This window comes from Nicotiana tabacum, chromosome 21 (genome assembly GCF_000715075.1).
Source record: "Nicotiana tabacum cultivar K326 chromosome 21, ASM71507v2, whole genome shotgun sequence".
NCBI lineage: Eukaryota > Viridiplantae > Streptophyta > Magnoliopsida > Solanales > Solanaceae > Nicotiana > Nicotiana tabacum.
In genome coordinates, this window is record NC_134100.1 from 12,112,497 (window position 1) to 12,184,585 (window position 72,089).

The window sequence follows — 72,089 nt, forward strand, 5'->3', positions numbered from 1 at the left end:
ATTTTTAAAAGAAACACGACATCTCCTTTTCTTTTCAGAATTTCAAAATATCTTGGAAATTATTTTTTTCGAAAACAGCCAATTTTCTTTCTCGGTTCTCACATTGATTTTCCTTTTCTAACTTTTTCCTATAAGCTGGTCAACATGCAAATCCGAAACAAATGAATGCACAAGTAGCAAGTAAGATACATCAGGATGGTCTTTTCATTTTGGGTGCACCTGTCCTAGACAGACCCAACCCCTGTGTTGAGTTCTCGAAGTCAAATGCACATGATGCAAACAAACGTTCCTACTAGGGATCCGGCATGAAGCTGAGTTATTCTAAGTGTAAAACCTGGGGTATACTGTTCTAGACCTGGCTTACCCAAGCGGACAGCTTGAGCCGAAGTGGGGGCAACGTACCGGGAGCACAAAAGTCTACCCAGCCTAGTTACTTGGTCCAACTTCGTTCTATTTGGTATGACTTCTAACAGAAAGGTGGGCCACGCGCACGTGTGCACCATAAATTCAGAAGACTCAGAAAGAAGAAGGGTTTCGTAACAGTTTAATATACAGTTCAGATAATATCAAAGCAGTAAAAAGCAACATTTAGCACATTAGGCCCAAACATGTGAATAAACCAGATAATAAATAAAGCCAAATATAACAATTATTCTAAGCTCAAATTCTTGAACCCTGAACCAGAGATTTTGGGTTCGGTCCCCAGCAGAGTCGCCAGAGCTGTCACACCTCCTTTTTACTACACCCCATAAATGGGTATAAATACAAGGGAGTTTTTCCAATTAAAGGACAATCGAAACGGGATTTATTTATTTAAAGATTCAGAGTCGCCACTTGGGAGATTTATGGTGTCCCAAGTCACCGGTTTAATCTCAAACCGAGGAAAAGTTTGACTCTATTTAACAGTCCGTGAATCAGAAATCTGGGTAAGGAATTCTGTTAACCCGGGAGAAGGTATTAGGCATTCCCGAGTTCCGTGGTTCTAGCACGGTTGCTCAACTACTATTATTGGCCTAATTATCTGATTTTTAAACATTTTTCTAACCTGTGTGCATTTTTCAACTATAGAACCTCTTTTAAATCACTTGATTTATTCGTAAATAAAGAATTGAGTTACTCGTACGTACACTTTTTCCCCTTGGCGCTTCAAAAATTATGTCACGCGAACGTGTCCACAATTAATAACGCTTTGTTTATTTAAGAAAATTTTAGTTGAAGCTGCGTGAACGCATCCCTCGAGTCCCTTTTTTCTAGAGTTAAATTTGCAATTATGTTACGCGAGCGTATACATAATCACAATACTAATCTGAATTGGTTCTAAAGTAAACCACGATCGTTCAAAATAATAAAAGAAATTTGCGAAGGCCATGGAAAATTCAATTGATGGCACATCCCGGTTTTAAAAGAGTTAGTATTAATTATGTGAGGGTCATACATTTTGAGATTTTATTTGGTATGACGCACCTCGATTCTAATTTTCTAAAGGAAATTCAAACTACGCTTTTGTGGGCCATAACTACATCTTGCCTAATATGGTGCACTTTCAAGAGCCCAATTAATTAATTAAGGAAATGATTAAAGAAATTATAATTACTTTCGTCTAAAGTTTAAGCTTAATTTGCTAATCAAAGAAAACAACACACGGAATCCGTTCTATTTTATTCCAAAGATTGGCCTGGCCTGAAGCCCAATTGCTAATGGCCTATTACTTGACGAACATGAGCACCATTGGGCTCACAATGCCGCACAAATCAAAAACCGAAAATGCATAAAGGGGGAGGGGGAGTTTGGCGCAAAGGGACTGATGCTCACATCCCAGTTTTGATGCGTCAACCTTAACAAATGAGGGAACACTACATCTTTCATAAAATCTTTGAACCTGAACCAAATATTGACTCCCTTAATCACTGAACCTATATACAAAGGGAAGTAACCAATTCCATCTTAGGCCCAATCCTGGGCCCAAGTTTTTGGGGCGGCTTGGTCATCAACGGAAAAACAGGACTGCAGATCGAGTCCCTACCCTTGGATGCCTTGAATTATTTAAAGACAAATAAGGTGAATCCAAATCCCGAGCTTTACAAAACTAATTTGAAGTCGACTAGGCCTCTACTTGACCAATTGATTCATTAGGCCCAAACGATATTGAATACATGACTGAATTTGCAATGTTCGAATTTAATGCTTAGTCTATTCCAAGCAGACAACTTCACATCAATTTAAATCAAACAATGACTCCTGCTTGAACAGTACATAGCTCTAGGCTTCCCTTTTAACATACATTATGTAAATAACCAAGCCAAATTTCATTTTAAAAAAAAATACACAGGCTTATTCATGCTAAGTGTCCATATAATTGCACCAGTTAAGATAGCAACCATGAAACTTTAATCCCTTAACTAATTAGTCAACATTTTCGATTGACCATATCCATACCATTAAGGATCAATATGACAAACTGAGAGTACAAAAGAAACAGTAGATGCTTTTAACCATAACAATCTTCTAGCTTCTAAGAAAAAGAATGACTAGCAAAAATCAGCAAGACTGGAGTTTCCGATCAGTATTAAGCTTAAGAATCAAAACAGAAAACAGAGGGGCTCACTCCAGTCGAACACACGATCCATCTGAAATCTAAAGAGGCTATTTTCATGGCTTAATGCTCAATTAACAATTTGAACACATATGAATTCATTCTCAAAATCCCACATAGCAGGCTTGACATGCCTTGAACAATACTACTTTAAAGTTTAAAGCAGTCCGTTCATTTACATAGAGTTCAAACAATATTATAACCCCCAGTATTCTGAAATTATACACTAGATCTAAATAACTACATCACACTAAGTTATTAGCATGAATCAACACTTAACACAAACCAGAAGTTAAATCAAACGAGATGAAGCATCTGATTCACATAAAATGGTAAGAATTAACAATAGCCACATCAGAACTTTAAGAAGTCTATTCAAATTTCAACTTGAACTTCCAAAGCTCCCTACATGCTAATAAATGCTCAATTCCATGATAAGTTTTGATAGTGTACATGGATATTACAAAAGGAAAAAGGGGTGATCACAGTAAACAGCAGCAGCAGTAACATTCAACACTAGAAAATGAACCAGCAGACTAGTTATGAAACCAAAATATGAGATACAGTAGTCCAGACCCTAATTTCAGTCTCAATGAATCAGCAGACCCCAAACCAGACTTGAATTGAACCCTTTTTAGTATCAGCTACCAGAAATTGCTTCCATACTCGAGGAAAACTTCAGAAAATACCAAATGAGCTCAATGAAACAGTGTATTTTCCTAAAATTCTGCAACTGTTTCTGATTTTTTTTTTTTGATTTCTATCTCTTAGCTCTCTTCTCTATCTGTCCCTCTTCCAATCTCTCTTAGAATGTCCTTTTTTTCCCATACCCTCCTGTATATCTATGTGTTCTTATAGGCATTCAATTAATGTCATCCCATTACTAGTGTCCCTTCCCTTATTTTAATTATCCCCACTAACTTACTTTCTCTAAATTAATCAATTAGTGTCATTCCCATTATCAATTTCAGCTTTTCTATTTTTTAAATTATCTATACTAGCTTAGTGCTTTTTAATTAATTCAGCAATGCAATTTCTACCCTACCACTATTGAGAAGCTTCCTAATTCAATTATTGACAAGTTTCCTTAGGCTAAAAGCTTCTATTATTTATCATTCCTAAGTTCTGATTTATCAGAATTACATTAAACAAAAGACTAAAACCTTCAATTGGATTGAAAAATCAAAATCAGCTATTAAATTGATTAACGTCATACATGAATATGAACTAAAGACAACAAACGGACATTCCACAATTTTAAACCTAATTTGACTTAATTGAATTGCTTAAAGAAGACGAGGTAGAAGTGAAATAATAACAAGAAAAAAAAGAAAGAAAATAATAATAATAATACTGGAGAACTCACCAATTCAACGGGTTTAGTTAGCACTCGAATTTTCTCCGATTTCATCGCCAAATGATGTTAGTCATTTGTTCTATGTTAGAACAAGTGATTAACACAATTTTACGACGAAACCGGGCCCTAAAATTATCAACAATCCTTGAGTTAAATCTGTCTTTTAGCATGGAGACTCAAGATTTGAAATTCTACTCATTCCAACCAGATCTGAGGGAAACCAGATATGTATTGGGTATGGGGGGGTCAAGGAGGTTATGAGGTGTTAGTTTGGGGTCGATTGGGTAACCTAGGGTTTCGGGTTCAAACTTCGATCAAAGATTCGACGAGTTTGGCTATGATTCGAAGGAAACGGTTTGGGGATTTGGGATGGGGAGATGGAAGAGAATCAATGGTGTTAATTTAGGGTTGTTTGGGCCACCGGAACCGCCGTGAGGCGAAATCCGGTGGGCGGATGGCGGTGGTGCGATGCGGTGGGAGACGGGGTATCTCTAGGGTATGTGAGGGGGGAGAGATGAGAGACGATGAGGGGGGGTCGAAGGGGGGTTGGGGTGTGTTAGGCGTTTATATACTGGGGGGTGGTCGAATTTATGCCATTCGATCAAATGAGATCAATGGCCAGGATGAAGGGGAGGGGCTAAACGTCACCGTTTGATTAAGTGGGGGTTGGATCGGTTCTGGAAGCGTGTCGGGGTCGGGTTCTGGGCGAGGTTCTGGATCGTTCGATCACATTAAATCAAAGGTCCAGATTGAGACGCCTGAAACGACGTCGTTTGGTTGAAGCTGGAGACGGACCAGATTGGGGGAAGGTTTGGGCCGATATTTTGGGGTATTTGGGCGGGTATTGGAGCGGGTTTTTAATTGGGTTGGGGATTCCTTTAGCCCAGATTTGATTTCCTCTCTTCTATCAACTTTTTTTTTCTTTTCTTTTCTTCTTTTTCTTTCAAAAATTAAAACTAAAATCCTAATTAAATTATAAAACCCAAATTAACTTTAAGAATATTAATTAACTCTAAATAATACCTATCATAAATAATTAAACACTATATTAAAAGAAAATCACACAATTTGACCAAAATACAAATAATATGTTATTTTTGTGAATTTTCATTTTTGTAAAACACCTAATTATTAATTAATTCCAAAAAATGTAAAAATCAAATCTTAAATGCAAATGCTATATTTTTTGTATTTTTAATGCATTAATAAAATTAAACATGCACACACATATATGCAAACAATCAGGAAAATCACACAATAATTCCTAAAATAACACATAATTAAAGAAAAGACCTAATTTTGGAAATTCTTTTGGAGTAATTCGTATGAGGCAAAAATCACGTGCTCACAGTTACCATCGATATGGGATGGCATTGAAATAGGGTTTAAGCTTTCGCGAAGCTATAACCAATGCCAATTTTTCTAGGTAGGGGTACCTCGTTTTGGCGTCGACCAGAGTTTTGCTAATGTAATATAATGGAGATTGCGTACCTTTGTTTTTACGGACCAATACTGCAGTTACTACGACCTCTGATACGGTCAAGTATATCAGGAGGCGTTCGACGAGTTTTGCTTTGGCGAGTAGCGGGGGCCAGTACAAGTATGCCTTTAGTTCTCTTAAGGCCTTGATGCATTTTGAATTCCATTGGAGCCCGTTGTCTTTTTTAAGCACATTGAACAATTTATGGCATCTGTCAAAGGACCGTGAGATAAACCTTGACAGGGCAGCTATACAGCCTGTCAATTTTTGTACATGCTTCTTGTTGGTCCATACTTCAGGTATTCCTTCGATGGCTTTGATCTGGTCGGGGTTGACCTCGATGCCTCTTTGTGATACCAGAAAACTGAGGAACTTGCCCAAATTTACGCTGAAGGCTCACTTCTCGAGGTTTAGCTTCATACTGTATTGCCTTAGTATACCGAAGGCTTCTTTCAAGCGGTTGATGTGGTCTTCCTTCCTTTTTGATTTGACCAACATGTCGTCTATGTATACTTCTATTATTTTGCCGAGTTGGTCCTTGAATATCTTGGTGACCAGCCTTTGGTAAGTCGCCCCTGCGTTCTTCAACCCGAGTGGCATGACTCTGTAACAGTACGTTCCTTGATGGATGATGAAAGTAGTCTTTTCCTGGTCCTCTTCCTCTATGAGGATTTGGTTGTAACCTGAGTAGGCGTCCAAAAAACTCAACAACTCATGCCTTGTCGTTGCGTCTATGAGTTGGTCAATGTAAGGTAAAGGAAATAAGTCTTTCGGGTAGGCTTTGTTTAGGTCCGTGAAATCCACGCACATCTGCCACTTTCCATTTTTCTTTTTCACCATGACTACATTGGCAACCATTGGGGGTATTTTGATTCTCGGATGGAGCCATTAATGAGTTGCTTATCCACCTCATCATTGACAGCATTACAGCATTGAATTTTCTTCTTACTTGTCGTACTGGAGGGTAGAGTGGATCGACGTTCAACTTTTGTGTGGCAACGTCTTTCGGGATGCCTGGCATATCTGCAGAGGAGAAAGCGAGCAAATCGGTGTTGTCAATTAAAAATTTATGAAATTTATCTGGTTTTGAGAGTTTATGGCCGATGTAAGCCTTTTTGCTGTTATTGTCATTGTCTAGTTGGACGAGATCGAGGTCTTCTACCGTCGACCCTGCGGCTTCCAAGACGTCGGGGTCCCTGATGATGTCTTTTTGGTTCGTCGAGTTCAGCCTCCAACTTTGGTAATTGATACACTTCTGAGTCTATTCCCTTTAGCTGTTGAGTGTATGTACAATTATGAGAGATGCGATAGCATTTTTGGGTTGTGTGATGTTCGCCTCAGTTGCTGATATCCCCCATTGAGTAAGGAACTTGATTACTTGATACAAGCTGGACAGGATGTCCCTCATGGTGTGTATCCATGGTCGCCCTATGATGGTGTAGTAAGTTGTGTCCTGGTTCATGACATGGAACGTTGTTTCTAGGGTGACGCCCCAGCCAGAACAGGTAGTGTTATCTCCCTTGAGGTTCGCTCAACTGCATTGTTAAAGCCTGTTAGTGTTATGCAACGTGGTACTATCTTGTACTCGAGTCTCATTTGTGTGAGAACTCGAGGGTGGATAATACACGTGCCGCTTCCGTCATCTACCATTATTCTTTTTACATCAATATCCAAAATACGTAAGGTAATGACAAGAGCATCAAAGTGAGGAAAATTCAAACCGTGGGTATCTGACTTATCGAAGATGATATTGTCTTCGAGGTCATTGTACCGTTCGTGGGTGATCGACCGCTTCAGTTTATGTGTGGTGGAAAACTTCCCGTGGTTGATTGCTGCTTCATCGCCCCCACTGATGATCATTTGGATGGTGTGGGCGGGGGTAGAGGGTGAATTCTAGTTAAATATAATAAGATCTAGACAAAAAACTTGGACAAATCTATGGAGTGAGATCACGTTTATGAGTAATAAAGATCAAGCACGTGTTCAATGATTATTAATGAATATTGTAATAAGAACATGCAATAAATGTAGATAATGGCAATAAATGTAATAAAGAGGAATTTATCACCCATGTATTATATGACTTGGATGATTCTTCCACCTGATAACAACGTGGAAGGATGAGAAGTGAGGATGGATGAAAAATCTTTGAATCTTATGAACAAAAACCGAATAACGTATGTTGAGTAAAGAAGTTAGTGAACAAGACAATATTTATATATTCTTTTTGGTCAACTCTTTACAAAGTGCTCTTATCAAGAAGTAAAGATCCCCCTTTTGTTCTCTATCTCTTCCTATTTGTAAGGGATATCCCCAAGAAACCCTAAAAAGTATAACATAAGGAATATCCAAAGGAATATTCCTTATGTCTATTTTTAAACCTATCCTATCATTACTTCTTTACTCCATTTGCTCGTCCTTAGCAATAATCCTTCTGAAGACGACTACTCGCTATTATGCCGTGGTCGACCCCGTCCTCAATCCAGTTTATCTGCAGTTATCAAGACATTATAAGATGATTTAATATAATAATTAGTCATCATGACCTTATTGTTCTTGGCACGGCAAAGGGTTGACTAAAAATGCAATATGTAATTAAGTTCATTCCTTTCTGCATTTTATAATATGATTATTATGCAAGTGAGAAAGGGAAGCTCATCAATAGTATTAAAAAGAAATGATAGACATCAGTCACACGTGGAAGGAATTTTCTCAACAAAACAATTTGGTAGTGATATTACTCGGTTATTGATCTTATATTTGTCAATCAAGTACACTAATAAATATGGTTGTCAAATAAATAAATTTAATATGAGAGATCTTCATTCATTCTAGAACTGTATTATTTTTCTTGTAAACATTTCTGGAAAAGAAAGGAGGATCGCTAGACCCAAAAACCCACCAATTTAGACAAGCGAACATTCAACATCAATATTAGAATCCAAGTATTGTGCCATTAACAGATTTCTGATATAAATAACAGTGCAAAATAAGTCTCAAAAAAGCCAATAACACGAAAATAATACCAAGACAGAATTTAAACACGACCACAGTTGTTTAACAACACGCCTCAAATCAGGTGTCATAACATTACAAGCATTTAATAAGAGTAAATGGCCTCAACTAGATAACAACATCTGTCCGAAATGAACGTACATAAGCAAAAATAGATAAGTAGTAAAGGGGACTCCATCTGTTGCGAATCGGATCAAATAAGGCAGTTCACTACGAAGTCTCTGATAAGTAAACCTACTCAATTGTATGGTACCACTAGTACATGCCTCAGAACCTACGCACAAAATATGCATAAGTGTAGCATGGGTACAAAATCACGATACTTAATAAGTATCAAGTCTATCCTCGAAGAAGTAGTGGCGAGAGGTCAATAGTGATACTTACTAAAGCCCCAATAAACATCTGAAGCATAAACAATACACGGAATAAAACATGATATCGGCAATCAAGTCCACCAGTAGTAATACAGTAAAGCTAGTATTTAGGCATGCTTTCCAATTAAGAGATGGAACATAATATCAGTTATCTCAAATATTCATAATCATGATATGAGTCAAGCATCAAGCATAAATGTCATTGGCTTCTTTCCAGGCATGCCCCATGACCCCTTGGCCGCGCTCCATGGCGACCTAGCAAACCTCACAATGCCTAGCTCCATGGTCGGCCCGTGGTATTGGCTGCGCCAAGTGACAAGCACGCATGCGCCTCTGTCGCCCCACCGATGCCTCTCGCCAGCGCCCAAGGGCTGGCCAATGACAACAGCGCCGCGCGCCCTGACAATGCCGCGCGCGCAGATCCTGATGTCTCGCCAGTGCCCAGCTGCAGGCCCATTCTAGCAGCGCCTCGCGCATAGACCCTGATGCCAAGCACCAGCGCCCAGCCTCAGGCCAGCATATCAAGTGTCGCGCGCGCCCACAGCAACGCGCGCGCAGACCCTGACCCGCAAGACAAAGTTGCTGCCATCGGACTTAGTTCTACCTTATAATAATCTAAGTCCTTTTCATTGTAATCATAGGCTAGTTTACTTCATTTCTATTTCAGTGTGCTTCTACAGCTTTATTAGGACTAGTCATGTAATGCTGGTTTATTTTTTTTAAGCATTATTAAGGGGGACCAAACAATCAAACATTTTCAAGCAAGCATTTTCTAGTGTCTCTCCCTCTCGACACCGCATCATTGTAATCATCATTTTCAGTCATCAATAAAATCATCATCATCATCATTCAAAACCCAATTCTCTCTCAGCTTCCGCAATAGCTCACGACATTGGTTTTCCCACACGGCACTGACAATCTAGCCTAACGTGCGGAGGGGACCTCATTGGCGGACAACAACCGCACTGACATCGGTTGCTTAGCCTTACGTTGCCCTTCCAGAGAACATCAGGAAGGCGTCGCGTAACAGTTGGTATCAGAGCCTAGGCTCGACATCAGATGAGGGAACACATTTGCCATCATCACCATTTCTGACCATGGTGAATCATAGGGAGCGTTTAGCATCCCTAGAAGAGACGGTTGACCGATTACGACCCATCGTGGATACGGTGCCTGATCAAAACAACAACCTAGGAAAAAGGTTGGACGACCTGGACAGCCGAATGCGGCTGGCGGAAAATGACATTGCAAACATCAGTCGTGACTCTGACGAGGACCAACAAACGGCAGCCATTGAAACTGCCAATATTCATGCCAAATTTGAGGACCTCCAACAGGAGCGTGCCGACGATTTAGCCCATCAGCAACAAGAGGCAGACAGACTAACTGTCATGCAACAAACCATAGACGACTTGATAGACAAGCTCAATGTTGTCAATGCTGCCTTACAGAGCCTACTTGGAGGAGGCGACAACCACATCAGGGGTGCAGCAAACCTCACCCCCATTCCACAAAAGCTTAAGATACCGGAGCCAAAGCCATACGACGGATCCCGGGATGCTAAAGAAGTGGAAAACTTCATCTTCGACATTGAACAATACTTCGATGTCGTGGGCCATTTGGAGGAATCCAAAAAGGTAGCGACTGCTGCCATGTATCTTTAGGGCGATGCCAAAATTTGGTGGCGGGTCAAATACGAAGCCATCAAGGCCGGTGAAGATACTCTCCAGACATGGGATGAATTAAAGGTAGCCATACACCTGCAGTTCTTCCCCGTAAATGTGGAATACAATGCAAGGAGAAAGCTACGGGAACTCCGCCACACCAGATCAGTGCGGGAGTACGTGCGTGAATTCTCCGCACTCATGCTAAACATACGCGACATGGGGTACAAAGAAAAACTCTTCGCATTCATAGAAGGTTTGAAATCTCATGCCCGTATGGAACTACAAAGACAACGGGTAGACACCCTGCCCAAGGCCATTCAAGTTGCAGAATGCCTTGGCGATTATCATTTGGGAACTCAGAACGACAGGCCCCAGCCGTCTGTCCGAGGGGGATTTAACGGGAACCATCCCAGCAATGGTGGCCCAAGCAAAAGTGGGGGAGATCGGAGTGCATCCAAAACTAAGACTCCTCCCTCCAACAGCAACAGTGCTGCATCCATCAACAACAATCAGGGGAGAAAGCCTCCCTCAGAATGCCGTCATTGCGGCGGGGCACATTGGAACAATGAATGCCCAAACATCAAGGTCAATGCTCATCAGACTGTCAAGGATGAGGCAGATGCATCAGACATATCAGAAGACGACCAGGTAGGCGCCTTCAATGCAATTGTTGGCTCTATCCCACATGCCTTAGCGGGGACCAGTGCATGTCCTCCTAAGAAAACATCAGTCCCGATCACCAAGAAAGGGAAAGAAAAGATGGATGAGAGACCTCCTAAACAAGCGAGGAACCTAATGTTCGTCGAATTGAAAGTGAACGGCAAGTCCCTTCACGCATTGATAGACACGGGTGCCACCCACAACTACTTGTCATCAATGCAAGTAGAGCGCCTAGGTCTTGTTGTACAAAAGAGCAAAGGCCGTGTCAAGGCTATCAACTCACCACCCCAGAAATTGGGTGGAACAACTACAAATGTCCCAGTGAAACTTGGCCCCTACAAAGGAAGCATCGACCTGCGCATCGCAATCATAGATGACTTCGACATTATAGTGGGTTTGGAGTTCATGAGGCAAACCTACACCATACCGGTACCATATGCCAATATGCTCCTGATGATGGGAGAAAAAGGGGCCAAGCCCTGTACCATACCATGTTTTCCCATAAAGATGGCCGCTGAAAACATCTCGGCCATGCAGTTGGAGAAGGTAGTCGACAGACATGAACCCCTAGTTCCAGCTACCCTTCGAAGCAACAATCAGCCATCATGTCATCGGCCTCTAAAGACTGGTGATGCTCCTCAGCGTGTGAAGACTTGTCAACCATGCCACAAAGACAAGTCGGATCACTCATCACAGACGGGACCCTCGCAGCCATTACATGTCCCTCAGAGACCATGGGAAAGTATTTCCCTCAAATTCATCACGGGATTGCCCCAAGTCGGTAATCTTGCATCCATCATGGTTGTCATAGATCAGTTCTCAAACCATGCAACTTTTATAGTAGCCCCACAAAACGCATCAGCAGAAGATACAGCTCGACTCTTCTTCTCGCATATCGTCAAACATTGGGGCCTGCCCAAAGACATTGTTAGTAGGCGCGACTCACGCTTCACTAGCAACTTTTGGACCCATCTCTTCACGTGCTTTGGGTCAACATTGAGTCACAACTCCGACATCCATCCACCATCGGATGGCCAAACAGACCGGTTCGATGACATACTGGAGGAATATCTCCGGAACTTTGCAACCGGATCACAGAAGCATTGGGTGAAGCTCCTGGATGCTGCTCAACTGTGTTTCAATTCTCAAAAGAGCCATCATACAAACAAGAGCCCTTTTGAAATTGTTACCGGACAACAACCGCTTCTCCCGCAAACGGTGAATGCATCAACCATGCCGAAATCTCCTCGAGCTGCCAACTTCTCGAGCGAATGGGAGCGCAACATGGGGATAGTGCAGAGCTATCTCGTCAAAGCCCAAGAGCGGGCAAAAAGGTTCACCGAACAAAAGCTTTGCTTTGCCCAACATCAACCAGGGGACAAAGTAATGCTATGCATCCCAAAGCGGTACTTGTTTGCAGAAAGGACCCATGACCCTCGCCTGCAACAAAAATACATCGGGCCCCTGCCCATTGAAAAACGCATTGGGAAGTCCACATACCAGGTAAAAACTCCATCCTGGTGGAAGATCCATCCAGTCTTCCATGTCAGCCGCATGGAATCATTGCGTCGCTACAATAGCAAGCTCACAGAACACAGGGGCACAGACCTCCCATCCAACAACCATCAGAATCATCATCATCATAAGGCTCCAAGGACAGCGCCAACTCAGGTGGGGGAGAATGTCATGGGCTGCTTTCCAGACATGCCCCATGACCCCTTGGTCGCGCCCCATGGAGGCCTAGCAAGCCTCACAATGCCTAGAACCATGGTCGGCCCCGTGGTCTTGGCTGCTCCAAGTGACAAGCGCACATGCGCCTCTGTCGCCCCACCGATGCCTCTCGCCAGTGCCTAAGGGCTGGCCAATGACAACAGCGTCGCGTGCCCTAACAATGCCGCGCGCGCAGATCCTAATGCCTCGCCAGCGCCCAGCTGCAGGCCCATTCCAGCAGCGCCTCGCGCACAGACCCTGATGTCAAGCACCAGCGCCCAGTCTCAGGCCAGCACATCAAGTGTCGCGCGCGCCCACAGCAACGCGCGTGCAGACCCTGACCCGCAAGACAAAGTTGCTGCCATCGGACTTAGTTCTACCTTGTAATAATCTAAGTCCTTTTCATTGTAATCATAGGCTAGTTTACATCATTTCTATTTCAGTGTGCTTCTACAGCTTTATTAGGACTAGTCATGTAATGTTGGTTTATTTTTTTTAAGCATTATTAAGGGGGACCAAACAATCAAACATTTTCAAGCAAGCATTTTCTGGTGTCTCTCCCCCTCGACACCGCATCATTGTAATCATCATTTTCAGTCATCAATAAAATCATCATCATCATTCAAAACCCAATTCTCTCTCAGCTTCCGCAATTGCTCACGACATTGGTTTTCCCGCACGGCACTACCAATCTAGTCTAGCGTGCGGAGGGGACCTCATTGGCAGACAGCAACCGCACTGACATCGGTTGCTTAGCCTTACGTTGCCCTTCCAGAGAACATCAGGAAGGCGTCGCGTAATAGTATATATGTAAGAGCCATTGCACTAGTCGAGGCTACCAATGCATGCTCACAATTAAATATCAAATATCACCGCATAATCTCATATATCTGACACTGGTCAAGTGTCCAAACTAGTATCAGTCTAAGCATGTGCACCCAGAAGCATTGGGTGAAGCTCTTGGATGCTGCTCAACTGTGTTTCAATTCTCAAAAGAGCCATCATACAAACAAAAGCCCTTTTGAAATTGTTATCGGACAACAACCTTTTCTCCCACAAATGGTGAATGCAGCAACCATGCCGAAATCTCCTCGAGCTGCCAACTTCTCGAGCGAATGGGAGCGCAACATGGGGATAGTGCGGAGCTATCTCGTCAAAGCCCAAGAGCGGGCAAAAAGATTCACCAAACAAAATTTTTGTTTTGCCCAACATCAAACAGGGGACAAAGTAATGTTATACATCCCAAAGCGGTACTTGTTTGCAGAGAGGACCCATGACCCTCGCCTGCAACAAAAATACATTGGGCCCCTGCCCATTGAAAAACGCATTGGGAAGTCCACATACCAGGTAAAAACTCCATCCTGGTGGAAGATCCATCCAGTCTTCCATGTCAGCCGCATGGAATCATTGCGTCGCTACAATAGCAAGCTCACAGAACAGAGGGGCACAGACCTCCCATCCAACAACCATCAGAATCATCATCATCATCATCATAAGGCTCCGAGGACTGCGCCAACTCAGGTGGGGGAGAATGTCATGGGCTGCTTTCCAGACACGCCCCATGACCCCTTGGTCACACCCCATGGCGGCCTAGCAAGCCTCACAATGCCTAGCGCCATGGTCGGCCCCGTGGTCTTGGATGCGCCAAGTGACAAGCGCGCATGTGCCTCTGTCGCCCCACCGATGCCTCTCGCCAGCGCCCAAGGGCTGGCCAATGACAACAGCGCCGCGCGCCCTGACAATGTCGCGCGTGCAGATCCTGATGCCTCGCCAACGCCTAGCTACAGGCCCATTCCAGTAGTGCCTCGCGCCCATACCCTGATGCCAAGTACCAGCGCCCAGCCTCAAGACAACACAGCAAGTGTCGCGTGCGCCCACAGCAACGCGGGCGCAGACCCTGACCCGCAAGACAAAGTTGCTGCCATCGAACTTAGTTCTACATTGTAATAAACTAAGTCCTTTTCATTGTAATTATAGGCTAGTTTACATCATTTTCATTCAGTGTGCTTCTACAGCTTTATTAGGACTAGTCATGTAATGTTGGTTTATTTTTTTTTAAGCATTATTAAGGGGGACCAAACAATCAAACATTTTCAAGCAAGCAATTTTCTGTACTGGCGTCTCTCCCCCTCGACACCGCATCTTTTGTAATCAGCATTTCAGTCATCAATAAAATCATCATCATCGTTTAAAACCCAATTCTCTCTTAGCTTCCGCAATTGCTCGTGACATTGGTTTTCCCGCACGGCACTGACAATCTAGTCTAGCATGCGGAGGGGATCTCATTGGCGGACAGCAACCGCACTGACATCGGTTGCTTAGCCTTACGTTGCCCTTCCAAAGAACATCAGGAAGGCGTTGCGTAACAATATATATGTAAGAGCCATTGCACTAGTCGAGGCTACCAATGCATGCTCACAATTAAATATCAAATATCACCGCATAATCTCATATATCTGACACTGGTCAAGTGTCCAAAGTAGTATCAGTCTAAGCATGTGCACCCATGGGCCCAAAGTAACATGGGTAATCACCTGACTCCGGAAAGACGGATCCATATCCAAGCGTTGATAATATTACATCAATGATAAAAAATACAAACATATACTGTATATTCACACATATTATCATTGCAAGTACCTTAGAATTAGGCTGGCTCACAATAATATAATGTATATATTTAGGGAAGAAAACTAAATTGTTGATGGAATGGCTAAAAGTAGTTTATCCAAGATAACAGAGTTAGGAAGACATATAAAAAGTCCAAGAAACCCATCCATCTCCGACGTGATGATTCTATCACGTGGATTCCTTCAATAAAAGGTTAAAATTCTCGTAATTAATCATGACATTTATAGATGTTAAAACTCATCCATTAAAATTTATAGAAATCTTATGTCATCTCTCACTTGGTCAATCACAGTTGAGCTAGCAAAGGCACTTTAATAGCAACTATTAAATTAACATTTCAAGCTCAGACTTAATCACGCAACGTAAAGATAAGGTTATTGCATTTGGTCCTAAGAGGTTGTTGCCAGTCTTATTTCTCCTCTTTGAATAGGTAACTCATTCTGATCAATAAATTAAATAAACTAACAAAAGAAGACTTGAATGGATTTTTATAAAGAAGATTCTCTCAATTGTTTTAGCAGCATTGTTTTTAATAAAATTGATGAACTTCCCTTTCTCATTCTCATAATTAATCATATTATAAAATGCAGAAGGAGTGAACTTACATATTGGAAGTCAACCCTTTGCCGTGCTAAGAACAAGAAGGTCATTATGACTTTGTCGTCACCCACCCAACCAACCCCCCAAACCCAAAAAACAAATTCTTAAGTTATTTCTATAAGTTGGGTGAACATCTAAAGAATTAAATAGTAAGTTATTTCTATAAGTTGGGTGATCATAAAAGAATTGACTTTAGGATTGAGATATAGTTAAATAGAGGCAGTGCGACATAAATAATAAAAATTTATATAATAGATATCAGCTTGCTTGAGATTGAGGTAAAACTAAAATTGTTATAATCATATCGAATCATCATAAAAAGAAATCATATAGAATAATGTGTGGCGCGAGGGATTTTAATTCCGTTGTTCAGAAAATATAAAACTATATATATTAGTAATTTTTATGGGAATTGTGTGATGTCAAGCAACGACGAAAAAGAGGGAGAAAGTATTTGCAAGTTTCATGTTAAATGTAATTAGCAAATACTTGCTGCTACAAATTAGTAAGGTCAAATCAGTCAAATCCATATATTCTTACATTAATGATGAATAAAAAAAATTGAGACAAGAAAATTGTATGGGTCGAAATCTGACCAAAGAAGAATCTGCGTAAAGAGGGATGGCAGAGTCACTTGAGCCGAAGTCGTATTCATACAACGCTATAGCGACAAACACCTTGGCCACGGCTAATATTGTGTATTCAGAATGTTTGTACGGCGAATCAGATGTCACGGCATTTCAGAGGGTCAGTCTGTAATACAGTTAAATGACTTAGGTACACTGGCTAATGACCGTTGTATAAATGAGAATACTTAGTATATAGGCGAGAGAATGTTCGGGGGGGGTGAGGGGTGAGGGGAATTCAGACGAATCACAGGCCTTCACTAACAGGGGATAGGAGCAGGAGAACCCATCTCGATGACGAGAGAAAGGTCAGAACTTTGTTATTCATCTTCTATAGCCATCGTTATGGAATAAATAAAGATATACCCCGTGATCATTAATGGTGATTCTTTCCTTCTTCTTTATTTTTCATTATGGATTAACGATGTCGAGAATGAGGGTAAGCTCATTATATACATTAGATTTTTTCCATTATCTTAATGAGTTCATGAGCTTAATCTTACTCAACTCTTCTTACTTATCATTCATTAATCTAGAGTTAATTATCTTTGGCTAGGATTTACCCCTTATCCATTCTTTAAAATTGGTTAACTAAAAAGGGCTTTACACTTTTTGGTCAAACAATTTGGCACCGTTTGTGGGGATTTTCTAGCCAAAGCCTTAGTTCCCTCTAGATCCAAACATGGTCTTAGCTCTATCTCCCATTCGGTGAAGTTTCAGCCCTTCATTACGAATGTCGACTTGCGAAACAGGTCGGTAAACCCCCGGAACCGCCAAACCAACCAAGGATAAATCCTTACGCGAAATCGGAGTTACACCTAGTTTACCCACGAAAATTGCATTGCGCCACAGCAGCAGCCCTGATGCACTGTGAACATGAGCCATCATAGGGGACTACAACTACACATACCAAATGCGCCCATAATCTCGTTTCCAAGTTAGTACACAACGCCTCTTACATCCTGTGCATATCGCCTTCCCTCCTACTATATGAGACGATGTTTGTTGTGTATTTTACTAACTAAAATACTCCTCGTCTGTATGTTTGTGGTATGACTTACATTTCTGCCATCTTTGCCCGCCCTGGAGCTCGAACTCTAGACCCTAATGGGGGAAGTGGATCGTCCACCCACAAAATGCCAAAGCTCAACCAGTGACGAGGCGGAGGGTATAGGTGAAGCCAATATTAGGCCGGAAACTAGTATCAGAATACAGAATAAGGCAAGACGCCTTGTGGCGCAATCACTAGTTCATTGCTGAACGAAGGAACTCCCAGGTCGAAAGAGCGCAGCGGTCGAGGGGAACGTGTCCAATCCCCATCATTCATCAGTTAAACAGCCGACCAAGGTAACAGATTATTCCATGTACTTCTAACCCGCTATTCCTTCTTAAAAAAGGGATAAGTAGAACAGAGAACAGTGACGTCCTCCCAAACAAACAAATGAAGGCTAGCCAACATACATGCCCTAATTCCTCCTTATGGCGAACGACAAATCGATAAAACCCTCCATACTATACCATATTACGAATAACAGACGAATGGCTCAGAATAAGCCGACATCATTAAGAAACAATCTCCATAGCTTGGGACTGAGTGGTGAGCCCGTGGAATGTATAATCTCCCCAATATAGGCAGAGTATGAACACAAAAGCTTGCCTGTATGCTCGCCATGGCGATGCTACGGCAATTCAGCCGACTAAACACTACGAGTCACGTCCGAACTTTGTTCAAATTAATCGAGCCCCAAGGTGCCCAGAAGCCCAAGCAATAAGTTCATCGCCCGTCCCGTCAACAGTCTTTCCAGGCCGAGCAATGAAGGGACTAGATAGACTAGGACTCACCCCGATGCATGCATAAATGATGCAGAAACGAGTAACATTCTCCAATAAAAACAAAGCAGCATGCGACATTCTTACCACTCCACCGAGCTCACACATCGCCAAGCGAAAGTAAAATTCGACCTCGTTTGAATCAACAATCCAAATATCAACCTCTCTCGAACTCATAACGGGTTACAACTCGACCTCGCTCAAAGTTACACCCTTACGGCCCCCGGCCATCGCCAAACAAAAGTAAAATTTGACCTCGTTCGAATCAACAAGCCAAAGTTCGACCTCGCTCGAACTCATAACGGGTTACAACTCAACTTCACTCAAATTTACACCCTTACGGCCCCCGACCATTGCCAAACGAAAGTAAAATTCGACCTCGTTCAAATCAACAAGCCAAAGTTTTACCTCGCTCGAACTCATAATGGGTTACAACTCGACATCGCTTGAATTTACACCCTTACGGTCGTCGTCCATCGCCGAGAGAAAGTAAAATTCAACCTCGTTCGAATCAACAAGCCAAAGTTCGACCTCACTCGAGCTCATAATGGGTTATAACTCAACCTTGCCTGACTTTATACCCTTACGGCCCCCAGCCATCGCCAGAAAATTCAACTTTCATTCAAACTAATAAAGTTCGACCTCGCTCGAACTAACAAAGTAATGTTGGACCTCACTCGAACTAACAAAGTAAGGTTCAACCCCGTTTGAACTAAAGAGATGAGATCAGACCTCGCTCAAATCAGCGAGCTAAATTTGACCTCATTTGAATTCCCAACTAAAAATCAGGGACTCATCACGTGAAAATCTGAAGGTCTTTGTCGAAAAATGAATGAGAAAGAAAATATGAGATATGCAACCAAAGGCAAACCAACTATCTTAGTTAGAAGATATACATACACGGTAGCATCTTAAAAAGGCCGAAAGCGGGCCCTCGTAAAAATAAAAACAAACAACAACAAAAGAAACAAAAAAGAGCTAAGTACAAAAAGCTACAAAAACTTCACTTAGCCTAATCTCCACCACCGTCCTCGTCAGTGTTGTCATTATCAGAAGAGAGCCCATCTTCAATCTCAGCACCCCCACCGGCCTTCGGTGTCGTCGGGTCATAACCATAGGCAAGACGAGCCTCGCGTGCCTTAACCCGAGTATCTTAAGCGGCCTCAGGAACACTCCTTGCCGCCCACAAACCCTTATATATATATATATATATATATATATATATATATATATATATATATCGTTGCGGCGTGCAGCCCGATCCATATCTCATACAAATGGCGGGGGACAACAATAAAGGCAGATTCCTGAGAGCGAGCATGAGCCAACAGTTGCGCCTTCTCGACCTCGAGAGCCATAACTTGGTCTCCCTAGTTCGAGGCATCCAGCTCGAGCTCACCGATTCGCTCCTCAAGCCTTGTCTCCCTCAGTGTGGTCGTCGCCCTCTTGGCTTCCGGCCCAGACCTGAGGACGTGGATATTGTCTTCCAGCACCGCAGCCTTTGCCAAAGCCTCCACTCGAGCTCTTTTGTCCCTCTCCAACTCGGCCACCTTCCTTTCTAGCTCAGCCACCTTCTCCGCCCACTCTGCATTTAGATTGGAAACTCTAGTGTCATTCTGCTCAAGCTCGATTTGCAAGGATAACACCTTCGCCAGAAGATCCTCGCATTCCGCCAAAACCCCTTTGCTCACCTCGAGCTCCTCGTCTTTGGCCTTAAGCAACTCCTCGAGCTTGCTACATCTACAGATAGACTGCACTAGATCCTTGTCCTTCATCTCCAACTCTTTATTGAAGGACTGACTATTAATTCCTGCCCTAAGCTGCACGTGCATCTCACAGCACCTATTGCAATACCGGTGATACTTCGTGACCATTTTTCAAAAATACATCGGCTCGCATATCAACCCGTCGAGCACTATCGATCTCCAGCATGTAAGTCTGATGAGGAAAAAAGGAGGAATCAACGAAAGAAAATGGCACAAAACAAAGAAAATAGCAAAAGGAAACTCACTCTCAAGGCCATCCCAGCCACACTGTGTGACAAACTGGAATCACTGATCTCTCGAAGAGATCTGCTTTCAGCGGCGGAGCACATAAGGTCAAATTGGGGCACCAAGTCCACCGTGTCCTCCAACATGTTAAAATCCGGTAGAATTTCGAGCGCATGGGAAGGGCTTTCAACCCTCACATCGACCCTGGTTAAACCTTCATCGAACATCCTCATGTCCTCATGATCGATATCAGAATCAGATTCACAATTATCTACCACTATGCTCTTCAACCTCTCATTAGCCGAAGAGGGGGTGCAGGCCTATCGAGACGTCGATGGACCTCTCGAAACATTTGCAGCAGCCTCCGAACTCTATCCCCTTACCACGACAGCTTCTTCCACGCCCGAAATGGTATCTCCTCCACACCCAGGCTGGCATCACCGCCGAAATAGGGTCGTCCTTCGAGGGCATTTAAATCAAAGATGCCCTATCTGACATTAACCCCCGCCTCTTTGACGGGGCCTCTTCGCCACCACCATGAGAAAGTTCGTCCATCGAACGGACTGTGGGGATCGGAGTGTCTGACTAAAGAGTAGCCTCCGAATGAACAGGTTCGGACGCGGACGCCGTCCGCGGAACAGCCAAACTTTGGACGCCCTCATCCACAGCTACCCTTAGTATGGTCCGGGCAAAAGAAGTCGGCTGATGGAAAGAAAGGACAGGAGCCCTTGCCCTTCTCACTCCTCTCCAACCTGCCAATGAGAGAAATTCGACAAAACAAAGATATAAGGTAAAGAAAAACACGGAGCAAAGAACAAAGCAACTAAGGCCGAAACAGGCCCCAATGGAAGGTTTGTGTCCAAACCTTTTGTGGAAAGGCGTCCCATTCGTGAATCCCCATCATGTGGGGCAGAATCGAGCTTACCCACTCGCGAATATTAGCAACTTGCGAAGGAGGTACTCTCTCACCTGCAAAAACAAAAAACACTCGGCGAAATCACTAAAGGGAGACGACCAACAACCATTTTCAAAATAAATAATAAATATATAATAAAAGGAAATGAAGACCTACGGACGAAATTCCCCGCCTCAAGAAACCCTGCAGGGTTCGATACCATGTGCTATGTTCGGACATAGAAGAAGTTCTTCCAAAAGCAGCGATTGGCCTTGTCATCCGTCTTCACAACCAAACGTTTGGTTCCTCGGTGACGAAGGTGAATCATCGCGCCCTTATAAAAATGGGGGCCAAAGAGGTGAAGCATATGTTGTAGAGAAATTCCCTGATCGGCCAGCTCGGTATGCTTGATAAGCATAAGGAAGATCTTGTATACGTACAGTGAGAGTTGAGTCGGACCTACCTCATAGAAGCGGCAGAAGTCCACCGCCAAGGAATAAAGGGGAAGCGTGTATCCAATGACAAATGGATATGCGTAAAACGCGTAGTAGCTCGGGCGGTGTATATGCACTATGTCACGACCCGCCGGAACCAGTTTAATGTGATCAAGGATTCTCCATTTGGTTTTGAATTATGTGAGCGCCGTGACATCCATCGTAGAAATAACAGGCTCAAACTCATCCTCGGCAGGGCTCTCAAAGTCGGTCCTTGCCTTCCTTGGGCGAGGAACCACCTCATCCATAGTTGGAAACTTCTCATCTTCCGCTGTAACTACATCTTCTTCATATGAAGGAATATCAATTTCCGACGCAAGGGAACCAGAAACTCTCTCTGGGTCAGAGGATGCACTAGCCATCTTTTCTTCGATTGCGAAAATCGGGAACGATAAAGGAAAAAGGTAGCGGCCACAAGAATTTTTAACAGAAAGGGAAATGTGAAAAATTGAGGGAGAAGAAGAACGGCTGCGAAAGTCTCTCTTGAGCAATTGGGAAACACAACATTCAAATATAAGAGTTTCCCCATTTATAGGGATATAATTACCCTAAGCGGAAAAACCAAGTGCCACCATTTTGAAAACTGAAAGGGCACGGGAAATAGTGCAATGCACAGAGAGCATGCGCTATAATAACGCATGACAAATGAATGCCATTTCGAACTGACGCAACGGTTTGGTGTAGCTTTCGAAATGTCACACTGTTATCTCTCCATAGGGTATTCCCCTATCTACCAAAATGCTCAGATTTCCCAAAACCTTCGAATCGGCAAGGTCCACCTACCGAGCTCGCCAAGGGCGACCCTGACAGACGGAGGGACTAACTGTATGGGTCGAAATCTGACCAAACAACAATCTCCGTAAATAGGGACGACAAAGTCACTTGGGCCGAAGTCGTATTCGTACAACGCTGTACAACAAGCACCATGGCCGAGGTCATGTATTCAGAATATTTGTACGTCTAATCAATTGTCACGACATTTTAGAGGGTCAGTCTATAATACAGTTAAATGACTTAGGTACTCTGGCTAATGACTGTTGTGTAAATAAGAAAACTTAGTATATATACTAGGCGAGAGAAGGTTCGGGGGGGGGGGGAATTCGGACGTATGACAAACCTTCACTAACTGGGGATAGGAGCAGGAGAACCCATCTCGAAGACGAGAGAAGGTTCAGAGCTTTGCTATTCATCTTCTGTAGTCATCATTATGGAATAAATAAAGATATACCCCGTGACCACTAATAGTGATTTCTTTTTTTCTTTATTTTTAATTATGGATTAACGATGTCGAGAATGAGTGTGAGCTCATCATATACATTAGATTTTTCCATTATCTTAATGAGTTCTTGAGCTTAATCTTACTCTAACTCTTCTTACTTATAATTCATTAATCTAGAGTTAATTATCTTTGGTTAGGATTTAAGTCTTATCCATTCTTTAAAATTCGTTTAACTAAAAGGGGCTTAACACTTTTTGGTCAAACAAAAATCAATAAAAGAGTTAATCATAATATTTCAAAATCACAAGAGAAGTTAAGGGTTGTTTGGTTGGGAAATAAGCTATCCCGAAATAATAATGATGGGATTATAATATAGAGATTAAATAGTAACATAATTATTTAGTGAATATATTTTTATTGAGCAGTGGTTGGTGCATTAGACAAAAAATATGTGTTTGGTATATACCATATAAGCTATGATAAAGTTTTATCTCCAATTTTAATCTTGAATTTTGTAAATGACTTTGCAGGAAGAATCTTGAAAAGGGTACCTTGTCATTGTAGTATTTTATTTCGAGATTAAATAATCTTGATATTATAATTCCACCTTAATGCGGGATCGAATAATCCTATAATTGTGATACAAAATTAATCCTAGAATTGCTAATCTCGAATTCGAAAATTCAATCAAATACGGGATAAAATAAACCCCCATCTAATCCCCGAATTATTATTTCTTATCCCTCCTACCAAACGATCCCTTAATGATATGAAACAAAAACCTAGAAAGTCTTTGAAATTCTCCCTACATAATAATACATGTGACAAAGTTTGAGTTGAGTGAGTGACTATACTGCCATATTCAATAGTTTGTACAAACTTACATTTATATCACCAAATTTTAAAGTATGCAGACCCTCTTGCAATATTTAGCAGTGGAGTATACACATTGAATCCGTACAGTGTTGATATACTTTTTATAATGAAATACACAGAAATTACCAACTGACAGCTTATTGATTAAATAGAAAAGTAGGCCACTAAAAAGCAGGCAATTAATCAGACAAAATTGTCAAACCTTAGACTTAAGAAATTACCAACGTGTTGAACCCAAAATGATCTACCTAAGTCAATGCAATTATTTTGACCATAACTAAAATAAACAAAAGTTGAGGGAAAAAGGGGTGCTGATAGGAATAGAGGGAGTATTTCATATTAGAAAATATGCCTGGAATGCCCTCACCTTTAAGAAGGCATATAGTCATGAACTACCCTTTTAAGGATCATACTCGAGCAGAGGCGGACCAAGTGGTGGTGGGACGTTGTGACATTCAATATAAATTTATTATTTCTCATAAGGATTAGTACGGGATTCTATACTAATATTTGATAATTTTTTGAAAACATTTGTAAGTATATATGGAATTTTTGTCGAAGTTTTCGAATACGGATAACCCCTCAGCTTATAGTGTGTGTCCGCCTTTGTAGTACCCAAGACGTGCTTCAAAGCTTCTTTTATTGATCCTTCCTCTGTCTTCCTCTAGAGTGCTCACTTCTCTAATTCTGTTCACTACATGAAAAATAAGATTGTTGACCGCAAGACTAATAACCTATACGTCATGGTTCGAGCCGTGAAAGTAGTCATTAATGTTTGTATTAGAATATGATGTTTATATCACTAGTGGCGGAGCTAGAATTTTCACTAAGGGGTATCAAAATATATAAAAGTAAGCATATCAAGAAATTAAGGGGAGTCAATACATAGTACATATACACATAATTTATTTTTTTACCTACCCACACAGTATATTTTTCCCGCTGTAAGGTGACTCCGCCACTGTATATCACACCCTTTGGGAGACAACCTTTCATATTGCATGAATACATAATTCTTTGTGCATCCTGCTGTCATATACTAATCTACTTTTGATGATTTAACATTACCTCTATTTTATACTTCAGATTGAAACTCTATTAGGATTTAGGACAAATACTTGACGATCTACTGAAAATACTAATCAAATTGCAGGAAATTTAGGGACTGGGGCAAGTTCCTGGTAGCTAGTCACATGAAAGACTACCAATATTTTATCTACATCTACCAAAATATAAAGCAAATCCCAACGTGCTCCAAAGCTTCTTTTATTCCTCCATCTTTCTTTTCTTCTCCATTTTCCAAATTTCTCACTTCTCTATAGTTCTGTTCACTGCATGAAAAAATGAGATTATTGACACCAAAACTCAACACCATCTTCATCTTTCTCTGCTGTCTTCAGTTCATATCTCAAGCCAAGCTAAACAAATTCGACAAGCAATATGGACCGTTCGACGAAACATACCATGACATATTTCAAGTAGTACCTCCTGCAGTTATCAGTAACCAGGCTCTCCAAGTAACTTCTGATTCAGTCGGCGGATATATGAGCTTATTAAACAATGCAGGAAGAATTCTCTTGAAACAACCCTTCAAATTGTGGGATAATAGTAACAAAAGGGTGGCATCTTTCAACTCTTCATTCCTTATAAACATTTACAGGATAGAAAATAAAACTGCAGCTGAAGGTTTAACTTTCTTGATTTCTCCAAATTTAGAGCTGCCAACCAACAGCCATGGACAGCATTTAGGCTTGACAAATGCTAATACTGACGGTGGATCTACCAATAAAGTTATAGCGGTCGAGCTTGATACATTCAAGCAAGAGTTTGACCCTGATGATAATCATATAGGGATTGATATTCATAGTATTATAGCCTGGCCAAGCTTCTTTTTGGCCAAAAGTTTTTTTTTTTTTTTTTGCCAAAATCACTTTTGGCCAAAAATTGAGTTGTTTGGCCAAGCTTTTGGAAGGAAAAAAAGTGCTTTTGAGAAGAAGTAGAAGCAGTTTTGGAGAAGCAGAAAAAAGTAACTTCTCTCCAAAAATATTTTTTTGAGAAACACTTTTGAGAAAAATACACTTAGAAGTAGTTTTTTAAAGCTTGGCCGAACACTAATTGCTGCTCAGAAGTATTTTTCAAACTAATTAGTCAAACACAAATTGCTCCTTCCCAAAAATACTTTTGAGAAAAGCACTTTTGAAAAAAAAAACACTTCTCAAAATAAGCTGATTTTTGCGGCTTGGCCAAACGGACTATTAGTTCTGTAAAGGTCGAATGTTTAACCAAACATGGAATTGAACTTGCTCCAATGGGTGCAAGATTTTACAATATTTGGGTACAATATGATGGTATCAAGAGAGTTCTTGATGTGTACATAGCAGAACAAGCTGAGTATACTGGCTCGACCCCACCTAGGCCAAAGAATCCAATATTAACACATGATTGATTTAAGAGATGTTGTGAATCAAGAATCATACTTTGGATTCTCTGCTTCAACAGGGAATTTTTATCAATTGAATTGTGTGTTAAGGTGGAAAAAAATCAACTTGACAGTTGAGTATTATCACAGTTGAGTATTTTCAAGAAAAAAATCAATGCTTAACAATTGGTTTAGGTGTTGGGGTTCCATTATTTGTTCTATTCTTGATTTTGTTACCAATTTTGGGGTACAACCACAAGAAAAAGGCTGCTAACTCAGAGTCAAATATACTTGGTGCACTTAAGAGTTTGCCTGGAATGCCTAGAGATTTTGAGTTTAAGGAATTGAAGAAAGCTACTAATAATTTTGATGAAAAGAATAAGCTAGGTGAAGGGGGATTTGGAGTTGTATACAAAGGATATTTAGTTGGTGAAAATTTGGAAATTGCAGTGAAGTGGTTTTCAAGGGAAAGTATCAAAGGTCAAGATGATTTCTTGGCTGAACTTACCATTATCAACCGTCTCCGGCATAAATTGCTCGGTAAGTTTTTTTTTTCTCTACTTTTATTTTGAATATAGATTCGTCCAGATGAGGCAAGTTAGGTCAGTTTTGTGTGGGTCAAAATGGTAAAAGTCAATAACTAAGTCATAATCCAAGTCATCCAATCTGACCCATCAACCGTCGCCGGCATAAACATCTTGTCAAATTGCTCGATAATTTTTTTTGATTGAGTATATATTTGTCCAGATGAGATAATTTAGGTAAGTTTGTGTGGGTCAAAATTGTAAAAGTCAATAAACGAGTCATGATCTCGAACATGTCCCATCAACCGTCTTCATCACAAGCATCTTGTCAAATTGCTCGATAACTTTTTTTCTCTACTTTTATTTTGAGTATAGATTCGTCCAGAAGAGGGAAGTTAGGTCAGTTTTGTGTGGATCAAAATGGTAATAGTCAATAAACGAGTGATGATCCAACTCGTTGAACATGACCCAACCTCTGTTTATTTCATTTTTCTTTTCAGAAAAATATAAAATATATTTTTCTTAAGCTATTAGTTTGTGTTCTTTTACATTTACATAATTCTCAATTTTCAAATTTGATGTTGTATATTTTTTAGTTTAGGTTACATTTTAACCCTTTGATTTTTTTTTTAATCGTTTTGACCCAATACTTCAAATTAACAAACAGGATGCTTCCTCTTAAAATCACCTGCATTCCAATGTCAACCATTGTGGCAGGTTTTGGTAATATAAAGATAATAGCACATCATAGCCACTGAATAGGACATTTAGCTTCAAAATATAATAAGAATTAATCAAAATAGCCGCTCACTTGACTTTTAAACTAAAAATAGCGGACGGATGAATAATATATATATGTGTTTCATGTATAATATGTGTATAATCATGTATAAGTAAATAATAGATCAGGTTATCTATTTGTGTAAAAAATCCCAAAATATGACAAGACATCATAATTGAGACCGGTCCAAATTTTTCAAAAGTAGGTCCTAAATTTCTAAATCTTAAAATCATTAGCATTGTATCAACGATTTCATTTTAAACACGAATAATGTGAAGAATCTTTAAATTATTAATGTTTTTAACTTGTTTTAGCAGTTAACCTGCTATATTTTTCAAGTTACTAATCTCAAATTTTATGGGCATTTAGTTATAGTTATCATTTAGGTGGTCTAATAATGTAAAACTCTTTAACACTGTAATGGCATGAAAGATATACTCTTGTACTCCTTCTATTTTATTTGATGTGAACCTATTTCACGACACGAAGTTTAAAAAAGAAAAATAATTGTGAAATTTGTGATCTTGCCATAATATTTGTGTGATTATAAAATCATTTTATTAAATATAAAATAAAGTGTTTAAAATTAAATTATTTTTAATACTCCATCCGTTTCATATTATATGAGATAGTTTGACTCGGTACAGAGTTTAAGAAAAAAGGAGAAGACTTTTAAAACTTGTGGTCTTAAAAGCTTAAGGGGTAAAAGGCTTGTGGGACTATGACATTTGTGGGGTTATAAAGCTTCTCATTAAGGGTGAATGGGTAAAATGAAAGAGTTTAAAGTTGAATTATTTCCAAATTTAAAAATATGTTATTTTTTATTTTGGAGCAGACTAAAAAGGAAAGTACCTCATTTAATATGAAACGGAGGGAATATAAAAATACATGGTTCTTTTTTCAACCGACTATAAAGGAAAGAATGTCAAGTAAAATTGAATTGAGGAAAGTACCAATTTCAGCCAAACCGCATCAATGGCAGTAATGTTACTATTAGCATTACATTAGAAACATTTTATTGCTAGACTTCCCAGCAAACTTTTACTTGCTTTCAAGCTAATTATTACGTAGCTTCCCCTAGTTGTAATAGGTAACCAGCCTTATTTTTAAGATTACTAACAGCTGCATATGGTTACTATTCAGGTGAACTGATAGTGTAAAAAATTACTTTTATATTTACTTTAAGCAAATTACTGTATAATTCAAGCTGATGAGAACAGCAATACAACCATTAAGCATCTTACAATCACATATTATTGTGACAGGATGGAGCCACAAGCATGGAAAGCTACTACTTGTATATGAGTACATGCCAAATGGTAGCCTAGACAAACACCTTTTCTCAGGGCCAGATAAAAAGCCACTCAGCTGGAAAGTCAGGTACAAGATTGTTTCAGGCGTCGCCTCAGCTCTGCACTATCTGCACGATGAGTTCGAGCAGAAAGTGGTCCATCGTGATCTTAAGGCAAACAACATCATGCTCGACTCCAACTTCAATGCACGCCTCGGTGATTTTGGCCTGGCACGAGCACTTGACAATGAAAAGACCTCGTATGCTGAGGCAGAGGGCGTGCTTGGCACGATGGGATACATTGCACCAGAGTGTTTTCTCACTGGAAAAGCCACTCAACATTCTGATGTATATGCATTTGGGGCAGTGTTGTTGGAATTAGTATGTGGCAAGTGACCTGGAACTAAAGTTAATGGCTTTCAACTATTTGTTGATTGGGTTTGGTACTTGCATCGCGATGGTAGAATCCTAGAAGCTGTTGACACGAGGCTCGGGGATGATTATTTAGCTGAAGAAGAAAAGAGTTTGTTATTACTTGCTTTGGCTTGTTCTCATCCAATTGCAAGTGAAAGGCCTAAAACACAGACTATAGTTCAAATTATATCAGGATCAGTACCACAACCAGAAGTTCCACCATTCAAGCCGACATTTGTATGGCCTTCTTCTATCGTGTCAATTGACGTAGACTCGAGTATTGTCGATACAATATCCATCACAACTCCTCAGATCAGTTCAGGAAACAATGTTGAGTATCAAAGTAAGTAAATCCAGCAGCATATATATACATAGGTCAATAGGCAGAGGCGGAGCCAGGATTTGAAGCTAATGAGTTTGAAATTGTATTTCTTCTAAGTTACTGTATTCTAAATTAATAATTTGTATATATTCAATGAACTTTTAAAGACAAATACAGAGTTTGGACCAAAGTAACTGGGTTCAGTCAAACCCGCGTCCGAAGCTCTAGCTCCGCCCCTGTCAACTGGAAAAAATGATTTTGCTTTCTTTTTTTGCCCTGTAATGTTTTCTTTCAACTTTTCTTTTTGTACATTTGCCCCTTCATGCGATGTTTGAGTTTTCAATTATTAAGTTTGCGTTCAACTAAGCAAACTATTGTTATCCAAAGAAAAGTTGTGGAATTAGTTTTTAAATTTTCCAACTCAATGGAATAATATACGAATTCAATAGCATAATATTTCCATCGATTCTACACCTAATATGACATGTAAGATCATCTTTGTCGAAATTTCTTTGTTTTGTATTATTGTTATTGCTATAACCATGATTTAAAAAGGTTATAAATATATGTCTATTTACCCTAAAAATGAGTAACAATAGAATTTATATGCAATTAAAAGATATGTGATTTAATTTAACATGAATGAATTATAAACAATAAATAATGGAATTAAAGGAAATCAAGGTGATCAAACCAAATTAAATGAATAAGTCTAGCTTTGCAATGAGCGTTTGAAAATCGATCCCGGTTCGGCCTTCGGAACGAGCTCGGTTACAACTTAGCAAACAAGCAGTTGAAAAACACTTTGGACAATAGCTAAAGAACAAATATTAACTTTATTGCTTTGATATGCGTGCCAACAGTGGTCCCTAAAACATAAAAGTTCTTCCCTTTATATAGTACGGGAGTTTCATAATACAAATCTAAACAAAGTAAAAATTCTTTGACTTCAAGTAAATGTTATTACGCAGTTGATACCGGGCGAGACTTGCGCCATAATATCCGATGGTGGGTGGATATTTTGATCCCCGTTTGTTCTATCTAACCGCCTTTCGCTTAGCCCCAGTTATTCACTTTGCTTGAGCTCAACGCTTGGCTGTGTCCGGTCTCGGGCGCACCATTTGTCCTCCTCGAGTACTAATCTGTGGATGCCCTTGGCACTACCCGAGGTCATATTGGTTCGCACTATCCTTTCATTTCTTTACCGAAAAATTGGGGGTAACTTTCACCCCTGATTTTACCTATACATAGATAGCCCCCTCACATTTCAGAGAGCAGATTTATAGAAACGATGAGAAGTGATTAATTGACTCGGGTTCCTTCCTCCGTATGCTACAATCGGGTCAACGAGTTAGTGAAATGTCCCATCAGTCACGTCTTTCTAACTTCGAGCACATGTCAGCCGCCGGTTGACCATCCTCGAATGAGAAACATCACGCACTAATTATCTCCCTCCTATAAAAACTTATGTTGCCGTTTTTTCACCTTCTTACTTTTCGATTTTATACCTTCTTGAGTCACCACCGAACTTTTTACTTGCTCATAATTCCTTCAAATCTTTGTATATTATTCTTCATATCTTCATCTCCAATCTTAAGATCTTCATATTTTGTCTTTGAATCTTCAAATTTGACCTTCAAATCATCATACCCATCTTCAAACCTTCATATCCGCCTTCAAACCTTCATATTCCTAGATATCGATGGCAAAAACATTGAAGTCCATCCCTCAAAATATCACTTCTTCAACTGCTACCCCGACCATTGACATCGAAGCGACCCTATCGACAACGGCCCCGAAACCTCCCCTTAAGGACTGTCGATGCCCCCTTTTTCTATGCGTGGGTCGAAATCGGGTATACGACATTGGGAGGACAATTCTATTCCCTTTCGAGAATTGGGTCTTAGAAGTTGAAGAGTCGTCACTTAATGATTATAGTGCATTAGGACAATTTTAAGAAAGGTTTGAGTTGGAAAACCAGAGTTCGGGTAAGGGCTAGAAATTATCTCGAGGGAAGGTGTTAGGCATCCCTCAAGATCCACTAGTGTGGTCCCGGCCATGCTACAATTGTGACTTTACAAGTATACAATCAAGTCTCAAATAAGGACTCGCATATAACATTGCAATTAGGTTGAAAACTTTTGAAGGCAAGTAGAGAGGGAAGAAATTTATGAAAAAGGATTTGAATAGTTTTACAAGAAGAGATGAAAGCAAATAAAGGGAAGGGGGTCCTAGGTTTATGATTAATATGGATCACTTTAATGCAATATCCAGCAATCACTCCTCAAAAGAGGGGTCGCACGTGATATTAGTGCACCGGTCATCATATCCATATTCTACCCTTCCCACCCCGTTAAGGTATTAAAGCGCGGAATGGTATCGCTACTTATTGCATGCTATTACCCACCCCAATCCTATCAGTCTCGGAGGCATTGAGACTACTAATCCTAAAGGGGAGGGAGTTGGGGCTTTTCTGAGTTAAAAAGGGTAAAAGTCTAAGGTGACAAACAAAAAAACACATAAGCAGTTAGGGGAAAATTAATAGCAGTTAAAGGCTCAAACAAACCTCCTCACTTAAAGACAGATTGTTTAGCATGTCTTGCATGTACTGATTAGGTCTGAATTAAACTTAGAAAAAAATGCATGAGGCAGACTGATTTATTACATATTTCAGATAAGAAATCCGAATCAAACCTGCCTGATGGTTGGAATTATCAAAGACTGATGCAATTATGGTTTTACCCTAAAGCTTGCCTAGGTGAAACCTATAGGCATGATATCTAACAATGCAAGAGAGAAATATACTAACTTTACAGAGGGAGACTTATTAATTGCAGGAACATGAGTTCTGCAGATGTTCAAACATTGCTATTTACCGATTTTAGACTTATAAGCGAGTTGAACGATTCTGATTTAGTTGATAGCTCCTATAGGCATGCTTTCTATGCGTTATTGATTTTTAAATGTTTATAGAAGTGCAGAAGTCCTATAGACATGGTATCTAAAATACTAATTGTTATTTAAACCTATATGCATGTTTGCCTAATGATAGATGCATATACAGAATTCAAGAAGCTCTATAGATATGTCCTCTATATGATAGGCAGAAATGTAGAAAACCTATAAGCATGGTCTCTATATGAGATGCAAAAGATATAGACATGATATCTATGTATGAAATGCAGAGACCTATAGACAGGATTTCTAGAATTCAAAGTGCAGAAGTTTATATATAGGATTTCTAGAATGCAAAGTGCAGAAGTTTATATATAGGATTTCTACATGAAAATGTAGAAGTGCAGAACCTAAAACAGAATTTCCGAAATGCAGAACTTGCCATGATTTGCAGAAATAAAGACCTAATGAGCATGATATCTACCCTTATGCATACATGAGTGACCCTCCCCTTTTTAACTAAAACCCCATAAGTTATTACAAATTATTACAGCCCAAAATGAATAAAGAAAAGTAAAATAAAGTTACATCTGAAAGCTAAAAATCCCAACCAGGGAGAGCCTGATTCAGACTTCTGTCTGAAGCATAAAGTAAACCAACTCCAAAGATCAAATTCCAAAGCCTTTCTCTGATATGGGATGTGAAAGTTCCCAAGAGCCTCAAAGAGACTCAGGGCAGCGCTTACACCCCAAATATATTGTGAAATTAGATTATAGTGCAGTGTGGAAATGCCAGCTCTCAAATGCCCAAGTTCAGAGGGAACTTAAGGTCCCAAAGCAAGGCTCAAAAGAGAGGGCAGAACTTAAAATCTAAGAGTAGGTGCAAGTGTAGGGGGAGGGGGAGTGATAAGCTGGTGGTCATGCCAAGTAACTTGAAGTACTGGCACACCCCTGACCAACTTGTCATTTCACGTTGAGGAGTTAGGGCTTATTGAAAGCCAGGCTCATGCCTGGGCGGCCATTTAAGAGGCTACCAGACCATGAGCCTTAACTCAGCATACATAAGGAGTAAGGGTAGGGGATTCATAATAGAAACAGTAATCAAAGGAAAAGTGGGCAAAGGACATGATCAGCAATAAAACATACTGACACCCTTTACTTGGGGTTAAAACTCAGTTCATGGACAACAACTCATGTTGCCATGCCCTGAATCCCCATTTACAAACACATAGAGGGTAAAGGTATAGGGATCAAGCATTTGCAAGAAAGTAAAGCAAACAACAACATATGAACATGTCAAACTTTGCAGGTAATAGGCATAGATGTAAAGGTTCTAAGTAAACACATTAGGATGATTGCTAGGAACTAAATCAAGACATACCAGGAAAAAAGAAAGAGCAAAGCAAAGACAAAGTAGTAGCAGTATATTAGCCTTGACTTTCAGCCGGCTAATAATAAGCTGGAGCAGAGAACAGCAGTAGAGAAAAGAGCAAGAGGGATTGCAGGTTTTGAGAGTAGTAGTGTGTGTAAGAGTATGCAATTTGAAGTGTTGAAAAAGTATTGAATTGTCAGTGTCTTAAAAATGCGGAAGGGTAGTCCCTTTTATAGTGCAGAGAAACAAGTAAGAAAGGTAAGAAAATAACTTGCAGTCAATCACATAGAATTTTCCTTCAGTTAAGGGATTTGATTTCAAATGGGTAGAAGGTAATTAAGGAAGAAATTTTGGTTAAAAACTTTTCAAAGTAGCACAAAAGGGGTAAATAGAGAAAGGCTATTTAAGGACAGGGTCTTAACGGTACATGGTTGTAACATTTAAGGAAAGAAAATCAATTAACAGCCAAGAAATCAGAAGTCGAAGATTTTGTATGAATGAACCAAGTCAGAAAGAGGGGAAATATTTCAACTAAAGGAAAATTAGCAAACAATCAATTAAACCTTTTTAACAGGAATTCTTAATCAATCACTAGCTTGAAAACCCTTTTGAAGAAAGATTCATCACATATAAAAGCATACAGACACGGGAAAGAAAGATTGTCGTGTTCTTGTGAAATCAGTAGAAAGAATCTAGTGTAGGAGAATTTAAAAGTACAGAATTGTATGAAAACAAAGGGGTCCTAACTCAGTTCAAAGACTCAAAAATTAGTCTGAAAGAGTCAAAAGTTCTCAAATAGAACCCTAGTTCAACCGCATGATCAAACCTCGGCAGAACCCCCAAATTCTAGGATTTCCACCTCGAGTCAAATACATAGATGAGAAGGCAAGTAGTCGAAGCAGGCTCAAAGATTTTTTTCAGAAACTCATGAGAAAACAAGCAATAATAGTAGAAAGTTCAAAGCAAACAGAGTGAAGAAACTAATTTGAAGTATAATGAGAGTAGAAGAAACAATAGAGGAAATCATGCTTAAGCAGGTCTTTTCAGAAGTAATTTAAAACAAGGTAAAGTAGAAGAGAAAACAGTAAGCACTTAAGAACATGGTAGGAGGGTACAGTAGGCAAAGCATATCAGAATATAGCAGAACATATTGAAAAAGCATGTGAGACCATAACACAGTAGAAGAAAGGACGGAAACATAAGAACACAGTAGGAAAACATGCGCGATAAAAGGGAAACATAAGAACACAGTAAAAGAACATGCGTGGTAAAAAGAAAACCTAAGAACATAGTAGAGACAACTACACACAAAGAAAAGGAAAAGAAAAGTCAGAGAAATATTTTAAGCATTTTCAGAAAACCCTAAATCAATTTTTGAAAGAAAAGTTGGGGAAATCGTTTGAACTCTCAAGTAGAACGTAGATACACAATTGATCTAAAAGAAAATCGGAGAAAACCTCGGAGGGTTAGGGTTTTAGAAGAACCCTAGAAAAAGCTTTGAAAAGGTCACCGATCTGAGTCGGAGAGGTCAGAACTAGGCTCAAAACACCATGATATGCTGGAGCAAGGCTGACGATGACTCTGGAACCTTGAATCGGCAGAGATTTGGGTGCAAACCTTCGAAGTCTAGCCTCGATTCCTCAGGTATCAGGCGTGTAAGAGCAAAAGGAGGTGCGTATAAGGTTTCCATGGCCTGAGAAGCCATGGATTCCGATGGGTTTTGAGGTGAGGAGATGGGAGGCTGCTAGGGTTAGAGGAAGGTTCGAGAGAGTTTGAGAGATGAGAGTATCCAAAGGCAGATATCAGAATGAAATGGGGGGATTAGGGTAGGGTTAGGTGAATTAAAATGGTAAGGGAGGATCATGGCCGTTGATCAAAATGATCAACGGCCTGGATTAAAAGGAAGGCCGGGCGGGTTAGTGAATGGGTTAAGGGGGTCGGGTTAAAATGAAATTGGGCCGGTCCAATTGGGTGTTAAGATTGGATTAACTTGAGGGCTAAAATTGAAATGTTAATAGGCTGTAATTGAAATGAAATGAGGCTAAATGTTAAATAGCCAGTTTTTCCTTTTTATTTTATAAAAATAATAAAAATGATTTTAAAAGCAAATTAAAAGTACTGACCCAATTAATAATATATAAATATTCATTTAAAATATTGGGACCAATTTTACAATTATAAAATGCTATTAAATCTTAAAGTAGGCTAAAATTGCAATTATATGCAATTTAACTTAAAAAATACCAAATAAAGTTGTAAAAATATGCAAAAATCACGTTAATTATATTTTGGTATAAATGTGGAAATAAAATAAATTATTCACCAAAATTGATGATTTTGGGAATAATTATGGATTTTGTACTTCTAAAATAGACAATAAATTGATTTTAAAAATCTTTAAGAATTAGGAAAAATACCAAAACTCTTGGGGCATGCTTATATATGCATGTACCTATTTTGAAAGTATTTTGTATAGAAATACATAAGAAAAAATTGGGTATCAACAGCTGCCCCTCTTTACCCGAGGAGGATGAAAGAGTTATCGGGTAAAGATATGATGGCCAATTTTGACCGGAAGTGGCGATTTGAAAGGAGTTTTGGCCGAGTTCTGGTCTCTGAGCCGCCTACATATCCCTGGTCTTACAGGAATCAGGCCATATGTAGTTCAGGAACCATTGACGGAATATGCCGATGGAGATTTGAAACGGACGAACGCGATGTTTAGATTGAGAGAGGTTTCTGAAAATCGATAGGTTGCGGGAAATGGAGCGAGATCTCTCCTGATGAGATGGTCGTTGCTAGCCGGTTTACCTACAAATGAGCAATACGAACATATATTGTGCATAAATTTAAACGTGATGCAAATTCCCATTGGACCATGAATGCTGTCTTTGACCGATTAGGATGACATCCTTGAATCATGACGTCCCGGGCTATGAAGAGCGTAAATAAAAATTCGCAGGCCATGAAATGATGTTCTCGGGCCATGTAGATGATGCCTCCGAACTATGATGCCTTTGAATAATGATATGCAAAAGATAAAATGGGGTCCTCAGGCCATGGCATGGCGTTCTCGGGCTATGCAAATGGTGCCTCCGAACAATGACGCCTTTGGACAATTTGGCGATCTTTCATCCCATGAAATGCATAAGGTAGAGATATTTCAGCCCATAAAGTGTAGGATTTGGTGATATTTCAGCCGATGCAAGACGTAAATAAAAGGTGGTGATATTTCAGCCATGCGAGAGAGATAAGGTGGCGATCTTTCAGCCGATGCAAGAAAATAAAGTGGCGATATTTCAGCCATGCAGGATGGAGACAGAGCTTAGTCTCGGAAAGTAGAAATGTAGACTTATGCAATGCAGGAAATGCAAATGGAGGTAGAGCTTGACCTCGGAAGGCAGAAATGTAGCCTTATGCAAAATGCTGACGGAGACAAAGCTTAGTCTCGAAAGGCAGAAAAGCAGCCTTATGTAGATGATGATGGATGTAGAGCTTAACCTCGGAAGGCAGAAAAGTAGCCTTATGCAAAATGCATATGGAGACAGGGCTTAGTCTCGAAAGGCAGATAAGGTAGCCTTATGCAATGCAAGGAAATGCAAGATGGAGACAATGCTTAGTCTCGGAAGGCAGAAAGGTAGCCTTATGCAATGAAGAGAAATGCAGGATGGAGACAATGCTTAGTCTCGGAAGGCAGACAGGTAGCCTTATGCAATGCAGAGAAATGCAAGATGGAGACAATGCTTAGTCTCGGAAGGCAGAAAGGTAGCCTTATGCAAATGATGATGGAGGTAGAGCTTAACCTCGGAAGGTAGAAAAGTAGCCTTATGCAATGCAAAGATATGCAGATGGAGGTAGAGCTTAACCTCGGAAGGCAGAAAAGTAGCCTTATGCAGTGCAAGAATGTAAAAGGACGATTAGTAGTAAGACCTCTTAGCTGATAGCCGATTATGACAATATGACTGCTGGGGAGATTATGTACGGATAGCAATTGCGGGTGCGTGATGGTTCTTGAAAAGTGTGAGTGCATAAATATATCTAATGATATTGCAAATTGAGTGCCTGTATCCAAAGAAAAATCGTGAGTTCTGTAAAGGGAAAAGGTTAGTTCGTCTTCCTCGGGCTCTTGACGTTGTGTGTCATTGGGGTAGCGTCCCTAAACAATAGCAATCCGGATAATAGTTATACATGATTTAGTAAATATAACGTAAGTATATAATCGAAAATAGTATTCTTTAGATGAACCAACGACTGCGACGTGGTTCCATACATTGCAACCTCTTTCGCTCCAGAATTTTGAGGGTCCTCCTCAAAATTCTACCCCAGTTTGCTGAGCTGACATTTCTGAAGGCTATGCTGAATGACTAAAAAAATCGTCTTCGGAATTTTGAGGGTCCTCCTCAAAATTCTGCCGCAGTTTACTGGGCTGGCGCTTTTGGCGATGCTTGGACTAAAATCGACTTCGGAATTTTGAGGGTCCTCCTCAAAATTCTACCCCAGTTCCAATAGCGGGGAAAAAATGGAATTTTTATTAAATTGTGACCGAACCCATATGGCTGCCTACGTATCCCCTCTTAAACGGGAATCAGGTCAGGCGTAGTTCAAATTACATCATACAGGGAATCATAAGTGGTTACACTTAATATCATTTTACTGCATCTGAATTGATTGGCTTCGGCCAGACTTCTCCATCCATTTTTGCAAGAATAAGGGCTCCTCCAGTTAGAACCAGGTGAACCATGTACGGACCCTGCCATTGAGAGAGAACTTCCCCTTGGCTTCATCTTGATATGGGAATATTTTCTTCAACACCAGCTGCCCCGGTGTAAACTTCCTTGGCTTAACTCTTTTGTTGAAGGCTCTGGACATTCTGTTTTGATACAACTGACCATGGCAAACTGCATTCATCCTTTTCCCATCTATAAGGGCTAACCGCTCGTAGCGACCTTTTACCCATTCAGCATCATCCAACTCTACTTCTTGTATGATCCTTAAGGAGGGAATTTCTACCTTGGCGGGGATGACCACCTCTGTACCAAAAACTAGCATGTAAGGAGTTGCTCTGGTCGATGTGCGGACTGTGGTGCGGCATTCCAATAAGGCGAATGATAACTTCTCATGCCATTATTTGTGCCTTTCGACCATCTTCCTTAGTATCTTCTTGATATTCTTGTTGGCTACCTCCACAACTCCATTTATCTGAGGCTTGTAGGTTGTAGAGTTATTATGTTGGATCTTGAATGTTTCACACATTGCTTTCATCAAGTCGCTGTTGAGATTGGAACCATTATCGGTGATATTCTGGAATTCCGAACCGACAAACAATGCGGTGGCAGACGAAATCTGCCACAACCTTCTTAGTGACCGCCTTGTATGATGCTGCTTCGACCCATTTGGTAAAATAATCGATTGCCACTAAGATGAACCTGTGCCCATTTGATGCGGCAGGCTCGATAGGTATGATAACATCCATTCCCCAAGCGGTGAATGGCCATGGTGAGCTTGTTGCAGTAAGCTCATTTGGAGGCACCTTTATCATATCTGCATGTATCTGACAACGATGGCATTTGCGAACATACTGGATACAGTCTGTTTCCATAGTTATCCAAAAATACCTTGCTCGGAGTATCTTCTTTGCTAAGACAAAACCATTCATGTGCGGCCCCCAGGTCCCTGCATACACTTCGTCTAATAGCCTGGATGCTTCTTTTGCTTCGACACACCTTAGTAAACCCAAATCGGGAGTCCTTCTGTACAAGATTCCTCCACTGTGAAAGAAGTTGCTGGATAACCTACGAAGTGTGCGCTTTTGAGTAGCGTTGACAAGTTCTGGATATTCCCATGTTGTCAAGTACTCCTTGATGTCATGGAACCATGGCTTTCCATCCGCTTCTTCCTCAATGTGGGCGCAATGAGCTGGCTAATCATGAATCTTTACTGGGATGGGATCAATGAAATTTGTATCTGGATGCTGGATCATGGATGATAAAGTAGCTAATGCATCAGCACACTCGTTCTGGGCTCTGGTGACGTGCTGAAATTCTATTTTTGTAAACCTTTTCCTCAACTCCTGTATGTGATGCAAGTAGGGAAGTATCTTAAAGTTCTTGGTTTCCCACTATTCTTGAACCTGATATATGAGCAAGTCTGAGTCCCCGATCACTAGCAACTCCTGAACGTTCATGTCAATGGCCATTTTGAGCCCCAAGATGCAGGCTTCATATTCGGCCATATTATTGGTGCAAGGGAACCTGAGCTTGGTGAATACCGGGTAGTGTTGGCCGGTTTCTGATACTAGGACTGCTCCTATGCCAACTCCTTTGAAATTCATAGCTCCGTCGAAAAATAACCTCCAACCATCATAGGATTCTGCAATATCTTCTCCTATGAAAGATACCTCTTCATCGGGAAAATACGTTTTTAGGGGCTCGTATTCTCCATCCACGGGATTCTCGGCGAGATGATCCGCCAAGGCTTTCCCTTTGATTGCTTTCTGGTCACATAAACAATGTCAAATTCACTTAGCAGGATTTGCCACTTGGCGAGCTTGCCAGTGGGCATGGGTTTCTGGAAGATATACTTCAGAGGGTCCATTCTGGATATGAGATAAGTAGTGTAAGCACAGAAGTAATGCCTCAACTTTTGCGCGACCCAAGTCAGAGCACAACAAGTGCGTTCTAAAAGAGAATATCGGTCTTCGTATGGCGTGAAATTCTTACTGAGATAGTAGATGGCCTGCTCCTTTCTCCCTGTTTCGTCATGTTATCCCAGAACACAACCGAATGCTCCATCCAATACTGCAAGGTAAAGCAATAGGGGTTTTCCTGGCTCAGGCGGAACCAAAACTGGTGGCGTTGACAAGTATTCCTTGATTCTGTCGAAGGCTTTTTGACAATCATCAGTCCACTTGGTAGCAGCATCCTTTTTCAAAATTTTGAGGATAGGTTCACAGATGACAGTGGACTGAGCTATGAACCGGCTGATATAGTTGAGTCTCCCCAAGAAACTCATCACGTCCTTCTTATTCTTTGGCAGGGCAATTCTTGGATAGCTTTGACCTTTGATGGATCCAATTCTATTCCTCGACGACTCACGATGAAATCCAATAATTTTCCAGCAGGAACCCCGAATGCACACTTGGCGGGATTCAGTTTTAGATTGTACCTCCTCAGTCTGTTGAAGAACTTTCTTAGGTCTTCCATGTGATCCCTGGCTTTCTTGGATTTGATGATGACTTCATCCACATATACCTTGATCTCCTTGTGTATCATGTCATGAAAGATGGTAGTCATGGCTCTCATGTAGGTGGAACCAGCATTCTTCAAACCGAATGGCATCATTTTGTAACAGTACATTCCCCATAGAGTGATGAAAGCCGTTTTCCCTACATCTTCCTCATCCATCCATATCTGATGATACCCAGCAAAACAATTAACAAAAGACTGCAACTCATGCTTGGCACAGTTGTCGATAATAATGTGCATGTTAGGCAAGGGAAGTCATCTTTGGGACTGGCCCGATTAAGGTCCCGGTAGTCAACACAAACTCTAACTTTCCCATCCTTTTTTGGCATTGGCACGATGTTGGCTAACCATGTCGGATACTCTACTACCCTGAGAACCTTGGCTTTGACTTGCTTGGTAACCTCTTCTTTGATTTTCAAACTCATGTCGGGTTTGAATTTCCTGAGCTTCTGCTTTACTGGAGGACATGTTGGATCTGTTGGCAGGTTGTGAGCTACAATGGATGTGCTGATACCAGTTATATCATCATATGACTAGGCGAATATGTCATCATATTCCTTTAGGAACTCCGTGTACTCTTTCTTTTCTGATGGTAACCGGTGAATACTGATGCGCGTTTCTTTGATATTCTTTGTATCTCCTAGATTAACGACCTTAGTTTCGTCCAAATTAGACTTAGGCCTATTTTCAAAATTCTCAACCCCTCTGACAACCTCTTCTGGTATATCATCCTCTTCTGAATCTGTATCCGTTTGTTGTGTTGTCTCGTTGCAAGTCACAATCGTTGGTTCATCGTCAAGGCAAGTAATAGTAATGTTGTGTAAAATAAAGTGAATGATAGAAAAAATAATAAGAGAGAGATATATAATAAACTGAAATGCTTCGATTGAATTCATAATTGTTTTGAATATCAGAGCTCTTTCCAAAATTAAAAGACAATGCAAAAATAAAATCAGCTAGTAAAAGGTAAAAATGTGATGCATGGTGCTTTTGTTTAGCCTTGCTACCCCGAAGCTTTTCGGGCCCTGGTGGTTCTGATTGACCAATTGCTGAGGCGCTCTCCTCGGTTCACAACTTGTATAGAAGGGCCTTCCTCCCCTTCCTCCTCAAAAATAACACAACAGTCCATATCATCATCCTCCAGGAACAGATTCTTCACGGCTGTCAATGCCTCATCTTCCTCCGACCCATATATAGTATCTGTCGGCTGGAAAGTCTGCTCCAGGTGAGGTATCGGATGCTCCAGTGGGTAGTAGGGACTGCGCCATGGTGGAGACTGTGAGCACGTGATTTTTGCCCCACGAAAACTACTCCAAAATAAATCAAAAATAAAGTTAATTTCTTTTAGTGTGCAATTTTGGAAATTGTGTTACGTTTATTAATTGTTTGTGTTTTGTCCGTAAATGTTTTCTTTGTTATAATTAAACAAAATAAAAATAAAAATATATGTTTCATGCATATCTAGGATTTATTTATGCATTTAATAATTGATTCAAAAATAAAATCACAAAAATATGCATTGGTTCTATTTTAAATGTTTCACTGTGTGATTAATGTTTTGTCTATCTGTTAATAATTGTTAAAAGTAATAAGTATTTTTGTAATAATAATTTTTGTTTTTATAATTTTAATTAGGATTTTAATAAATTGAAGAATAAAATTGGAAAATAAAAAATAAATTGTAAAAGAAAAATCGGACCTGGACCTAAATCCAGGCCCAAACAAAGTAAGCCCCACAGCCCAGTCCAAACAACCCTGTCCGTTCCAATTTAAACGAGCCAAAACGACAGCGTTTGGTCGTATTTCATCAATGGCCGTTGGATCAAATCCATCCAACGGCTGAGATCTCATCACCCTAACCCGTGATCCTTACCCGACCCACTGCCCCGACTCAGCCCTACCCTGGCATTAAACCAAACGACATCGTTTGGTTTAATGAACGGATCCTGGCCATCCATTCTGCCTGATCTAACGGTCAGCATCAATCCACCCCGTCCCTATATAAGTCCAAATCCCTACCCGGCCCCTAACTAAACACCCCCCTCTTCACTATTCATGATCTTCTCCGAAAGCACACCCCTAACCCTAGCCGCCCTAGCATCATATCGCCTGAAACCCGGTGGCAACAACGCCACCGGTCACCACCTTAACACCCCAGACTCCTCACAACCTCCTCTTCACGGATCTGGCCTTAGTTTCCTTCGAATCAGACCCCAACTCTTCGAATCTTAAATCGAAGGTTGGTCTGAAAACTGAACCCTCTCCGATGGTCTCCAAATTCACACCGTAGCCTCCCCTAACTACCCTAGCTATGGATCTAGTGTTGGTTTGGTTCGAATCCCCTCAGAACTCTTCGAATCTTCTTTTGAAGGTTCGAATCAAATATGAACTCACTCAGATTCTTTCCAAATTAACACCAAATGACCCCTAGGCCTCCCTCACCCTTGTGTCATCTTTGGTTCCCTTCGTATCTGCCCAGAAGTGTTCGGATTTAAGATCCAAAAATCTGAAACCCTAAAAATTTTCCAATCTTGGAATTTTTCTGATTCGAGTGAAAGATTGAGGTCTAAGAGACTTTAATCGAGGTATTCTCAACTGAGAATACTTCGAATAAAGTCTGTTCAGCCTTAAAAAGGTCGAAGTCCAAGTCGACCCTGTGTCCGTGTGAATTAAGGATTCAGAGGTATTTTTTCTACTTCTTTTGATTCCTACGTATGTATAGTTGTTTGTTTTAATAACCTGTGTAATTTTTTATATTTTTGTTTATTTAATTCTATGATTCTGTCTCCTACCCGTCTACTTGATAAAAATGTGAATTGTTTCTGTTGGTTATGATTATTTACAATGTGTGTAATCGACTCGATTAAGTTCGTCGATTAGTTGTGTTATAAATCCTGTTTCTGAAAATGTTGATTGAAACAACCTGTTTTGGATGGATTATTTTGTTGTAATCAGTTGTTTTGTATTTGATAGTCAGTTGATTAATACTCGTTTATAAATCAATGAGTCCGTCAAATGGATGTTGTGTGTGTATTGATTTCTGGGCAGTTAGCTTCAGGTAATGCATATACTGACAATGCCCCTGCACTTATGCTAAATTCAATTTCAATTCAGATTTTTGTTCTGTTAAGTTCTGTGTATTGTTAATATGTTTGTGTACAAGTCCAGTGTTCAATCTGAATTTAGTTTTGACCATCAGCTATTAGACATTGGTTTTGTTAGATCAATTAGCTATCAGTGAAAAGACAGAATGTTTGTTTGATTTAGGAATTGGTTATTAGCTGCTAAACAGGTATAATTCAGATAATTTGGTTAAGGTTTAGGCAGTTTTGGTCTGGGGCTGTAATAACAGTAATATTAAGGGATTTTTAGGGGTATTTCTGGGATAAAATAGTGAGGGTAATATGTTAATAGTAGTGTGCTGAAAGTGGAATGATAGTGGCTGTTAATTTAATGGGAAACAAAGGGTAATGGAATGCTGGAAATCAGGAAAAGTTAACTTAATGGGATTTAAAGTAGTGAAAGCAGATTTTAATGGGACTTTCTGATTTTTAAAAGAAGAAAGGGGTCCAGGCAGCACTTAAGAGAGGGGGGCAGACTTGTATAAATACAGGGACAGACCTTAGAAGAAAGGATCTGATTTTTAAGGCATTAGGGAATATACATAGAGAGATACACAGAGGGAAAAGATAGAAATTAGGAAAAGAAACACATACTAATCAGAAACAACAATCTGAAAAGAAAGAAGAAAACAAAAAGAAACAGAAGAATGAGAACACACACACACACACACAATCTGAAACAGATATAGAAAAAGGAAAGAAAAACCCGAAACATATTTTTCCTGGAATCTGTCCGTGTTGTTTATTGATACTGTGTGGTTTAAATCTGAAATTTTTTCTCAAATCTCTGTTACTATTGGTCTGGTTTCACGGGACTCGTTGATTGTGCTCAAAATCAGCTGCGTTATTTGGCATTTTCTGCCTATTTTGTTGTTGCCATTACTGCTGAAATTCACTTCTTCTTCCCTCGTTTCCAGGTACATATCTGTAAACTCCTGTCATGAAAAGCTTCAACGTGACAAATAAATGAAGCTCGAATTGTAATTCTGTTTTCTATTCATTTAAGTTTGTTAGTTTAAATTTCAGCTTTGTTTCATATTGATTAACTAGTAGTGAGTTCGATACGATGACCATAAGTTAATTGTCTTATTTTGAAATTTGTATAAAAGTTTTGTAATAAGTGTTATCCATTTTGAAATCTCATTAGTGTAGTTGAATTGTCAAAATAGGGAACATGGCAGAAAGATGACCATTATTTAAACTTTATGGTATTATTAGTTAGGTACAACATAATATGGAAATATCAAGGAAAAAATACATTATGGGTTTATTTTGTTAGTTTTTTAGTTGTTGTTTAAAGCTAGGTGATGTTGGTTGCATTTTGTTATATTATGGCATAACAATGGTTATGTTTACAATCAATAGTTGAAAGTTGCATTAGTAAAATCCGCTATGTCCACAAGGTCAAAATATGGCGAATAATGTTATATGCAATATCATTTTATTAAGTCAACAAGTAGATTTGTTCTCTTTCTTAATAACAAAGAGCCTAGGAATTTTACAATGCGAAAGTTAGCGTTTTCTAATAGTTCGCATAGGTTGGGAATATAAATCGTTCTGATTATGTATATCCCAAACTCAATCATAAACAGAATTAACTAAAATAATCATGCATATCGGATTAAAAACAAGCAATGTAGAAAGAGATTAGATTTATAATGTGTAACAAGTTTAAGAATGTAAATAATAACATTCGTTGCAAATGGAATAATGAGAATTTTTCGAAAATATCATTTCCTTTCAAGAATTGAATTTTTTTAGTTTCATACGCTATTCGCATTTTAGTATACATATGTTGTATTTACTAAAAAATAGTGCTAATCATATGTTTATTCTTTTCTTTAAATTTGAATAGTCTGGAGGAATATAATTCATACGCGAAAATATAATCAACGGTCAACATTTAACAAATTGTGAATTCTTTTCAAAGAACTTAAGGGCATCTCAAAAATGGGAATCTCTCAAGATTTTCACATAAAATGTATGGATATAATTTGTTGAAAATCCATAATATTATTAAGAATATTTTGCGTGATTAGGGATACGTTCGCGTAACCTGATTATATTTTTTTAAAATTAATTCGAATTATGCGTTCGCGCAACTTCGAGTGAACATTTTAATAAAAGGGATTTCTCCGAGGATGTTAAAATAATTTCATATAACCCGAGATGTGCAGTTCATTGTTTAAATACAAGGGTGACGATGTTCTTAATTTTATTTTAAATTTTGAACATATGATTTTTTTTAATAAAAACTATAATATGGTCAATTTTATTGTGTACATGTATGCGTGACACAATTCTTCATATCTATAAAAATGTATAAGGTGAATATACGTACGCGTGATTCGTTTCAAGAAAATCTTTAATTTGTAAATAATCTAAACGACAGCGGTAATAAAATCATGTAATAAAAAACGTATTTAGTAAAATCAAGATAATTAAGCCAAAAAAATAAAAAAACAGTTAAGCGACCGTGCTAGAACCACTGAATTCGGAAATGCCTAACACCTTCTTCCGAATTAACAGAATTCCTTACTCAGGATTTCTGGTTCGCAGAATAACAAACAGAGTCATATTCTCCTCGATTCAGGGATTAAAACCGGTGACTTGGGACGCCTTAAAATTCCCAGGTGGCGACTCTGAAACAAATAAACAAGTCCCGTTTCGACTGTCCTTCAATTGGAGAAAACTCCCTACGCGCCCCGCGGGTGCGGAAAAAGGAGGTGCGACAGCTCTGGCAACTCTGCTGGGGAGCTCCAGTGAAAAGTGTAACCCAGAACCACTGCTTCAGGGTTTAAAGAATTCGAGCTTAAAATAACTGTGATAATTGGCTTTATTTACTATATGAATTTCAACTATTTATATGCTTAATATGCTAAATGTTGCTTTTTACCGCTTTAATATTATTTTAATTGTGAATATATACAACTGCTACGAAACCCCCTTCTTTCTGAGTCTTCTGAATTTATGGTGTACACGTGCGCGTGGCCCACCTTTCTGTTAAAGTCATACCAAATAAGACGAAGTTGGGACAAGTAACTAGGCCGGGTAGACTTTCGTGCTCCCGGTACGTTGCCCCCACTTCGGCTCAAACTGCCCGTTTGGGTAAGCCAGGTTTAGAACAATATGCCTTAGGTTTTTACCTAAAATAACTCAGCCATGTACCAGATCCCTAGTAGGAACATCTATCTGCATCATGTACATCTAACCTTGGAGACTCAACACATGGGTTGGGTCTGTCTAGGACAGGTGAACCCGAAATAAAAAGACCATCCTGATGCATCCTACTTGCTACCTGTGCATTCATTTGCCTCGAACATGCTTGTTGACCAGCTTAATTGAAATCATTGTGAGAACCGAGGAATAAAATAGGTTGTTTTAAAAAAAAAATTCCAAAAAATAGTTTTAAATCTTAAAAAAAAGGTGTTTAATGAATAAAAAAAAATTTTGAAAATGATTTTTTTTAGTATATATTTTCAAAATGAGTCCTGACTTTATTAAATTAAATTTCAGATACAAAATGAGCACCACACAAAACCCCCATCCACGAGTACAGACGAGTTTCTATTTCAGCTTCAAATGTGGTGGTATGAATTAGGCGAAAATGGTCAAAAATAGGTCGTCAAGCATTTGGGAAATCTCACGGATATTATGAAAGTTAAACCCCGTGATGATCTAATTGCGGCGTTAGTAATTTTTTGGGACCCTGTTCACAATGTCTTTCGTTTCTCTGATTTCGAGCTTACTCCTACATTAGAGGAGATATCTGGATATGCTAGTTTTGACGGAAGTCTAAGAAATCAGAGCCTGATATTCACAAAGGCTCCCTCGGTACATCGATTCTTCGGTCTTCTGAACATCAGTAATCAAATCAGGAAAAGCAATGTCATCAACGGATGTTGTTCTTTCAATTTCTTATATTCAAGGTTCGGAAAGTCAGATGGGTTCGAAATTCATGAGAAAGGCCTTACTAACAAGCAAAACAAAGACACTTGGCAGATTCACCGTCGCTTTGCCTTCATGGTGGCTTTTCTAGGAATCATGGTCTTCCCAAACAAAGAGCGAACAATTGATATTCGTACCGCAAAAGTTGTGCAAGTCCTCACCACCAAGGAAAATCACACCCTTGTCCCCATCATTCTCTCAGATATTTATCGGGCTTTGACTTTATGTAAATCAGGAGCAAAAGTCTTCGAAGGATGCAAAATTTTGTTGCAAATGTGGGTGATTGAACATCTCCGACAACAGCCCAAGATCATACAGTATGGGCCAAGCAATGATAATTGCATCGAGAGTTATGAGGAAAGAATAAGAGATTATAAATCTCCAGAAGGGATAGAAGCATGTGTATCTCATCTAAGGGCTTTAACGGCGAATCAAATTGAGTGGACTTTGGGATGGCTCCCGATGAAGGAAGTGATACACATGTCAACCTCAAATAGTTATTTGCTACTATTGGGATTGAGAAGCATCCAGCCATATGCGCCACTAAGAGTCCTAAGACAACTAGGGAGATACCAAATAATTCCTGATGATGAAGACTTGAGTATGCAAGTAATCGAATTACACCCAGAAGCCACTATTCCCGAGGCTCTAATTTAGCAGATGTGGGATGGATGTCGATACTTGAAAAGTGATACTCAAGTCCCAGACACTACAAAGGGTGAGATAAATCCTGGATATGCAAGGTGGTTTGAGAAACGGTCTCGCGTGGATGATGTACCAGAACCTGAGCTAAGAAGGCCAGCAAAAAGACCCCACATTCAAAGCTTTAATGATAAAATCCAAGAGCGGTTGATCTGGGGAGAAAAGGAAAAAGGGTACAAAGCAACTATCCATGCCCTAAAGGAAAATCTGAGGAGCCTTAGTCTGGAGAAAGATTTGCAAGCACAAGAAGCTGAGGGCGAAAAGAAGAGTCTAGCTTGTGAGAATGAAAATCTTCATGCTCGATTTCAGAAAATGAAAAAGGCTTCTGAAACACCAATGAGGAGTTGGAAGGATCAAAAAACCATCGCCAATCTTTTTGAAAGAATGCAAGATTATGATTCCATTCTTGCTAAAAACGAAAGGGCATTGAGCAAAGCAAAAGAAAGAATCCAACAATTAAACGAAGAAGCCAGATCTAATAAGGAACGCCAAGTAAGGCAATCCGAAGAAGACAGGGCACAATTCAAGAAGGAAAAAGACCATTGGATACGATCAGAAGACCAACTTCGTGCACAACTAGAAGAGGCAAGAAGATATAACAGAGAGCATCAACAAGCGGACATCGACAGAGAAAGAGCGCAAGCAAGACTAGAGTAGGCCAGACTCCAAGCTCTATTAGAGTCAGCTCTAGATCGTGAAGACCCTGTCAGAGATATAGCCACCACTCGCCAGCAGCAATTGCAGAACCAAGGCCAACGTCTCCAAGATTTCAAGGCACAAATCCACGACCTGGCGGTCTACACCTCTCAAAGTTATGTAAACTGCCAAGGAATGGATTATGAAAGGTTTACAGAGCATGCACCCACTTTTGCCCGTCATCTAGCAATGGAGTTGGAAATGATGTATCGTACGCTGGGAGGTCATCCAGGTCAAGCCCCACATTGAGCAGATAATCTAATGATTGACAACAAAAGTGGAAAGTGGGGCATGTTGTGAGATGTTAAGAGTTGTATCTTTTATTTTTGATTTAATTGTGTATGTTTCAAACCATTTTCTTATGAGGTTTTCAAATGTAATGTCTGTTCATCTTTGTATAATGAATAAAAGTGTTTACCTTATGACCGAACTACGCAAAGTCTGATTCATGCGGGGGCATGATACGTAGGCAATCTCTATAAGATTCGACCACCACAATAAAGAATATAATAAATAAAATAAAAGTGAATAACAATAAAAATTTCAAGAAAGCTGGGATGACACAAGCAGCCAAGCAAATGCATAATAGAAAGGGGATATTTGTCTAGGAGCATTGCATCTCAACATGTAATTATATATGTGTTAAACTCTCAAAACTAACAAGTTTGTTCATTTCCAGAATTTCCAGTTAGTTTCTCTAAAGAGTATACTGGCATATTATCATTATCACACGAGATCAAAAGGACCAATACCCGAAAGTATGTCTATCCCAGATGTTGACACAGGTATTGAGCTAGAGGAGATGGATGTCGGGAAAATGAAAGAAGAGATGTTTAAACTCAAGCAGCAAATGGCTGAAATGTACCAGGCCTGGTCTACAGGGCAGTTACCCCCATCTTACCCAACTAACCCTGCTCCATCAATGACCCAAACTCAGGATAATATTACCACTGAATTATCCCCAAATTTCCCCATTTACCAACACTACCGAGGAACCACCTCTCAGACACCGCAGTCTCCCCCTCCTAAACCAGTTCCATACTTTCCTCCACCTGTAACTCCTGTCTTTGTGGCACCTCCCACAGCTACACTCCACAAATCTCCTAGTGAGCCTACATTCCAGGCCCAGGACAACCAATATTACCCCCGGAGCCCACCCTCAAAGCCTCCGAAATCCATTCAACTACTCCTCGTTTTGACCTCCCAACCGAAATTGACAAGCCAGCCAAAAATGCTGAACAAGAAGAGATGTTCAGGAAGGTCAAAAGTCTAGAACAATCGTTCAGAGACATGCGAGGATTAGGTGGGCAAGTCAGTGTAGCTTACAAGGATTTGTGCTTGTTCCTAAATGTACAATTACCAGTTGGCTTCAAGATGCCTAAATTTGACCTATACAATGGGCACGACGACCCAGTAGCCCACTTAAGGGGTTTCTGCAGCAAGATGCGAGGAGCTGGGGGAAAGGACGAATTATTGATGGCTTACTTCAGTCAAAGTTTAAGCGGATCAGCTTTGGAGTGGTATACACGCCAGGACCATAGGAGATGGTACACCTGGGATGACCTGGCACAGGCATTCGCATACCATTTCCAATACAATCTGGAAATCATCCCAGATCGACTATCTTTGACAAAATTTGAGAAGAAACACAATGAAAGTTTCAGAGAGTATGGCTTCCAGTGGAGAGAACAGGCAGCAAGAGTGGATCCTCCTATGAAGGAGAGTGAAATGGTAGACTACTTCCTCCAAGCCTTGGAACCAACTTACTATGCCCATTTGGTTTCAGCAGTAGGTAAATCATTCAACGAAGTAGTAAAAATGGGAGGTATGGTGGAAGAAGGCCTCAAGACAAATAAAATCATGAGCTATTCAGCAATTAAGGCGACTACTCAAGCTATTCAAGGCGGGGTAGGAGGAATCGGAAGAAAGAAGAGGGAGGAAGCAGCGGTAGTTGATTCAGGAATTTGGTCGGGACCCAGAGGTTCACCGCCTTACTATAATCAACAACGACCTTGCAAATCAACTTACCACCATGATTCATCCCAACACTACTATCACCCTTCAGAGCCTCATTTTTCCATTAACCATGCACAAGCATACAATCAGCCACCTGTTCACGCTAATTGGCGTGCTCCTGCCATACCAAGTACTTACCCACGAGCCTATCCCGGACCAGGTTTCAGGCCTAGGCCAGCATTCAGGGGAGAAAGGGAACAGAAAAAGAAAACCTACACTCCATTGGGAGAGTCTTACACTAGTCTATTCCACAGGCTGAGACAGCTGGACATGCTAAGACCAATACAATCCAAGCTACCCAATCCCCCTCCAAAGAATCTGGACTACACCATTAGCTGTGAGTATTGCTCCGGTACACCAGGCCATGATACGGAGAAATGCTGGCATTTGAAAAATGCAATTCAAGAGCTGATTGATACTAATAAAATCGAGGTTCAAAACCCCGAAGCTCCCAATATCAATAGAAATCCGATGCCAGCCCATCAGGAGGCCAATATGATAGAAATCATACAAGCTGATGGGGAGACAAAGAAGCCGTCACAAACTGTCATGATGATCAAGTCTCATGAAGCCAAGCCAGATAAGCAGTTAACAGAGGAGATGCCGGTACCTAAGCAGAGCAGAAATGGTGATGAACCATCTGTGGTAGACGAGAAGGGGTCTTCGAGCAAGGTTGCCACAAAGCAAGAAAGGTTGAAAGTGATAGTACCAGGGGTTGCCAGTAAACCCATTGTAGTCGTGGAAGGAGCCCGTGTAGATCGGGTTATTATCAAACCTGTAACCCAGCTACCAGTTATCAACAACAAAGCTTTTCCATGGAACTATGAACGGGTGACTGTAATGTACCAGGGAAAAGAGGTCAAGGAAGAAGTATGTGAGGTGCAAGGCTTGACTCGTTCGGGAAGATGTTTTACGCCCGAAGAGTTAAGAAAAACTAAAAATAATCCAACACCAATAAAGAGAGCTGTGACGGAAGAAGAAGCGGAAGAGTTTTTAAGAAAAATGAAACTCCATGACTATTCTGTTGTAGATCAATTGAAGAAGACGCCCGATCAAATTTCATTGTTGTCATTACTGATCCATTCAGAGGAGCACCGTCTGGCTTTGATGAAAATCCTGAATGAGGCTCATGTTCCTGAAAAAATTTCTGTAAATCATTTGGGAAGAATAGCCAACAGAATCTTTGAGGCAAACAGAATTACATTTTCTAATGATGAATTGCCTGTGGAAGGTACTGAGCACAACAGAGCTCTTTACCTCACCGTGAAATGTGAAAACTCCGTAGTAACCCGGGTATTGGTTGACAACGGGTCAAGTGCAAACATCTGCCCTCTCTCCACTTTAAGCAAATTGAAAATCAAAGAGGAGAGGATCCAGAAGAATAGTATTTGCGTACAGAGGTTTGATGGTGGAAGCAGAGATTCATTTGGCGACATAGTGTTGGAATTGACAATAGGGCCAGTTGAATTCACAATAGAGTTTCAAGTACTGGACATAACTGTTTCTTATAATCTGTTGTTGGGTCGACCATGGATCTATGCTGCTAAAGCAGTCACATCAACACTACACCAGGCTGTCAAGTTTGAATGGGATCATCAAGAAATAGTTGTGCATGGGGAAGAAAGTTTAAATGCTCACAGCAGTACCATTGTACCGGTCGAGGGAATAGAAAATGACCATGGACCATGGGTATACCAAGTGTCCGATACAGTGTCGGTAGAGAAAATTCCAGAGGGTAAGTACATTCCAAATCCAAAGAAAACCTCTGCATCAGTTATGGTAGCCTATGAAATGTTAAAAAATGGTTTTATACTCGGCAAAGGTTTAGGCTCGTCTTTGCAAGGAATTATACAACCAATATCTCTCCCCGAGAACTGGGGAACATTCGGTTTGGGGTTCATACCCACTGTCAACGACGTGAAAAAGGCCAGAAAGCTGAAACAAAAGGCATGGTTTCTTCCAAAACCAGTCCCACATCTATCAAAGTCTTTTGTCAAGACCGGTGCTAAAAATCGCCCGATAACAACAATTCCTAAATCCCTGGTCAATCCTGAGGAAAAATTAATTGAAAGATTCGAGAAATTGTTTGACAATGTGAATATGGTGGAAAGCGGGGAAGGTTATAGCAACGCAGAAGTTCAATTCGTTGGGCCAGAAACAAAGCTTAATAATTGGAAAGCCACTCCTCTCCCCATTCGAAAGGAGTCTTGGTAGTTTATTTTGATTTTCTTTCAGTTTGTTTGGGTTACCTGAGGGTTGTAATCCCAATGCTTATCTTATAGGTTGTTTGAAGTGTGCAAACCTTGTTATCTTTCAGCATCCAATAAAATACAGTTTCCTTTATCATTCCTGATAGTTTTCTTTTTTCCCTTTCTTCTTTTTCTGTATAGTTTTTTTTACGCTGGCTCTAGTGATATGGCATGCATGAGGAATCCTCAGCCCAGTCTTAAAAATCAATCTGGTTCCGAAGTAATAATTCAAGAAATATATTGTGATTATGAATCAGAATATGATGAAGATGAGGTTTTTGAAGAGATTAGTAAAGAGTTAATTCACTTTGAGGAAAAAATCAAACTTAACCTGAGTGATACTGAGGACATCAATATAGGGGACACGAGTAGTATTCGGGAAACTAAAATAAGTGTCCATCTCGAACCAAAGATCCGAGAAGAGTTAATTAAAGCACTCATAGAATTCAAAGATGTTTTTGCATGGTCATATGACGACATGCCGGGCCTGAACACTGATTTAGTAGTTCACAAATTGTCCACCGATCCAACGGTGCCTCCTGTTAAGTAGAGGCTGAGAAAATTCAAACCTGATATGAGTGTGAGAATTAAGAAAGAAATCACCAAACAGTTGGAAGCAAAGGTCATTCGAGTCACTCGATATCCTGTTTGGTTAGCTAATATCGTTCCTGTACCAAAGAAAGACGACAAAATTAGAGTATGCGTCGACTACCGCAATCTCAACAAAGCAAGTCCGAAGGATAATTTCCCATTACCCAATATCCATATTTTGATCGATAATTGTGCCAAGCATGATATAGGATCTTTCGTGGATTGTTATACCGGGTATCATCAAATTCTAATGGATGAAGAAGATGCAGAAAAGACGGCATTCATCACACCATGGGGAACTTATTGCTACCGGGTAATGCCATTCGGTTTGAAGAACGCCGGAGAAACCTACCTGAGAGCGATGACCACAGTGTTTCATGATATGATACACAAGGAGATTGAGGTATACGTGGACGATGTGATCATAAAATCAAAGCATCAGGAAAACCACGTTGGGGATTTGAGGAAATTCTTCTTAAGACTTCGCAGGTACAACCTCAAGCTTAACCCTGCCAAATGCACATTTGGAGTTCTATCTGGAAAGTTGCTGGGATTCATAGTCAGTCGGCGAGGCATCGAGCTAGACCTATCAAAAATCAAAGCCATCCAAGAATTGCCACCTCCAAGGAACAAAACTGAAGTAATGAGTTTGTTGGGAAGGTTGAATTACATCAGCAGGTTTATTGCTCAGCTTATGACAACCTGTGAGCCTATTTTCAAATTGTTGAAAAAGGATGTTGCGGTCGAATGGACCGACGAATGTCAGGAGGCGTTGGATAAGATAAAAGGATACCTGTCAAACCCACCTGTGTTGGTCCCGCCAGAGCCAGGAAGACCTCTGATTCTTTACTTGACGGTCTTGAAAAATTCATTTGGTTGCGTATTGGGACAACATGACCTCACCGACAGAAAAGAACAGGCCATCTACTACCTTAGCAAGAAATTCACAGCTTATGAGGTTAAGTATACTCATCTGGAGAAGACATGTTGCGCCCTGACTTGGGTAGCTCAAAAATTGAAACACTATTTGTCTTCCTACACTACTTACCTCATTTCGCGTCTGGATCCGTTGAAATATATTTTTCAAAAGCCTATGCCAACGGGAAGACTTGCAAAGTGGCAGATATTGCTCACAGAATTTGACATCATCTATGTGACTCGAACTGCAATAAAAGCCCAAGCATTGACTGATCATTTAGCTGAAAACCCAGTCGACGAGGAGTACGAGCCGTTGAAAACCTATTTTCCTGATGAAGAAATAATGCATATCGACGAGATGGAGCGAATTGAAAAACCTGGATGGAAACTTTTCTTTGATGGGGCCGCTAACATGAAAGGAGTCGGGATATGAGCTGTAATCATTTCTGAAACAGGGCATCACTATCCTGTTACGGCTCAACTACGATTTTATTGCACCAATAATATGGCTGAATATGAAGCTTGTATTATAGGGTTAAGGCTAGCCGCAGACATGGGTATCCAAGAAATTTTAGTCATGGGAGATTCGGATCTTCTAGTACATCAAATTCAAGGAGAATGGGAAACCCGAGACTTGAAGCTCATACTATACCGACAATGTCTACATGATCTTTGTCAGCGGTTTCAATCAGTGGAGTTCCGGCATATTCCAAGGATCCATAATGAGGTCACCGATGCATTGGCTACCTTGGCATCAATGTTGCACCATACAGACAAAGCTTATGTGGATCCACTACATATTCAAGTCAACGATCAACACGCTTATTGCAATATGGTTGAAGAAGAATTTGATGGTGAACCATGGTTCCACGACATCAAGGAGTATATCAGGATGGGGATATATCCCGCACAAGACACAGGAGATCAAAAGAGGACCATTAGGCGATTGGCAAATGGATTCTTCTTAAGCGGAGGAGTTTTGTATAAAAGAACACCAGATCTTGGATTATTAAGATGCATAGATGCCAGACAAGCTACGGCTGTCATGTCTGAAGTACATTCGGGAGTTTGTGGACCCCACATGAGCGGATATGTACTGGCAAAGAAAATCCTCTGAGCTGGTTATTATTGGCTTACCATGGAGCGAGATTGTATCAGTTTTGTGCGCAAGTGTCATCAATTCCAGATACACGGAGATTTGATTCATTCTCCACCATCCGAGTTGCACACAATGTCAGCACCATGGCCCTTCGTTGCCTGGGGCATGGATGTGATTGGACCAATTGAGCCGGCAGCATCCAATGGGCACAGGTTCATTCTGGTAGCCATTGATTATTTTACCAAATGGGTTGAGGCCAAGACATTCAAATCAGTGACCAAGAAAGTTGTGGTCGATTTTGTCCACTCAAATATCATATGTCGATTTGGAATCCCAAAAGTGATCATCACAGATAACAGTGCTAATCTTAACAGTAACTTAATGAAGGAAGTATATCAACAGTTTAAGATTACACATCGCAACTCTACCCTATATCGGCCCAAGGCGAATGGAGCAGTCGAGGCAACCAACAAAAACATAAAGAAGATACTTCGGAAAATGGTAGAAGGTTCAAGACAATGGCATGAAAAACTACCATTTGCATTATTGGGATATCGCACTACTGTTCGCACTTCAGTAGGAGCAACTCCTTATTTGTTGGTATATGGCACTGAAGCAGTAATTCCTGCAGAAGTTGAGATTCCTTCCCTTCGGATCATCGCCGAAGCAAAGATTGATGATGATGAATGGGTCAAAACCCGTCTGGAACAGTTAAACTTGATTGATGAAAAACGATTGGCCACAGTATGTCATGGTCAATTATATCAAAGAAGAATAGAAAGAGCATACAACAAAAAGGTGCGTCCGCGGAAGTTTGAAGTGGGTCAGCATGTGCTAAAACGTATTCTTCCACATCAGGTTGAGGCAAAAGGCAAATTTGCCCCGAATTGGCAAGGACCATTCATTGTGACCAGAGTATTATCAAATGGTGCACTATGCTTAACAGATATTGAAGGCAAATGCATAGACATGGCAATCAATTCTGACGCGGTAAAAAGATATTATGCCTAACTTTTTGAATGTTTGTATTTAGCATTATTTCGAAGATTGGAATGACAAAGGTAATTTATTCTGCTATCCAAACACTATATCCTTTGCTTTCCCTTTTGAGCCATATTTGTTTCTTTCCTACCCTCTCTTGGAATCAATGACAATCAAATATGAAATAAAAAAAAAAGAAAAAGAAAAAAATAAAATCACTATTATTTAGTGAACTACGTTTGACCTGATTCCTCAAAGAAGGATACGTAGGCGCCTCACGGCTCGGTCATAGGGTGCACAATATGCATAATGTGCACAACAAGAAACATCAAGAGACCCCAATCAAGAAACTGGGGCAAGAATTGTATTGGAAATAAGAAAAAAGTTCCAAGAGTTGTAATTTTCAACCCATATCAAAATTGTTTAGCTTTTTGATACCTTTCCATTTCCAACCACATACCAAAAAGACCTTTCGATCAATCTTAGAAAAATGCTGAGTCAAGCAAATGAAGATGGTTCATAACACTCCGGTACAAACAAGAAAAGAAAGTAAAAATGAGAGAGTCTTATAGGTGAAAACCCACACGGGCACCATAAGACGACGGAAGTTGAGAGAAAATAAAATGAGAGAGTCTTATTGGTGAAACCTTCGCAGGCACCACAAGGCGAAAAGGAAGTAAGAAATGAACAAATGAGGAAGGTTTGTCGGTGAAAACTCTTTGAGATATTGCAAGTCAAACAGGTCTATAAAATGAAAAATGAAGTTGAGTTATGGAAATTTTGGGGAAAACAAAAATGAGACAATTGAAAGGAGATTGATTAAAAGACTGGGTTGATTAATCCAAATTGCATACCATGATCATTGGCGCCAGTGACTCCAATCAGATAAGTCCTTTATTCCTTCTCCAATAATCATCCGAATTTGGATTTTTCTTTTCATTCTAGATTGTCGAAATCATCATGTTTTCATCACTAATAATCTTACTCTTATAAAGCTTTTGAGATAAGTTTTGTTCCAAACAAATAAGAAAGAATGTCAAGGTATACTACCAAGATTCAAGGTTGCATAGGACACAAATACGGCCATGATGGGCAAGAGGTAATAAAAAATAATAAGATATGGGTGTAAGAAAAGTGGAATCAAAAGCGGATCAACAATGTCAGGAGAACATATGATTACGGTTAAAAGGGTTTGAAGGAAAACATACAGAGGGGAATCCTATAGTTAAGGATCAAGAATTAAAAAGAAGTCAGGCGTCCACCTGGAGAATGAGGATGAAGAATTAAAAAGAAATCAGGCATCCACCTGGAGAATGAGGATGAAGAGATAAAGAAGAAATCAGGCGTCCACCTGGAGAATGAGGATGAAAAGAAGAAGTCAGGCGTCCACCTGGAGAATGAGGATGAAGAATTAAAAAAGAAGTCAGGCATCCACTTGGAGAATGAGGATGAAAAGAAGAAGTCAGGCGTCCACCGGGAGAATGAGGATTAAAAAAAATGAAAAGAAGAAGTCAGGCGTCCACATGGAGAATGAGGATGAAAAATTAAGAAGAAATCGGGCGTCCACCTGGAGAATGAGGATGAATAATTGAAGAAGTCAGGCGTCCATCTGAAGAATAAGGATGAAAAATTTAAGAAGAAATCAGGCGTCCACCTGGAGAATGAGGATAAGAAATTGAAGAAAAAGTCAGGCGTCCACCTGGAGAATGAGGATGAAGAATTTAAGAAGAAATCAGGCGTCCACCTGGAGAATGAGGATGAAAAGAAGAAGTCAGGCGTCCACCTGGAGAATGAGGAGGAAAAATTAAGAAGAAATCAGGCGTCCACCTGGAGAATGAGAATGAAGAATTGAAGAAGTCAGGCGTCCACCTGGAGAATGAGGATGAAGAATTTAAGAAGAAATCAGGCGTCCACCTGGAGAATGAGGATGAAACATTTAAGAAGAAATCAGGCGTCCACCTGGAGAATGAGGATAAGAAATTGAAGAAGAAGTCAGGCGTCCACCTGGAGAATGAGGATGAAGAATTAAGGAAGAATTCAGGCGTCCACCTGGAGAATGAGGATGAAAAGAAGAAGTCAGGCGTCCACCTGGAGAATGAGGATGAAAAATTAAGAAGAAATCAGGCGTCCACCTGGAGAATGAGGATGAAGAATTAAAGAAGAAATCAGGCGTCCACCTGGAGAATGAGGATGAAAAGAAGAAGTCAGGCGTCCACCTGGAGAATGAGGATGAAAAGTTAAGAAGAAATCAGGCGTCCACCTGGAGAATGAGGATGAAGAATTAAAGAAGAAATCAGGCGTCCACCTGGAGAATGAGGATGAAAAAATTTAAGAAGAAGTCAGGCGTCCACCTGGAGAATGAGGATGAAAAGAAGAAGTCAGGCGTCCACCGGGAGAATGAGGATGAAGAAAGTTAAGAAGAAGTCAGGCGTCCACCTGGAGAATGAGGATGATGAATTGAAGCAACAGAAGTCAGGCGCCCACCTGGAGAACAAGGGAATATAATTGAAGCATTGAAATCAAAAGCTCGCTCATATGAGAAAGGAGCACACTTAGAGTCAATAAAGCAGAGGAGTCCAACAAAGTCCCCAGCAGGAAACGACAAGAGTCACAAACAGATAAAGAAAATACGAGACACAATGAAAAAGAATACGGAATAAGCCAAATGCCCAAGAGTCACCAAGATATCAAGACAACAAGAAACGCAAGGGCATGATCTAGATAAGATTTTATAATTCATGTACCATAGTCTAGTTTAGCTTTTTGTATTACCTTTGAAGCAAGGTGTAATAAGGAGGTTACCAAGCAGTAAAAGCAGCACGAAACAGCAGTAACATCACAGTCCCATGGTAGTCCCAGCTACCCAAAACTTCCCGAACTACATTGACCTGATTCCTTTATAGCCAAGGATATGTAGGAAACCTTTTGAAGCAGAGGTTCGGTCAAATCTTTCAAAAAATGCTTCCCACGGAGTATTTGAACGGGCAAAAATCGCTCGTATCCGCTCACTTTATCTTTGCACGAAAAACTCTTCGAGTTTCCCCACAAAGAGGGGCAGCTCTGAGCACGTGATTTTTGCCCCACGAAAATTACTCCGAAATAAATCAAAAATAAAGTTAATTTCTTTTAGTGTGCAATTTTGGAAATTGTGTTACGTTTATTAATTGTTTGTGTTTTGTCCGTAAATGTTTGCTTTGTTATAATTAAACAAAATTAAAATAAAATATATGTTTCATGCATATCTAGGATTTAATTATGCATTTAATAATTGATTCAAAAATAAAATCACAAAAATATGCATTGGTTCTATTTTAAATGTTTCACTGTGTGATTAATGTTTTGTCTATCTGTTAATAATTGTTAAAAGTAATCAGTATTTTTGTAATAATAATTTTTGTTTTTATAATTTTAATTAGGATTTTAATAAATTGAAGAATAAAATTAGAAAATAAAAAATAAATTGTAAAAGATAAATCGAACCTGGACCTAAATCCAGGCCCAAACAAAGTAAGCCCCACAGCCCAGTCCAAACAACCCTGTCCGGTCCAATTTAAACGAGCCAAAACGACAGCGTTTGGTCTTATTTCATCAATGACCGTTGGATCAAATCCATCCAACAGCTGAGATCTCATCACCCTAACCCGTGATCCTTACCCGACGCACTGCCCCGACTCAACCCTACCCTGGCATTAAACAAACGACATCGTTTGGTTTAATGAACGGATCCTGGCCATCCATTCTGCCTGATCTAACGGTCAGCATCAATCCACCCCGTCCCTATATAAGTCCAAATCCCTACCCCAGCCCCTAACTAAACACCCCCGCTCTTCACTATTCATTATCTTCTCCGAAAGCACACCCCTAACCCTAGCCGCCCTAGCATCCCATCGCCTGAAACCCGGCGGCAACAACGCCACCGGTCACCACCTTAACACCCCAGACTCCTCACAACCTCCTCTTCACGGATCTGGCCTTAGTTTCCTTCGAATCAGACCCCAACTCTTCGAATCTTAAATCGAAGGTTGGTCTGAAAACTGAACCCTCTCCGATGGTCTCCAAATTCACACCGTAGCCTCCCCTAACTACCCTAGCTATGGATCTAGTGTTGGTTTGGTTCGAATCCCCTCAGAACTCTTCGAATCTTCTTTTGAAGGTTCGAATCAAATATGAACTCACTCAGATTCCTTCCAAATTAACACCAAATGACCCCTAGGCCTCCCTCACCCTTGTGTCATCTTTGGTTCCCTTCGAATCTGCCCAGAAGTGTTCGGATTTAAGATCCAAAAATCTGAAACCCTAAAAATTTTCCAATCTTGGAATTTTTCTGATTCGAGTGAAAGATTGAGGTCTAAGAGACTTTAATCGAGGTATTCTCAACTGAGAATACTTCGAATAAAGTCTGTTCAGCCTCAAAAAGGTCCAAGTCCAAGTCGACCCTGTGCCCGTGTGAATTAAGGATTCAGAGGTATTTTTTCTACTTCTTTTGATTCCTACGTATGTATAGTTGTTTGTTTTAATAACCTGTGTAATTTTTCATATTTTTGTTTATTTAATTCTATGATTATGTCTCCTACCCGTCTACTTGATCAAAATGTGAATTGTTTCTGTTGGTTATGATTATTTACAATGTGTGTAATCGACTCGATTAAGTTCGTCGACTAGTTGTGTTATAAATCCTATTTCTGAAAATGTTTATTAAAACAACCTGTTTTGGATGGATTATTTTGTTGTAATCAGTTGTTTTGTATTTGATAGTCAGTTGATTAATACTCGTTTGTAAATCAATGAGTCCGTCAAATGGATGTTGTGTGTGTATTGATTTCTGGGCAGTTAGCTTCAGGTAATGCATATACTGACAATGCCCCTGCACTTATGCTAAATTCAATTTCAATTCAGATTTTTGTTCTGTTAAGTTCTGTGTATTGTTAATATGTTTGTGTACAAGTCCAGTGTTCAATCTGAATTTAGTTTTGACCAGCAGCTATTAGACATTGGTTTTGTTAGATCAATTAGCTATCAGTGAAAAGACAGAATGTTTGTTTGATTTAGGAATTGGTTATTAGCTGCTAAACAGGTATAATTCAGATAATTTGGTTAAGGTTTAGGCAGTTTTGGTCTGGGGCAGTAATAACAGTAATATTAAGGGATTTTCAGGGGTATTTCTGGGATAAAACAGCGAGGGTAATATGTTAATAGTAGTGTGCTGAAAGTGGAATGATAGTGGCTGTTAATTTAATGGGAAACAAAGGGTAATGGAATGCTGGAAATCAGGAAAAGTTAACTTAATGGGATTTAAAGTAGTGAAAGCAGATTTTAATGGGACTTTCTGATTTTTAAAAGAAGAAAGGGGTCCAGGCAGCACTTAAGAGAGGGGGCAGACTTGTATAAATACAGGGACAGACCTTAGAAGAAAGGATCTGATTTTTAAGGCATTAGGGAATATACACAGAGAGATACATAGAGGGAAAAGATAGAAATTAGGAAAAGAAACACATACTAATCAGAAACAACAATCTGAAAAGAAAGAAGAAAACAAAAAGAAACAAAAGAATGAGAACACACACACAAACAATCTGAAACAGATATAGAAAAAGGAAAGAAAAACCCGAAACATATTTTTCCTGGAATCTGTCCGTGTTGTTTATTGATACTGTGTGGTTTAAATCTGAAATTGTTTCTCAAATCTCTGTTACTATTGGTCTGGTTTCACGGGACTCGTTGATTGTGCTCAAAATCAGCTGCGTTATTTGGCATTTTCTGCCTATTTTGTTGCTGCCATTACTGCTGAAATTCACTTCTTCTTCCCTCGTTTCCAGGTACATATTGTAAACTCCTGTCGTGAAAAGCTTCAACGTGACAAATAAATGAAGCTCGAATTGTAATTCTGTTTTCTATTCATTTAAGTTTGTTAGTTTAAATTTTAGCTTTGTTTCATATTGATTAACTAGTAGTGAGTTCGATACGATGACCATAAGTTAATTGTCTTATTTTGAAATTCGTATAAAAGTTTTGTAATAAGTGTTATCCATTTTGAAATCTCATTAGTGTAGTTGAATTGTTAAAATAGGGAACATGGCAGAAAGATGGCCATTATTTAAACTTTATGGTATTATTAGTTAGGTACAGCATAATATGGAAATATCAAGGAAAAAATACATTATTGGTTTATTTTGTTAGTTTTTTAGTTGTTGTTTAAAGTTAGGTGATGTTGGTTGCATTTTGTTATATTATGGCATAACAATGGTTATGTTTACAATCAATAGTTGAAAGTTGCATTAGTAAAATCCGCTATGTCCACAAGGTCAAAATATGGCGAATAATGTTATATGCAATATCATTTTATTAAGTCAACAGGTAGATTTGTTCTCTTTCTTAATAACAAAGGGCCTAGGAATTTTACAATGCGAAAGTTAGCGTTTTCCAATAGTTCGCATAGGTTGAGAATATAAATCGTTCCGATTATGTATATCCCAAACTCAATCATAAACAGAATTAACTAAAATAATCATGCATATCGGATTAAAAACAAGCAATGTAGAAAGAGATTAGATTTATAATGTGTAACAAGTTTAAGAATGTAAATAATAACATTCGTTGCAAATGGAATAATGAGAATTTTTCGAAAATATCATTTCCTTTCAAGAATTGAAATTTTTTAGTTTCATACGCTATTCGCATTTTAGTATACATATGTTGTATTTACTAAAAAATAGAGCTAATCATATGTTTATTCTTTTCTTTAAATTTGAATAGTCTGGAGGAATATAATTCATACGCGAAAATAAAATCAACGGTCAACATTTAACAAATTGTGAATTCTTTTCAAAGAACTTAAGGGCATCTCAAAAATGGGAATCTCTCATGATTTTCACATAAAATGTATGGATATAATTTGTAGAAAATCCATATTATTATTAAGAATATTTTGCGTGATTAGGGATGCGTTCGCGTAACCTGATTATATTTTTTTAAAAGCAATTCGAATTATGCGTTCGCGCAACTTCGAGTGAACATTTTAATAAAAGGGATTTCTCCGAGGATGTTAAAATAATTTCATATAACCCGAGATGTGCAGTTCATTGTTTAAATACAAGGGTGACGATGTTCTTAATTTTATTTTAAATTTTGAACATATGATTTTTTTTAATAAAAACTATAATATGGTCAATTTTATTGTGTACACGTATGCGTGACACGATTCTTCATATCTATAAAAATGTATAAGGCGAATATACGTACGCGTGATTCGTTTCAAGAAAATCTTTAATTTGTAAATAATCTAAACGACAGCGGTAATAAAATCATGTAATAAAAAACGTATTTAGTAAAATTAAGATAATTAAGCCAAAAAAATAAAAAAACAGTTAAGCGACCGTGCTAGAACCACGAAATTCGGAAATGCCTAACACCTTCTTCTGAATTAACAGAATTCCTTACTCAGGATTTCTGGTTCGCAGAATAACAAACAGAGTCATATTCTCCTCGATTCAGGGATTAAAACCTGTGACTTGGGACGCCTTAAAATTCCCAGGTGGCGACTCTGAAACAAATAAACAAGTCCCGTTTCGACTGTCCTTCAATTGGAGAAAACTCCCTACGCGCCCCGCGAGTGCGGAAAAAGGAGGTGCGACAGAGACCAGTGATTGAACTCCTCCCAAGTGCACTCATACCCCAAACCAAATGTAGTACCATGTTTCTTCAGCTTGATGGGTTTGGCAATTCCCTGGAGGTTTTTGCCGAGTCCCTTTCCAGGTTCGTATCCACACCAATTCAGGATACTTTCAATCTTGTTATCCCACCATTTATCTTTGTCTACAACGTTGACTCTTTCAATGTGGTGGTATGTTTCTCCACCTATTCTCCTTCTGCCTCCAATCATTGGGATGGTCTGGCGACTATATATGGGGTTGCTACCATCTCCATGAATAATCACCTCTTGGTGATTCCATTCGAACTTCACTGCCTAATGCAGGGTCGATGCTACAGCTCCAGCGGCATGGATCCATGGTCGTCCCAACAGTAAATTGTAGGATGCTGGGACATCTATCACTTGAAAATCAACGTCGAACCAGGTTGGACCTATTTGCAAGCATAGGCTGATCTCTCCGATAGTAGACCTTTGGGACCCATCGAAGGCTTTGACATTGATGGCCCCATCTTTGATCTCGTGCAGGCTCTTTCCCAATGTTCTATGAGTTATCAACGGACAGATGTTGAGGCTGGAGCCTCCATCGATCAAGACTCTAGTGATGAAGTAATCCTCGCATTGCACGGTGATGTGCAGGGCCATATTGTGACTTAGTCCTTTCGGCGGCAGCTCATCTTCGTGGAAGGTGATTTTGTGGCTTTCCAGTATTTGTCCTACCATATTTGCCATTTCGCCTCTAGTTATGTTGCTGGGCACATAAGCTTCGCTCAATATCTTCATCAAGGCATTTTTGTGTGCGTCAGAGCTTTGTAGAAGAGCTAGGATGGAGATCTGCGCTGGTGTTTTGTTCAACTGCTCAACAACCAAATACTCCTTAGCTTGTATTTTCCTCCAAAGATCATCGAGCCCAATTTCAATAGTCCATCCAGAGGCTTGCTTACTGGACTTGGCTAGGTGCTCTAGAGTGTAAACCCTGCATGTTCTGGTCATACCCTGCGCAACAATTGCTTCTCCCGTCTTGGTCTTCCCTTTCCTCCTAGCTTCAGCTGTGTAATCCCATGGTATGGCATTTGAGTAGAATGGTGTTATGTCTGACATTGATACAGGAATGGGTACCCTTGGTGGTAACACAACAACTTCGAAAGGTGCTGGTGCCTTCGGGACTCCAAACTCAACTTCAATTGGTTCGGGCACCTTGGCAGAAGAAGGTGCTTCAAAATTCAAGAGGTATAGACATATTTACTTCATCGCCATGGGAGGGATGATTCTGTACAACAATTGGGTTAAGCGTGACCGCTGGTTTCTTTGGCTCATCACCCTCAGCAATCAATCCTATCGACCTTTTAGGGTCCCAGTCATCTTCGATCTCGATCATGTGAATATCTCCGCCTTTGTGATCAGGCAGAGGGTTGTTGCGGACATTAGGAGCAGGCTCCTTTGCTACGATAACCTTATTGTCGATTAGAGTTTGAATCTTGTCCTTCAACTAGCGACACTCGTCAATGGTATATCCCTTTATGCCGGAGTGGTACGCACAGGCCTTATTAGGGTTGACCTACTGGGAAGGATTTTTGGGAGTTATGGCAGGGATAGGGGAGACATAACCAGCAGTTTTAAGTCTCTCATATAGCTGGTCAATTGGCTCAGCGATGGCCGTATATTGTGTGAGAGGTTTGCGGTCGAAATTTAGTTTGGGTCTAGGGAAACTTTGGCGAGTGGGAGGTGATTGGTAGTGAGAGGGTTGGGAATTATAAGCTTGGTAAACAGGTGTAGGTTGAGAGTATCTGGGTGAAGTGGGTTGATATGTGGGAGGTGGAGATGATTGGTAAACGGGTGGTGGATTTTGGTAGAGGGTGCGGGTGTTTGGTAATTTGGGATAGGCTGATATGTAAGTGGAGGTGATGGGTAAGTGGGGTATTTTAGTGGTGACTTGGCTCCCTGTGCGACCATCACAGCACTCATATCCTTCTTCTTGGACGTGCCACCAGACTGTAAAGCCTTGTTGGTGGCCTGTAATGCTTCAAGATTAGTAACCATACCATTCTTAATGCCTTCCTCAATTCTTTCTCCCAGCTTGATGATATCGGAGAATTTCTGGCCCTCGATTAACATCAACCTCTCATAATATTATGGATCCAGAGCTCGAATGAAGAATCTGTTCATCTGTTCCTCTTCTAAGGCCGGTCTGACCTTAGCAGCCTCTGATCTCTAACGAGTAGCATACTCGCGGAATATCTTGGTAGGCTTCTTCTTCTAATTCTGGATTTAGAATACATCCGGTGCATTCTCTATATTGAATCGTAACCTGTTCATGAAATTTGATGCCATATGTACCCAACTTGTCCATTTCTTGGGGTCCTGACTGATGTACCAGGATAAAGCATTCCCCTCCAGACTTCTCATGAAGAGTTTCATACGGATTTTCTCATCCCTTTCGACTCCAACCAGCTTATCACAACATGTCTTCAAATGGACTCTGGGATCTCCCGTGCCATCGAACATTTCGAACTTGGGAGGTTTGTACCCCTCCGGAAGTTCAACATCTGGCTGAATGTAGAGGTCCTCATAATTCAGCCCCTCTATACCTTTGTTTCCTTCTATGCCCTGGACTCGGCTGGTCAACTTCTTGAGTTCTGCTGCCAGGTTTTTGATAAGAGACTTTTTGTCATCAAACTCAGGTGCACTTGAGATTGGTTGAGTGTAGCGGGGTACAGTATCTATGTAGATGGGAGTGTTGTGGAGGTGGTCGTTTGTGGTGTTTAGTGGTTCAGGAATGAGTAGTGTTGTTTGGAGTGTGGCAAGTGTTGCAGTGTTGAGCATGAGTAGGTTGCATCTGTGGTTGTGGGGTGTTCTGTGGAGGTGCGGGATTTTGAGCATTTGGAAAGTTGACATCAGGAGCGGTGAGAGAGAATGATAAATTTGCCAAGTTCCAAACTTGATCCAGTTTTTCTTGGAACTTCAATAATTTCTGCTTAAGTTGGGCAGCAGTTTCCTTAGCAATCGGGGTACCTTGAGGAATCTCACTTCTTTCCTTTCTGGCGCTTGAATCTTCCATTCTACTTTTGTTCTTGTTCCGGATAGGACTCGAAGGAGGAGGAGGTGGAGGTCCATTGGATCTCGTACTGTATGATGATGGTGCCAGAATGCACGAACTAACCTTTGGGGGAGGGAAATAATAAAAGAAAAGAAAAACAAAAAGGTAACAAGTTAGTGCGGATTATGAAGAAACAATGTTGCAATATTTAAACATATTGTGCAAGAATATAAATCGTGTCCTAATTTGGGTGCCTCATTGTGCCCGAGGTAGGCCTAGCGACAAGTTAATTTGGAGAACTTATAATTCTAAATGCCTCATTTAATTGACAAAAATAAGACAAATCCCAAAGCGACACTAAAATAGCGGAAAGTAAAAATGTCACTAATGGTCATTGGCCTTATTACATTAAAAGCGAAAAGAAAGACTCTTAACTACTTGGTCCCAGAAGGACCTTCTTCAGGTTAAATGTTCTCGTTGATCAAGTCCTCCAGCTCGCGCAGATTTTCCAGTAAAAATGCTATCGCCAGACGTTCTCCTATTCCTTCCTCAGCATTTTGACAGTCGATGACTCTTTTCCTCACTTTCCCTTCCAATTCCAGCAAGTTGTACTCCAGGTATTCTAGCTTCTCACTAGCCTTGGTGACTCTCTCTTTCCATTCGTTGATTTGGTTGCTCGATGGGAGGTTTCTCCACCAAGTCTACAAGAGTGAAGGTATGTTTACCATACCGAAGTTAGGAACATTGTCATTCATTTTCTGCAAAACAAAAGGCTTAAGACCTCACCCCCACCGGACTTGACTATTTAATACCAATAATCAGCATAACAAGCATTTAGTTCTCCAAATAAATGCACAGAACATGTAGGTGTCCGTTTGGGTTTCAGGGAAACCCGATGGACTTTGGACAAGGTTTTCTTAATGAGTCATTATGCAGACAACATAACTGACTCGGCTAGGTTTGACCATGATGCATGCACAATTAAACAGAGTAAGGTTCCTGTTGGGTATTAGACCGGTACCCTTGAGTAGACAAGTCAAGGGGGAAAAGCACGGAACCGTCGACTGCACCGCTAATCGACTGGTTTTACCGCAAATACGCCTTTGCCAAATTTAAAGGGTGATAATATTGGAAGAGCGCAACCACTCATTATAAGCATTGCTATGGTATTTGTTTGGCACGAGTGGAATATGATGTTGAAGATGCAGTTTACAAGAATGAAACAAATTGACATGTATTTCCACATAAGATAAATGATTAAAATAATTGCAGTAATTACAACAGTATTGAAATAAAGCAGTAAAGGAAAGCAGTTAGAGGAAAGAAAAGACATGAAGAGCCAAGTCAGTTTCGTAGTGAAAGAATAAAAGACAGTAAATAAAGCAATTAATGAGATAGTAAAGTCACAAGCAACATGCAATGGTAAAAGCCTAAAGAGTCCCCAGCAGAGTCGCCATACTGTCGACGCCCCCTTTTTCTACGGGTCGAAATCGGGTATACGACATTTGGGAGGACAACTCTATTCCCTTTCGAGAATTGGGTCTTAGAAGTTGAAGAGTCGCCACCTAATGATTATAGTGCATTAGGACACTTTTAAGAAAGGTTTGAGTTGGAAAACCAGAGTTCGGGTAAGGGCTAGAAATTATCTCGAGGGGAAGGTGTTAGGCATCCCTCAAGATCCACTAGTGTGGTCCTGGCCATGTTACAATTGTGACTTTACAAGTAAACAATCAAGGCTCAAATAAGGACTCGCATGTAACATTGCAATTAGGTTGAAAACTTTTGAAGGCAAGTAGAGAGGGCAAAAATTTATGAAAAAGGATTTGAATAGTTTTACAAGAAAAGATGAAAGAAAATAAAGGGAAGGGGGTCCTAAGTTTATGATTAATATGGATCACTTCAATGCAATATCCAGCAATCACTCCTCAGAAGAGGGGTAGCACGTGATCTTAGCGCACCGGTCATCATATCCATATTCTACCCTTCCCACCCCGTTAAGGTATTAAAGCGTGGAATGGTATCGTTACTTATTGCATGCTATTACCCACCCCAATCCTATCAGTCTCGGAGGCATTAAGACTACTAATCCTAAAGGGGAGGGAGTTGGGGCTTTTCAGAGTTAAAAAGGGTAAAAGTCTAAGGCGACAAACAAAAAAAACAGATAAGCAGTTAGGGGAAAACAAATAGCAGTTAAAGGCTCAAACAAACCTCCTCACTTAAAGACAGATTGTTTAGCATGTCTTGCATGTACTGATTAGGTCTGAATTAAACTTAGAAAAAAATGCATGAGGCAGACAGATTTATTGCAAATTTCAGATAAGAAATCTGAATCAGACCTGCCTACTGGTTGGAATTATCAAAGACTGATGCAATTATGTTTTGACCCTAAAGCTTGCCTAGGTGAAACCTATAGGCATGATATCTAACAATGCAGGAGAGAAATATACTAACTTTACAGAGGGAGACTTATTAATTGCAGGAACATGAGTTCTGCAGATGTTCAAACATTGCTATTTACCGATTTTAGACTTATAAGCGAATTGAACGATTCTGATTTAGTTGATAGCTCCTATAGGCATGCTTTCTAGGCATTATTGATTTTTAAACGTTTATAGAAGTGCAGAAGTCCTATAGACATGGTATCTAAAATATTGATTGTTATTTAAACCTATATGCACGTTTGCCTAATGATAGATGCATATGCAGAATTCAGGAAGCTCTATAGATATGTCCTCTATATGATCGGTATAAATGTAGAAAACCTATAAGCATGGTCTCTATATGAGATGCAGAAGATATAGACATGATATCTATGCATGAAATGTAGAGACCTATAGACAGGATTTCTAGAATGCAAAGTGCAGAAGTTTATATATAGGATTTCTACATGAAAATGTAGAAGTGCAGAACCTAAAACAAGATTTTCGAAATGTAGAACTTGCTATGATTTGCAGAAATAAAGACCTAATGAGCATGATATCTACCCTTATGCATACATGAGTGACCCTCCCATTTTTCACTAAAACCCCATAAGTTATTACAAATTATTACAGCTCAAAATGAATAAAGAAAAGTAAAATAAAGTTACATTTGAAAGCTAAAAATCCCAACCAAGGAGAGCCTGATTTAGACTTCCGTCTGAAGCATGAAGTAAACCAACTCCAAAGATCAAATTCCAAAGCCTTTCTCTGATTTGGGATGTGTCAAAGTTCCCAAGAGCCTCAAAAGGACTCAGGGCAGCGCTTACACCCCAAATATATTGCAGAATTAGATTATAGTGCAGTGTGGAAATGCTAGCTCTCAAATGCCCAAGTTCAGGGGCAGAACTTAAAATCTAAGAGTAGGTGCAAGTGTAGGGGGAAGGGGAGTGATAAGCTGGTGGTCATGCCAAGCAACTTGAAGTACTGGCACACCCCTGACCAACTTGTCATTTCAAGTTGAGGAGTTAGGGCTTATTGAAAGTCAGGCTCAGGCCTGGGCGGCTATTTAAGAGGCTACCAGACCATGAGCCTTAACTCAGCATACATAGGCATTAAGGGTAGGGGATTCATAACAGAAACAGTAGACAAAGGAAAAGTGGGCAAATGACATGATCAGCAATAAAACATACTGACACCCTTTACTTGGGGTTAAAATTCAGTTCATAGACAACATATCATGTTGCCATGCCCTGAATCCCCATTTACAAACACATAGAGGGTAAAGGTATAGGGATCAAGCATTCGCAAGAAAGTAAAGCAAACAGCAGCATATGAACATGTCAAACTTTGTAGGTAATAGACATAGATGTAAAGGTTCTAAGTAAA

At 40.0% G+C, this 72,089-nt stretch overlaps 1 pseudogene; it reads left to right on the plus strand.

Annotated features, from left to right (window-relative positions):
* Positions 1-25,239: 25,239 nt before the first annotated feature.
* Positions 25,240-29,978, plus strand: LOC107817818 (putative L-type lectin-domain containing receptor kinase S.5; annotated as a pseudogene).
* Positions 29,979-72,089: the final 42,111 nt, after the last annotated feature.